Raw genomic sequence first — 72,089 nt, 5'->3', positions numbered from 1 at the left:
TAACACGAAAACATAGAAAGAAAGGTACGGAAAAATATTTGATGAAAAATTTACCCCCAGCGAACTTTGTCTCCTGATTTAAGGATAGAAGCTCTGTGATCCTTTACTCAACACAAGGGTTGCAGAAACATGTAATGAAAGGGTTGACTTCCCGCTTTAAGTGGACACATTTTGATTATGCAGCAATTATTTGGGTTCCATAGGAGAAAATCAATCGAGGAATTGGAAATTTTTCAGAGAAAAGCCGATAGATATGTGAAAAAATGCATCGAAAAGAGATGTTAGGGTGACGGATACGTTGGAGGAATTAAGTTGGGAGCCTCTTGAATCACGAACAGAGCAGGTAAGGTTAAGACTTTTAGAAAGGTATTATCAAAGGTAGTGTTCTTGTGACACCAAATCACATTGGTTGATGAGACCACCGGGGTAAAAGAAGAGAGGTGGACAGCGTCACGGACAGATTCAAGTATGTACCCATTCTTCCCTCGCACGACACGCAAACGTAACAAAATTGAACCCAATCACCCGAATATGTTTACTTCAAGACGAAAGTCTAATGACTTAATCAAACACACCAGTCATTCTATGGTACAAAGTATAGCATATATGGTGATCTCTTGAACGGTGCATACATCGTGTGCGTGTGTGTGGTAAATATATATTCAAATGTCAAAATTTGTTTCCAGTTAACTTTAGGCGAGAAATCTGTAGTTAACTCGTGTGTGAATTTCTTGTTCGATTTAAAACAGTTTCCCGAGTGGTTTTCAACTCTTATGAGTCGATATAAAGTGTAGGTTTCAGGCGTAGTCTGATTTTCGATGCTGCGGTTTATTTCTTTGTGAATTGTTTGCCCAGTGTATGAATTTTCGAATGGGGGTTCAAGGACACTTCGGAGTAGCATACGCTGTTGATTATACTTGTGTAGGGTATGCACGGTACGCCTTTAAAAATATAATAAATACACGAACGCCAATTAGATTTCTACTCCTATTTCTATTTGTGACAAAATGAGAGTGGGTGAGTTGGCTGCAGAAATGACATCATGAGGAAGTAGCTTGAGAACTTATATTATTATTAGGTAATCTACCGGTTAAGGTAGTTTTTTGGATGGACATAATTACTAATTAAATAATTTGTGACCCCTAGCAAAACATATCATCCTACTTTACATCAGGTCCCTCTTCAGCTCTGAGTACTTTCTTCCTCTTCCTCTCCGTCCTCCCTTCATCCCGTCCAACATCCCTATCCTGTACCTTCCCTTTCCTCCTTTGCCTAACATTCTCCCCTCAATTACAGTCTTCAACATCCCGCTGCCGGTCAATACCCCCTTCAGCCACTTTTCCTGCCTCCATAGGATTGCTCCCAGCAAACCCCTCTCTTCGTCCACCACACCAAGTACTTCCTCGTTTGTTTTCTTCTCTGTCCATTTTACCTTCTCCATTCTTCTCCACACCCACATCTCAAAAGCCTCCAGTCTACGTCTATCCTCATCCTGCTTCAATGACCACGTTTCCGCGCCGTACATAGCTACGCTCCATATCAAAGTTTTTACAAGTCTTTTCTTAACATCCTTACTCAAAGTCCCCGTCATCAACTCCCTCCTCCTTGTGAAAGCCTCTTTGCCTAGCGCAATTCTTCTCCTTACCTCCCTACTACTTTGACCGTGTTGGTCCAAAACACTACCGAGATACGTAAACTGTTCTACCTGCCCTATTTTTTGCCCCCCTTTTTTAATGTTAAGCTCAGCCTTTTTCTTTCTAGAAAATCGCAGAACCTATGTTTTATTAATTTTGATTCTCATCCCATACCTGTCGCACTGAATTTTCAATTCACTCAGCAATGCTTGCAGCCCCTTGGCTGACTGACAAACTAAAGCTTGGTCATCAGCAAACCTAACTGATTTTACGAATTCCCCGCCCACTTTCATTCCTACCTCCAGTTCTTCCCATGCCTCTTTAATCATTTCCTCTGCATACAGGTTGAACAGCAACGGTGATAATGGGCAACCCTGCCTTACACCTCTTCCTAACACTGCCCATCCGGACTCCCCGTTCCCCACTCGCACCTGAGCAGTCTGAGACATGTACAGGTTGCGGATTAGCCTCCTTTCCCTCCAATCTATTCCTATTTTCTGCAATATACTCATTAGATTTTCCCAATTCACTCTATCAAACGCTTTTTCGAAAAAGGGGAATGGCTGTGTTCTATATTCCTCTCGATTAATAATCTCATTACTGCAATGGCATCACGCGTACCTCTCCCCTTCCTAAACCCTAACTGATCATCCCCTAAGTAATCATATGCCCCACTCGCTATCCTTTTGTTTATGATCCTAAGAACAACTTTAGCTGCGTGGGATACCAAACGTATTGTCCTATAGTCCTCACATGATGTAGCCTTTACCTTTTTCGGAATGGGAACTAAAACTGATCTCACAAAGTCTTCCGGCCAGATTCCCTCCTCAGAAATACTACGGATCAGCCCATATAGCCTGTTCCTCCGACATTTTCCTAAGTATTTTAAAAGTTCCGCGGGAATGTTATCCACTTCCACGGCCTTATTTAGCTTCATCTCCCTTAATGCCCTTCTTCTCCCTTCTTCCCTTAAGCTCTCTTCCTCTACGTCATGTTCCTTTTCTATGCCTAACTTTGTTGGTCTAAGCTCTTTACTATACAGTTCTTCTATATATTTCTTCAATCTCTCTTGGATCTTTCCTGCGTCAACTATTACCTTACCCGCCTTATCTCTAACTGCTATCGTTGATCTCCCTTTCTTACTTCCCGATAACGATTTAACTTTGCTGTACAGCGCACCGATTTCACCCTTCCTCTGCAGACTTTCCGTATCCTCGCACTGCGTCCTCCACCATGCTTCCCTTGTCCTATTGGTTGCCCACCTCAATTTATTGTTCAATTCTTTGTACTTCATTTTGCCTATCTCTGTATTTACATTCCTCCATTTTCGCCGCTCATCCATCTTTGTAATCATCTCATCCGTGATCCATAGTTTCCTAGTCCTTTTAGCGTTAACGGTTCCAATAGTGTCTTTTGCGGCTTTAGACAACCCTTTCTTGATACTTCCCCATTTTTCTTCGATAGTACTTAGCTCTTTAACATCATCCGCGATTGTTGGTACTCCTTCCTTTTCAAACCATGTAATGCTTCTTCTACTACCCGCCTTATCTCTAACTGCTATCGTTGATCTCCCTTTCTTACTTCCCGATAAAGATTTAACTTTGCTGTACAGCGCACCGATTTCACCCTTCCTCTGCAGACTTTCCATATCGCACTGTGTCTTCCAACATGCTTCTTTTGCTTTATTTTTTCCCCGCCTCAATTTATTGTTTTGAGAACTTATATCGAAAGAAAATTTTTCTTTGTTTTGAAAGCAAAACTTTCAACGCAGGACTTCACTTTTAGTTCACGTGAATGGAATTCATTAGCAATTACAAATGTCACGTACAGAACGTATTAGTTGATTTCAATCGGAATCAATGTTGTTTTATTCAGATTGTGTTTTACACAATACTCGGGCAATCCGACGCAAGGTTTGGTAAAATGGGATGCGAGGACATCGAAAATAGAGAAATACATCAAAAAGGATTTGTCTTTCAAAGTGCTACTTCTAATACATAAATTGCCCCCTGTTTGTGAGGTGGCATTGAATTGTGTAAAGGAAAATTGAATCTTTTGAACGCAGTAGTTCGCTCGAAACAAAAGTCTCTCTCGATTTGGTGCCTTAGTCTGACCTGCAGGTGCATGTAAATTTGGGATTAGGCCCTTAATGACCTCAACGTATTTCATGTGAAATTTGACCAAGAAAAATATCAGAAGTATTCCTCCCCATTTTCTCATCGGGTTATTTTCCAAATACGTGTTTGATTTTTCATTTGGATATTTTCAAAAATCTTGAATACTGTGGCAGCGCATATACTACGTGTTTTATCCACGCCAGGGTCCAAGTGACGGGGACGCGAAGGTATTTCACGCACTTATTAGCGCTCACATAATGAGCGGTACACCTACACCTGTATGGACCTGTTTCCGTGCTCCATCTTGGGAGAAGTAAATTATCGCATATTTTGAGAATTGAACGCAAGACTCCATTTGTGAAGTCACTTCATGTGCTTCGGAATCCATGTGGCTCGTCAATCCTCGGTGAATGAACTCTTGGGGACGGATTGACATTCTACAGCTGAATTCCCAGAAATTGCGGGAGATGCCGGAAGAGTATCTTTCGAAGGAGTCATCCGCTAAATGCGTAATGCAATGCAACAAATTCAGAGTGTAAAAGTAATTTGCCTAAACTGGGATTCGAAAGATTGTAAGAGGACGCCTCGGTAGCTTAACTGGCTGGAGCGCTCGGCCGGGCACCGAGTGATCCGGGTCCAAATCAAGGTCAAGGCGAATGACTTTTGCACTCTGCCATTGTTGCACTGTACTGTAGCTGAAGATATTCACTTTGGATTCCAGGTTCTAACCTATGAATAAAAGGAATAATTAAGAATACACATTTCGTTTCGGAAAGGGGCGCTTAAATTGTATTTTACATCTCTGAGACTTGAAATGTTTGTTAATATTGTCTACGATAGAAAATAATTTCGAGCATCTAATTTATTACTTTATCATTCATTCTGCAACTCAGGGGATTTTATAGTAATTTAACGTGCGAGCCTCTTCGGAAACAACCGAAAATATGTCCCACATTCATGTTCGTTTACATTCCTTTTATACATTTTACAAGTTTTGAATGAGCTTGAAAAAAATGGATAAAAATAAGTTTAACATGTAATTTCCCGAATCATGCTGATTACTCTAATTATCAAGTTGAGGCCGACGTGCAATTTTTAATGTTGATCCATAAATCTTTTACATAATCTACGAACTGGAGGTAAGTTTTCATTTTCCCTGGAGTGTTTAATTATGTCGTGCACCTCAGTAGCACTTTCTCATAAAATAAACACCTATCTTCAACCAATATAATCGGTAAGTTGGCCATAATTTACCTTATTCGTGCATTCTATATCTCATCAATCGTATCGTAGCGTCGTCCTTTCATGGGCCTCTTCAGTCTCTGGAACAAGAAAAGGTCACTGGGGGCCAGGCCACAGGGGGAATACGGTGGCTGCGGCATCGTTAGTGTGTTCTTTTTGGCCATCAATTCGCGCACAAGTAACGATGTGTGAGCGGGGCGTTGCCGTGGTGCCAAAGCCAATAATTGTTCTTCCACAAACTCGAGTGTTTGTTGTGGATTGCTTCGCGCAAATTGCGCATAACTTGCAGGTAATATTCCTTATTTACCGTTCTACCCAGTGGCAAGAACTCATGATGCGCCATGCCCATGCAATTGAAGAAAACTGTAAGCAAAACCACACTCGACCGAACTTGGCGCGCTTTTTCGGTCTTGGCTCGTGCTGCAGCTTCCATTGGGGTGATTGAGCTTTAGTCTCCACGTCATAACCATAGGACTATGATTCGTAACCAGTTATGACCCTCGGGAGCAAATTTGGTTCGTCGCGGACAGAGTCCAACACCTCATTAGCAATGTTAATACGTTTTTGGTCGAAACCGAGCAATTTTGGTACGAATTTCGCAGCGACCCGTGTCATGCCCAAATCATTGGTAAAAATCGGAAGGCAGGAGCCAATCGATATGTTTAGGGCCTCAGCAACTTCTCTAACGGTGATTCGACGATTGGCCAACACTATTTTCTTCACGTCTTCAATAATCTGTCTAGTCTGTCGTTGACGTGCTCAGGCGCCTGGCACGCTCTTCGTCGTTCACATCTCCTCGGCCCTCTGAGAACATCTTGTACCACCGATAAACTTTGCTTCGGTCCAAGATAGCTTCTCCATATGCCGCAGTCAACATTTGGAATGTATCCGCACCCTTAATTTCGTTTTTCACCCAAAATTTGATACAGATTCTTTGGTCCATTTGTTTGGAACAGGCAAAAAGCGAAGAAAAGCCAAAACACGTTCAAGCAAAACAGCTTTCAACAATTAACTGAACATTCAAAATGACCGAACTTTTCGGCATAAGTAAGTGACATAAATACAAACATAATGCCGCAAATAAATCGAAAATCAAATAAACGTAACCCGCGAAAATTCAAAATTCGCGATACTTTTTGAGCAGACCTCTGTATCGTCTTCAACTTCGCCTTCTCCTGAATCTACTTCATCTGCTTTACTTGAAATTTACGCAAAATCTTCCATTGTTCCCTGGTGATGTCAAACAATTCATTGATATACTTATTTCCGTACACCACACTTACTCCATTCTACTCCAAATCCAGACGCGTGGAATGCACCTCCCTTCATTTTCTTTTCCCGAACAAGAAATTTCGGGACGATAAGCCTTTTTTTTCTAATTTTCTCATTTCTAAAAAATATTAACCCACTTTAACTTATAGTTACTGCTCAAATATTTGAAGTATCGTAACTGCTCAATTTTACACCGTCCTAATTCATAAAAATCCAATTAATTTTGAGTATGTAAGATTAATTTTCATTCCACATCTTTCACACATTTATTGTGCTAGCAATCACTGGGTCCCAAGGCTGACCGCTAACGCTTGATCATCTGCAAATCTAAATGGGCTTGAGAGCTTTCCGCCCTTCATGTCATTCCTATCTCCGGCCCTTCCTCTCCCATTTCCTCGGCACATGAGCCAAAAAACACGCTCGGAAAGAGACAATCCTGTCTTTCTTCACTACCAACAAGGTCATACACCATTTCTGCCCTGCCCATCCCAATTCTCCATCGCCTGCTTTTATAAGCGGCCGCTGTTCGTTGCCAGCGGTCCGCATGGTACGAATGCAGCCGCATCAAAGCAACGCGCGCCGTGCATGCCTGGGACTGTTTAGGCCTATGCTCTGCAAGCCTTTTCTATGTGAGGGAGACAGTCACATGTGATATACTCATATATATGCTATTTCTCAATAGACTTTGCAAGATATACATCTGCCCGTTCCTTGGTGAATGCTTGCAAACACAATTGCCATCCAAGAATATCATGAACATACTTATATATGGGTTCACGGCAGATGAGGAAATTTTGCAGCAATAAGGATAAATGGATAGTTTGTCCTCGGGTAGTAGTATTGGTAGTTTTTATGGGGACGACCGGCAGCTGAGGTCATTTGCGCCATTAGGGATGGATGGGAAAGGAAGAGAGGAGAGAAACCCGGCGTCGGCATTCGAAAGCGCCCAGGGGTCCGCAGTTTAAGGCCCCATCCTACGGACGTCGTACTCACCCGAAGCGCTATCCACAAAGCACCTCAAATAGGAATTGGGAAACCGCTGAAAAATATTTGTTGTCTCCAGGATTTGAACCCGGGACCTCTCGGTGGGACCTCAGGTAAGAATATTTTGGGAAAGGAGGAATAATGGAGAAAAAGTCATCATAGATTATTTGTAACATATCCGCCACGGGCTTTACCTGACTCGTGGCGCCGAATTAAGTAAATCACTTTGAAAAATCTCCCATCGTCGGGATTCGAGCCTGGACTTTGGTAGACGAAGCCAGGACAATAATCACCTTACGAATCCAATCCCATTTTCCAAAAATGTTGTGCCAGTGAGTTGTGATTCGAGCACTGCTTTAACACGCACTCCTGTGCGCGTCATAGATACATGACTTATGAACTGAATATCAAGTTAAACATGTGGACGAGAAGACTCGACATGCCATTCCGAATCAATGCAATTGAAACGTGCAAGCCATAAAAACTAAGATAACATAACCACCATGTAAAACAGAATTGTGGTAACCTACAAGCGTCCATGAATGCAGTGGGCCATGGGCAGGGCATGGTAACATGGCTAAAATTCAAGCCTGCGTATTGGTGAAGTTGAGGGCATGCGCTAACAAACGAGGAAGGAAATTCAAGCAATTGGTCTCTTTTTTCAGCCGCGGAAGCAGCATTAACATGGGGTGGAAGCAATCTGACTGCCATCAAATGCCTGGCTGGCTCCAGCTATTCAGACTTTTGCGATAAAGTGCGAAGTGCAAAGCTCGAGGGCGAGACGATTATAAAAACAAGGAAGCAGCACTTGAGAGCAATGGCGCGGACTGGAGCACTTGTTGAATTAAATACCAGGACCATTTTAAAAGCAGACCAGAAAAGAAAAGTAGCCTTCGGAACTTGGTCGCTCCTTGGAACGCCAAATCAGGGCTCGGGAAAGGAGTAAAGCTTCTTCCGCTCAGTTTTATACCTCCCTCAACTGTAGGTGAACCTCCGCTTAGAGACAAACATCACTTTCATAATCATTAGTCTAAATCGACCACTAAAGTGTTCGTTAACTTACAGACGAAATCACTTCGGGGAGCTTAAGAGCAGTATGAATTGTATAAAAAATCGGATAAGTCGTTAACCAACGCGTTTAGTAAACGCCCATGTTAAAAGTCTGTGTTCAACGGGACAATATGAAGCCGACTTTTAGAAATATAATAACGGGTGATGTTTCAGGAATGTTACTTCGAATAAGAACTGGTGTAAGTATGTACCGCGAGTAAATAGCGATGTGAGGCTGGAGAGAACTCAGTTCGTGGGAGAACAATCATTGATTGAGACAGAATGGAGATCTGCAGCCAAATAAATTTCGATTGAAAGACTAATTCAGTTACTATCCGTACACAAATAGCAAAGCTATACGATATGCCTTGATTTACAACGGCGTAAATTCTAGGAACTTTGAAGGCTAATCGCATCGAGGTTCATTGCAATCTGTTCCGTGATATATTCAGAATGCATTTATAAATTTAGATGCGAATGATGATGCGCAAATTGTCGAGTTAATTGAGTTGCTTATTAGTGTCCCCACCTACGATGACGCACGTCGTGGGCGCGGGGAAAGCGAGCACCATCCCCGCGGAGCGTAAATCATCGGGAGAACCGGGTGTTATCGATGTCGAAGTCGTGAGCAGAGAAGTGACTGGGAGAATCACTTTCGCTGAAAAAAATGACATATCCGCGAAGTGTATGAAAAAACCCCAACAGTGTTACGAGCGGATTTAAAGACGATACGGAAGTCGACAATTGGAATGAATTTGTCATCGACATCCGCGCGTAACTCCCATCGCCCCTTTCAAGAGCATTTAATTTGGGCATGCCGAGTTAATTATTCATGCTCCATCGAAACATTCGAACTTCCCACTCAAGCTGCTCCCGTCTTCACGCAGACTACCCTCGCAATGAAGTGGACTTGTTCTTGCTTTCCATCTTCGTCTCCAAATGCTGGTTTTCCAAGAAATGGAAGTCATAGCTCCGCACGTTTCTGCACCTAAGGCGAAAGCAGAAAGCCGGCACGGTCTTTCCCCCTCCGAAAGCCCTGCTTTCTCTGCGGTGCGACAGTGCCGCTGCCGCATTGCCCGCCCGGGATCCAACGACGACCATTCCCGATTTCCCCTCTCGGCCGAGTCATCGGACGGCCCATCCCCGTAAGATACGCAAGACCGCGGCGCTGAGGCCATATCATCATAATAATACCTCCTGAGGTATTACTGTGCTGGTAATATGATGCTTGGTTGTCGAGTTGTAAGTAAGGAGCGTTGAGACACCGGCCATTTTCAAAATAGAAGTCTAAATTGGTGGTTTACTCAGCACAAAAATGAAATCGGTGACTGTAAACAAGGATGGAAAATTGGTAGACATGGAGTTTGGATTCAAGAGATTTGGGCCAGATTTGGGCCCTTAAGAAACGAGGGAGAACGCCCGTGGACGTGGATGACCAGTCAATTGGTCGTTTTTGAAACATTTAAGCAATTACTTACTTCGGTCATTATGAAATTAGAGTAATAAATTAAAAAATATTAATATTCGTATTTTTTTGCAATATTAGGAATGCAATGCAATGCAATATCAGTCGTTATGGCGAATTTTTGTGCCTGCTTATCCCTAAATCAGTTGGCTGAGCGTTCCATATTCCATTTGTTCTCCAATTTCGCCTTACCAACAGAATTAGAGGCTGGGCTAATTCTTACGGTGCCTGCCCTACAATCGTGTGCTTGGTATTTTTCCAATGAGTTAAGTCTTGAATTGAATCTTGATTTATTGATTAATACGTCTCGTTTTTGGTTAGGTATATGATAATGTGACGTTTTATGTCAGTTTCTGGAAATTTTTAATAAATATAGCGTCACTTTGTACTATGTTGAATTCGAAACATAAATATGTCCCTGCTTGGACTCAAACGCCCAACGTTAATTTAAGATGTCTCAATTGATAAGAAGTGACATTTTCCCTTATCTTCTCCGCCCCAACCTCTTCCCTTAAAGTTCTTAGTGAACCGCAGATATATGGAGTATGTTTTTCACGTAATTCTGGATCCGCTGCCCGAGTGATGCGGAAGTAATTTTAGCTGGGGGCCGGCCAAGTAATGCGTCACGCCCGCAGGAGAGGAAGGATCAGGCAGTGCGCGGAATGGAGGATTGTGGCGTGACAGAAATTTTGAGGTCACGCGCCAAGCATCAGTACGTCGTACTCCAACACCATAATAATCCAACAAAAACACAAAGATTACCTAACTCATGGAATTAAATTGATGCGCTGCCACTAGAAAAAGTATCTCGCGAGTCATTCATCGAGCAGATTAGAATTATTCCGTTAAACTGATCCTATTTGGCGGAATTGACGGACGGTATGATTTGGAGAGTGGGTCGGATGGGTGAGTAGTTTCGCCGATCAAAAGATAACTGCGATGAAATTGATCTTGCCCAGGAGGCTTTGCCAACATTTTCAGATATGTGATGATCGCTCAGCTTAGCAGTTCAGTTTACCACTTAAAATGATCAATTTATTTTACTTACCCTCTAATATTAGCTTTCCACTTCCATTGTGAGAGAATTGAAGTTTATAGCCAATCATGAGATCATTCTTTCGAATCCCTCTCCGCCAATTCCTGCTTTAATGCCTTTTGACTTCTGATGCTTTCATTACATTTGCCATCAATGCGACAGTTAATGCCCCAGGCATTAGGCCATTCCCAGGTGGCTCGCTCATTGGAGCGCTCGCTGGGTGAGTTAGCCTCGCGGGAAATGGGCTTTTGAAAGCAAAGGACGCGGGCCGGAATCTCCTTCCGGGGGAGAAGTATACAATGAACTCGGATGCCATGTCGGCCATTTAAAATCTGAAGAGAGACAAAGCATGGATTATTGAAATCATCAGATGGGATTGACATACGTACCACTTGAAGCGTCCGACAATCACATAATGTATGCCATCTTTTCTACCGCCCAAACACGCATTTCTCCAATTTTCTTACTTATTTTATTCTATGAGCTTTTATTTCAAGTGTCCTGCTCATGGATATATATTATCTTAAACATTATCCTTTTCCTCGTGATTATTGCATCGACGGGAACAAATTGATGGTGAATCCTGGAAATGACGGTTTTTGACCGACTGGGACAGGTGTGGTGGCCGGCAGCGAAGGAGGACGCCATTCCTCGCACAGGTGCATGTGAAGCGGTGGAAAAGAAGACTCAGAAGATGACTGCAACCATTCCAAGAGGGATGTGGAATGTAAGGTGGTCCAAACGGCAGGAGTGTTTGAAAGCATCATGAGGTACACCACGAGGAGAGGAAGCATGGACTCGGAAGGATTTTGTTGAGAGACATGGAGAGAAAGTGGGATTGACGGAGCCATGGTAACAGAGAAATCCACATTTGGGGAATAGGTAAGATAACGTATAGCCGTCATAAAGTTTAAAAACCGGTAAAAAAGGTGGTGTGTATCGGGTAGTCGAGTAACGGAATTTTACTCAAGGTAGTACATATTCTATGAAAACTGTGACCTGACCACTGTCGTGTTAATGCGGGTGTACATCCCGACCGGGAGGAAAGAATAATGACGGAGGATTGGAAAGCATTGATCGGCAGAGGCAAACGCCATCTCAGGAAAAATAACGGGGAAAACAGATAAGTACCAGTCAGACAACATACTCGTGCATTCAAGAAACATTACTTCTAAATAGATTGAATAAAAATCGCCATCAAACTGCACAACTTCCTGGGAGCGGATTCCGAATAGGATCATACTTGCACCAGGTTGTAAATTTTGCATTAAATTTTAATCTAAGTGAGGTGAAAGGAAAGGGAACTGAAGATGAAATGTGGACGGACCTTACAACTGGTACAGGAAGAGTTGCAAAGGAAACACGACGAACGAAATGCACGAAGAGTATTAAGAAGTCATGGATCTGAGGAAATATAATGAAAAGGATGGAAGAAAGAAGGGAATAAAATAATGTTTACAGGAAATTTGGGGGAAAATGTAGGAAACTATATAAATAATGAACAGCCGATAAACCAACAGGGCCAAGGAAATTTAGCGGCAAGAGTAGTGGGAGGATTTGGAGTGATTTCGGAGACAGTGCTATACTACATGGGACTACTAGAGGACCATTTGGACATTGCAAAGAAAAACTATATCAGAAATACAAGATAAGACTTACACACTAGAACCAGAAGCGAAATGTGAAAGGAATACCCCGAAGAACTTCATGGTAAAGAAATTACGCCAGCCAGCTTAGAAATTGAAAGGGAATGCGAGGTAAACGAAGACAACCTGGGTCTTGGAATACTCGGCAGCGGGATGGAAAGAGCGCTACCAGAATGAAGTTTAACTGGGCAGTACAATTGAAAAATATTCCAGCATAATTAAGAAAAGGTTTAAGGTAAAATAAAGGAAGATATTTTTTCGGAAATTAACGTAGATTTGACGAGAGAGGAATTTGAATGGAGGACTAAATTTGATCATTCTTGGCCTCTCCCCGAAAAATAATGAAAAAAACATTGTTTTGCAAAAGCACTGACACAATTAATATGGGACTATTAGTATAATTTAACATGCAGCAGAGATGGAACCGAGATAATCGACAGAAAGGCATACAAGGAAACAATGACATGCATCCGATGGTTTCTGGCACAACTTTGGGGAAGTTCATGTTCATAAAATGAAAAGAGCACAATGTATTTTTCCACCGTTGGACAGAAACAGTGAAAAAATGCATTGTGTTATTCATTTAATAAACAATATCATACATAGGAGAAGATTAAATTGGTTTTAGAACAAGGAGGCAACTCACGGTTGCACTGGCGCAATGAGGACATTCATTGGAAGAACAATAGAATAAAACCGTGATGTCTCCGTGAGCTTTTTGTGGATATCGAGAAGACTTTCGATTGAGCGGAAAATATGATAGAATTATTGAAGATCATAATATTCTACAGTAAGGATAGGAGAGCCATCGAAAAACTGTATATAAATCTTAGAGCACAAATAAGAGAAACGGAGGGAGAACCGAGATGGACAGTCATTAGCAGGGGGGTTTAGAATGCAGGGTGATCCATAATCCCCAGCGCTTTTTAACCATTGTATGCTGACCAAATATCCCGGTGGGATAGAATAGCTTGAGCTGGAAAGAGGAGTGGGCGGTGGGGTGATCGAGTCCGATTTGCAGATGATCAAACAATGCAGGCAGCCAAGGGGATTGCAGAGAGCGTTGCGAATCAATGCGAGGAGTGTGGGATGAAGATTAACAGTAAAAAAAACCAAGGTAGTGTTCTTCTCATGAAGTACTAGGCAGTCCACGTGTGATGTAGCCTGCCTACGACATCTTTAGGAATAATTAGGAGGAATAACCAATACCAGAGGGAAAATTCACGTCTCGGTAACATCATGGTGGAAAAAAGGTGTAGCAGTGGCGACGTTAGAAGAACTACGTGTATGTTGATGGAAGTAGCCCTTGCCAAAAAGAAAGAATTAATGACAAGTATGTTATTTTTAAGGCAAAGAAAGTATTGATACATTTAGCAAAGACATCATAATGGACCCAAGATATGGATCCGAAACTCGAAATCATTTTTTGTGATATTGTTCAGCCCCTCCTTCGATGCATTTTTTATCTCGTCCATCGTAGCGTAGTGTCGTCCTTTCATGGGCCTCTTCAGTTTCGGGAATCAGTGAAAGCCACTGGGGGCCAGATCTGGGGAATACGGTGGCTGCGGCATCGTTAGTGTGTTGTTTTTGGCCATCAATTCGCGCACAGGTAACGATGTGTGAGCAGGGGCGTTGTCATGGTGGAAAAGAGCCAATTTTTGTTCCTCCACAAATCCGGGCGTTTGTGGCGGATTGCTTCGAGCATAACTTGCAGGTAATATTCCTTATTTACCGTTCTACCCTGTGGCAAGAACTCATGATTCACCACGCCCCTGCAATCGAAGAAAGGCCGGAAGCTCGTCGAAGACGAGCACCGCGTCGGGCGCTAGACTACCACTCGAACCGATGCTCAGGTGGCCAAAGTGAAAAGCTTTTGGACTCTGACAGGCGTATAACCATCGCCCTTATCAGTGAAGAGACCGGCCTTTCAGTCGGAATCGTCCATATTATTCTAACAGAGGATCTTACGATGAGGAAATTGTGCGCGAAGCTGGTGCCGAAAGTCTTGAGCGAGGAAGGAAAACAGACGGCAGCTGCTGACATTCGGCGTGGCAACGTTGCCTCACCCCCGATACAGCCCCGACCTGGCCCCACCTGACTTTTTCTTTTTTCCGCGGATAAAAAGGGAGCTCAAAGGATATCGGTTCGACTCCATCGAGGCGGTTCAAGCGGCGACGCCAAAGGCTCTCAACAGTATTCCGGAAACCGACTTCCAGCGGGCCTTTGACGAGTGGCAGACGCGCCGAACTAGGTGTATCGATGCAGGAGTAATGTATTTTGAAGATTAATAAATAATTGTAATGATAATTGCCATAAATTTTGATTATTGGAACCAGTCCCGATTGTACGGACCCTGTATTTTCTTCACGTCATCAATACTTTCGTCTGTTGTTGACGTGCTCGGCGGTCCGGCACGCTCATCGTCGTTCACATCTTCTCAGCCCTCCCGAGAAAATTCTGTACCACCGATAAACGTTGCTTCGGTCCAAGGTAGCTTCTCCATATGCCACAGTCAACGTTCGGAATGCGTCCGCGCACTTAATTTCGTTTTTCACACAAAATTTGATTACTTGATCCATTTCTTGGAACAGGCAAAAATCGAAAACAAGCCAAAACACGTTCAAGCAAAACAGCTTTCAACAATTCAGCGAACATTCAAAATGGCCGAACTTTTCGGCATTAAGTGAGAGACAGATGTACCAACATAACGCCACAAAAATCGAAAATCAAATATACGTAACCCGCGAAAATTCAAAGTTCGCGATACTTTTTGAACATACCTCATAATATATATATACATATATATATATATATATATATATATATATATATATATATATATATATATATATGACCTTTGTCTATATTTAGTATCGCTTTACGTAAAAGCAACATTTTAACCACATGGATTATTAGGATTATACGATGCTACGCAAAATCGTCGAAGGATTCGCGAAGTTAACTCTTTTGTTCCACATTTTCATTTTGGAAAGAGATATATTTGAAGACGCCAAGCTAGATATTTCAATGCACCATTATATATAAAAAAAACCAAAGCTCATTTCTCCCCGAGAGCAGAGTAGCCAAGAATACAAAGTATGCATTCTTTTCGAGGGATTCGAGACTAAGAGTCCCAAGTCCTCGTTTTAAGAATGGGCTTGAAATAGCAAATGTAGGCATTTTAATTTATCCTGAGAAGAGATTTAAATGGATTTCATGTGTATTACCTCCCGGGACAGGAGTGGGCATTTAGTTTTATTTAAAGATGCACATGTTTATTTCTATTGAAAGATGTACCTGTTTAAATGTGTACCGATTTTACAGGGAGCATGAAAAAACGAGATTCTGTTTTTTTCATGTAATGGTTTCTCCGAATGACCGCGAGGGCCATAAAGTCTGTCAGGTCTTTTTCATTCAATTCCCCCGAGGAGTTACGAAGGCTAAACTAAGTTCTCTCGCCATGCAGTTTCTTAACCCGAACGGATCTTCGCACAAATAATCTTTGGTTTCTTCGTAATTTGAAATAGACCACTACTGCCAAAACCTTTAATGAATGGCTCGCCAAGTTAATGAAGAAAACGTTCGCCTCTTTAAGCTCTTTCCTGAATTTAACTATATTCATTCTAAAGACTATCTCAACAGCATTTTCTCACGAGTTGCTTTGGCAATATCTAGACAACTGACAAACTACGAAAATTAAAATTTTAAATAAATTAAAATTAACACTGAACCTTAACTTTTGTTAACCGCATTTACCTATGAATATTCAACTTGAAGAGCTTCATGCGCACGAAGGGTGACGCGACATTTCGTCACTTTCAAGTGAAATTGTTTCAATCCATCGAAACCTGAATCACGTGGATAAACTATATCAGGTAGGATGCACAAAACGTTTTTATTTTTGTTACAACAAGGTAAAAGTTGAAAAAATTAAATGAGTTAAAAATAAATATTTCTGTACCACACTATTTAACACTTCAAGCATCTTCTTATATTTCAGTGAGAAAAGTTAATTGGGACTATTAATGCAGTATTAAAATTGTCGGTGCGCGTTTTTGATTAATCACTTTGCGTTCATCGCAGTCGTTGCAGTCATAGTTTTTGTTAGCGTCAGCATTTGAGTTCTCGACGCACCAAAGGAACCTAAAAAATGAAGAGAACTGTCTCACATCGATTTTCCCAAATGTATTCATGATTCCCGACTGTTTTTCTGAAATTATTATTTCCCCGAAAAGTTATACCACTTGCTCTGTTTCTCGTCTTCCACGCTTCGGCTGCAGACGACTGTCTTAAGACAGGACATCGATTAGTTCCCCCGTGCTTTTTCATAGATACCTCTCAATCTCCTACAACCAAGATGCCGCACACACCAATTTTTCTTCCCAGCTAGCATAGTCATGTCCCCAGCAGACCGAGACATATTCATCTTTTCACCATGCAGTCTTAAATGAGCATTCCAATCTCACTTCTTCCTTTTAGCCGCTTCCCTTCTTTCGCCACATTTGGCCTGTGCAATCTGCTCTTGTAAAGTAAATTTGCCGATATTGCCTTCAAAGTTCGTTATAATTCACCTCGGTGCTGATACCAGCACTATGCACCTGCTCGCAATATCAAAAGGTCTCTCGGAATGACCGCGAGGGGCATTCAGTCCGTCATCTCTTTACCATTTTACTCCTTCGAATATGTCCGAGGCGGAGAATGAGTTATCTTGCTCTATGGCTTCCTAATCCGATCAGATCTTCGCATAAATAATCTTTGGTTTTCCTTGTAATTCACAATAGACCATTACTATCAAAACCTTTCACGAATGAGCCGCCAGGTTAATTGCACGATAATGTAATTAAGCTCCAAGCATTTGTAAACTTTCTTTTTTTCTCCATGGAGACACTCATTCTCATACGACTCAATCGATATCCTCCTCTTGCAACACAGGCATTTTAGCACAGATGCCCTTGGGTTTTATATTCTGCATTTTCAATCATTATGGCTGATTGGTACCTTGATTGTTCTTAAGTTCACCACAGCAGCATCAAATCAACTACTTTATTTCCTATTATACTCGTAATTGGCATATTTTTTATGAAATGTCTTCATAGTATCGCATAGCAGTAAGTATCCTTATAGTTTCTAGCTATGCCTAAACTTGCTAGCCTATAATCTATACCATACAGATCCTTTATTCACTCTTTTCATCTCTCTGGAATCATCCTCGGTCAAACCAGTGATTTATCTGTCGTCTCTTTAATATTGTGCACGGATTTTCCTTCCTTCCGAATAGATCTTCCCCTTTCTGTCGAGCGCACCCATTTCACCCTTCCTTGTATACTCGCCATGTCCTCTCAGCGACCACACTTCTTTCGCTTCATTACCACCTCAGTTTATTATTTATCCCCCGGTACTTCCTTTTCTTTCCGTCCAGAGATGGAGTGCGTTACAGCACTAGGGTTTAGGAACAAGGAGTGCCTCTGGGGAGACAGTGTTATAGTTTTGTAGTCGGTAGGGTTTAATCATAACGAACACCTGATTTAAACATCACAGTAGAAATATTATATATGCGTGGAGAATGTCCGGGGATACAGAGAGATATTAATTAGTCTATAGAATGGTTATGCAGATTTAGGAACAGCGTAATCTAATCCCACAATTACCCAGGAGAGAATGCGGACTCAGATCATATATTAGTACAAATAAAGTGTAACGTCAGATTCAAGAGTAATAAGCAGGGAGGAAGGGTAAGAAAACAGAATGTACGCAGAAAAATTAACCGGAACGAAAAGAAAAGAATCCTAAGGTAGTACATAAAAGTATGGGTTAGATTAGGTTGGCTAGTAAAGTAGAATAAAAATGTTAACATCAAAAAAGTGATATCGGAATCCGCAATCGAAACTATAGGAACACGTCGCAGGAAAAGAACACGGGAACCATGGATTACTAATGAGATAATGAAGACGTTATGTGATAGAAGAAAAAAGTAAGAATATTAACTCAGAATTAAGTGATCATAGAGAGGAAGAAATGAATAATACAGCTGTGTGTTTCCACTACAGCACGTGATTGATGGGGTTCCTGGATGAAAACATTGGCCAGTGATATGGGATTGGAACGCGAAGGTTGGCAAAGGGAGAGTAAGCAGTAGGGGGTACCAACCGTAGTTATTTAGGTACGAGGGTAATTAGAAAATTTCTCGGAATGGAATAGAAACGAAGGACTTGAATCGGTGAAGCTTTTTAATTGTTCGATGTAGTCTCCTTATATACTAATGCACTTGGTCCAGTGATGTTCCACTGTCTTAATCACATCTCGAAAATTATATTCCTACAGGTCTGCAAAATACACGTCTACTTCTACTGTTAGCTCTTCGTTTGTGGAGAATCTCCGTCCATCGACGAAATTTTGAGCTTTGGGAAGAGATGAAAATCTTGTTGAGCCAAATCAGGCGGGTGTGGCCACAATTCGTATCTCAGTTCACGTATTTTTCCCAAGGCAACGACACTAGTGTGTGGGTGTGCATTGTCTTGATGAAAGATGACTTTCTTCCATGCAAAACCTGGACTTTTTCCGTGTATCTTTTCATTTAGCTGGTCCAAGGGGTTCGTATAGTAAGTTCAAGTAATGTTTTGACCATTGGGAAGATAATCTGTCAGTAGAATCCCTTCAGCATCCCAGAAAACTGAGGCCATCACTTTCCCGGCCGACCGTATTGCATTTGCTTTCTTTGGTGGTGGTGAATCAACGTGTTTCCACTGCTTTCACTGCTTTTTTTTCTCTGGGGCATAGCAGTGGACCCAAGTGGATTCAAATCGGCGCAGAAAATCTAGTTGGTTGCTCTTAAAACGGGTCAAACATTGTTCGGAAATGTCCATTCTGATGAGTTTGTGATCCTGCGTCAAGTTTTTCGGCATCCAAATAGCAGATAATTTTCTCACATCCAATTCCACAGTCATAATGTGATATGCCCATTCAGATGGCATCCCTACAGCTTCGGCAATTTCTCGCACATTCAGTCGACGATCTAAGGTGACCATTTTATGCACTTTTCCAATAATGTCTCGAGTAGTTGCACATTTCGGCCGACCACTACGTTGGCGGATCATCATCTAAGCTGTGCCGACCGAACTTAAACTCGTTTGTCCACTTTGCATCAGTTGAATATGGAGCAGAGTCCCTCAGAGTGTTCTGAAAGTCAGCATGTATTTCCTTTGCTTTCATATCTTTCTTTACGAAGTATTTAATCACTGCTCGATTCTCATTTTTTTCCATCTTAACAAATCACCAGACGGGAACAACAACAGAGAGGCGTCCGCACCTTAGATATCTTTTTAGAGCATTGACGCGTTACGTGTTTACTTACGAAGGATTACCAATTACTACGCGGGAAATTCGTTGCGCTAGCGCTGACTTCTGGTGGTGATTCCGAGAACCTTTCTAACTACCCTCGTATTAGGGATGACCGCAAGGAGAAATCCATATAGTTCTGTAGAATAAATCGTTCATTATTATTTACATAGTTTTGAACAACCAAATAGCTTTAGGCATTAGTTGGAGTATACCATAGTTAGTCGCAGATTTAGGAGCACTGTGGACAGTTCGCACAATTTCTTGGGAGCAGATAGGAGTTCAGGTCATAATTTCGTGTAAATGAAATTTAATGTCAGATTGATAAGGATAGAAAAGGGAAGATAGATGAGGAGAAACTTTAGCCGGGACGAAAAGGAAGGAATTTCAGGAGGCAGCCAAAAATATTATGAACGTGAAAACTTGGACGGGTCTGAGTGGAAGAAATATGCAGCATCTCAAACGGAGGCATCGAAAGTCGAAAACCAGACAGTAAGAGCAGTAAATAGGAAAGGGTTAAGGAAGCCATTGGTGCAAAGTCAATCATCAGGAATGACGAGAGTAGGAAAATTGAAGAATGTAAACAAAACAAGTCGGTAGAAGAATGTACGAGGAGCTAATTAATAACCTTAGACGATGAAATAACGGATCAAAAGAATCAGTGAGATGATATGGAGATTTTTTACGGGCGAAATCGGTGCGCGATACAAGGAAGCGAAATACTCTGAGGAGGTAAGAAGGGAAACCACGTTCTCAACATCAAAGATACGACATGAATTAACTACTAATCAAATCAGAAAAGTTCACGAGAGATCGAAATAATGCATAGAAGAGCAATATGGTAAAGATATTAAGCATGCATGTTTAGTTATAAAAAGGGAATACGTTGAGGTCAAGGCATACTTGATTCAAGGAGAGAAAAGGCATTGGGGAAAATGAAATCGATCAAGGGTTTGGGATAGCTAACACTCCGGCGGAATCACTTATGTGTTTAGGGAAACGTGAAAGGAAGAGGTTATTATGGGCTCATTCATAGTATTTATGAGAGTGGAAAGAGAAAAGAAGACTTCGTCGAATTAGATCCGTCCCAAATGAGGGAGAAGCAATCCTAGGTAGTGATTACAGGACAGCAAGTTTGATTTTCCACACAAATAACGGGGCGCACAGGATTATCAACAAAAGGATGACGAAGGGTGTATACAAGCGGATATCAAGTTAGGTTCGGAAAGGGGAAAGATTTGAGCAAAGTCATAGCAATATTGAGGACACTGAAAGAAATGAACAACGAGGATGTATTTGTTTGCCTCGCAGGTTTCGAGAAGGCGTTTGAGAGAGTAAATTGAGCAGAATTAACGAATGAATGTGCTCTTGAAGGTAGGATTTTTTCCTGAGCATGTTTTTCCTCCATATGCGTTTTCATGGGTCGAAATTGGAGCAAGTTTTCCGACGGTTTGTAACTTGGTGTCGGCGTGTAAAGCCAGCGTGTCAACCTGCGAATATAGAAGTTTAAAAGTGGTCAACCCCAATGGTATGGAATGTGACGAGTTCAAATTCGAAAACTTACCGACTGTGCGAGGTGTAATGAGTCTTTTATCCCGCCTCTTGAGAGCCAACCATGATGTTACTAAGAGTGCCTTCAAGAGACTACTTTAACATTGGAATAGGACCAAAGTTCCCTGATTACAAGAAATTCGTTCGACTGAAACAGTGGAAGGATTTAACAATAAGTGGATAAATATCTACAGACGTGAGAATGACCGTCCTACTGCGACTACCAATGCATTTCCTGTGTAACATGAATATGAAAATAACTTGGGCCATTTGAATTGTAGCGGGAATGCACGTCGAGTAGGCTAGAGGAAGAAGAAAGAAATGCTAAGAAAATGGAGAATTGAAATTCATGTGGAAAAGAGAGACTATTTTTGGACACATCCGGACTCCGTTCATTTAAAATGTTTGGCGCTGACGTGAATCTGAAGGGAAGGTTATTCAAAAAAGCCGAGGAGAAGGGACGGAAAGAAAGTTGGAGAAAGAATTAAAGTTGATAAGGACGCAGGGATGGCCAGAATGTTATGATGAGCCAAGAGAATTTGTCTTCCCTCTTTATCATTGTAATTTTCTCTGCCTTACCTTTGCATCTCCTGGCTAGGAGAGAGCCAAAGAAATAGCTATGAACTTCCTGGTTGTGAATGACTAAGTGAGATTATTATAGAACGTTGACTCAAGGGTACAAATTATTCAAGTCCCCTAGATACTTTGAATAGCCATTCTAAATCATTGCAAGGTAACAAAAAATCACATCATTTGGTAAAATATGGCACAAATTCAAATGACCTAGGCTTGTTTGGCCACCAGAGGGGTTGCTGCTTCTTATCATTTGATCCTATAATGGTCATAATAAAATTATTTTAATAATAATCGAATGAAGCCGTATATTTTCACACTGTAACTTAGTTATATGACCATAGTTTACATGAATTGTTTCAATCTATTACCCTCGATAAAGGAAATGTTCATAAAGTGATGGCAGGAGAGTTATTCCCCTAACGATGGCTCCCATTGCTATTTGCTTAAGGATGCCATTATGGCATCGACTTCTTGAAATGGCATTCGTAGCTATTTCGTAAACTTTGCCGCTGCCGTTTCTGGATGCTGAGCGTCGGACTACAGAGGCCATGGCATCGCTGAAATGGTATCAATCAAACCATTGCTTTGTGGTCGCCTTTCATCTTCATCGTCAGGTAACACATTATGCGAACTTGAAAATTGCAAGGGAATTAAGGGAGTCGATGCGGCCGCATGTGATCCAACTGCAGCACGCTGCAGGCGATGAGCTGTAGTAAACCAAAAGAGGAGGTTACGGGGCCAATCAAACCCTTTCGAAGGGTGCGACGACGGTTTTGTCCCGTTTTAAAGTTCCCTACGACATTGCACTCTATACAAGACCTAGTAGACCCTTGAAGACCTATAGTCGCAATTTGAAGCACACATTTCACCGATCCGCAACTTTGAACTTGTGATATGCCTAAGCATATGAAGATACTCCCATAGCAAAATAGCCGGGAACAGAAAAAGGCCTAACTCTACGTGAATAAAGAACAATGGAAAGATACATTGTGAGCCGGGAACAGAAAAAGGCCAAACTCTACGTGAATAAAGGACAGTGGAAAGATACTTAGTATTCTTCATTTAATTAACATGAATTTCCACAAAGTTGGGTCGGGAACAATTGAATATTCTGCAATATTATCACTGCAAACCATTACTTTGACAAATGATGAGAAATTATCCATTAGCATTTGAAATATGGCTCCGTTACGTCATCAGTTCATTATATTTTCGGCGGAATGGAATTTGAATTTCATTATTGCTTGGTAAATTTAGCAAAATAGCATTTAGCACTAATGAAACTTTTGCTCACACTTACACATGGCTGGAGATAGCTACCAGCGGGATGTTGGAGAGGATTCCCTGACGCCACTATGTCAGTCATTATTTTTGAAAAAGTGTTGAAAAAGACTAAAATATAGGTTTGTCCTTATTTGTTTAGTACTTCCATATTAAATTCAATTTTATTTAATGACTTATGACGGGAGTGGTGTTTACAGAGGCAAATCGATTTAAACGGACAATGGCAATACCTTAGAAAATAGTACCGAAGATTTCTTGTTACATTATTTCATACCAGACTGCATTACCTGCTACAAGCTATCATCCTTTTTAAAAATGCTCATCATTAAATGCGAGGGCAAGAGGAGGTATAAGTATAATTGTGAACCTTCCATCAACTTGACGCGTAATTCAACTCTTCTCATAGTTTCTCAGGCGGTATCGGTGGTAACGGATACCTCGTATGTAGAACGCTTTTACGGAATAAATCCCAATGCTATTCTTCGAATGGCATCTGGCGTCTGACGCGCCCCCCAAGAAAATTTCTAAAAATATTTTTTGAAAATGTTTTATTTATTTCACGATCAAATATTTAATGAAATGAAATGACATCGGTGAGTCTTCCCTTGACTGGGGTCGAGTGAAAGGGGAAACTAGTGTTCCGTGACGCAGCCTGCTTGTCGTCGGTTGCAGCCCTTCACGCGCGCGCCAGTATCCCTGTGAAGGTATCAATATATGCTAAGATGGGTACGCTAACAGGTGCACTTCATAGGAGTTCTGAAATGAGTTAATAGCCTTAAGACATAACAGGTTTATCTACACTAATCTCCATGTAAAATGTACGCCTTGTCCCAGTTGTACTCTGTCCCCAAGTGCAAGGCATTGATGAGACTTCCACATAACAGAAAGAAAACTGTGGGAACCCGATCATTTTTAGCGTACGCATTTCCATGCCTCTCAATTTTGGAAAAATGAGCGCCGCCCTACTGAACAGATGCATGTGGTGTCTGGTGAGTTGGGATGGGCAGTGCTAAGCAGAGGGGTAAGTTAGGGCTGTCTACTTTCACCTGTGATTTTCAGCATATACATACGTAAAGGAAACGGTAAAATAAGCTTGGGGAAGTTCTGGAGAAAAGGCCGAAACTAGACGAGGAAGCAAAGTTTGATAGATTTACTGATTATCAATTGTTAGAACGACTTACAAATGGTTAAAAATGATCAAATCAATCAACAAACATTGTTGGTTTTACTTGCAAGTCAGTGTGATCACTTCAAATAGTATCACTTATATCCAAATACTGCAAAAAATTCAAATGAGGTGGAGTGGCTACCCATGAAAAATCACATGTGGACTTCTTTTGAATACAATACCAATGACAAAGACAACACTGCTCCTCCATCCTAAAGCTTTGGTGTTGCATTATTTTATAATCTGTTCTCTGAACAGTGAAGCCCCTTGTATGAATAAATGTATTTGAGACCTTACGAGTAGTCATTTTCACAAGTGACAGGACATATATACCTGATAAGCTGTGTGACTTCCATATATTTTCTGGAGCTAATAATATTACCATTCCAACTATTATTTTAAGTAATGTATGATAACGATTCCTAAAGTAAATGTTTTGGGCTTAGATGTCTAGATACTTAAAATTTGAATGGCATGTCGAAATTGGCCATAATATGTAAGAGGATGAATTTTCGCAGCAATCAGGAAACCTTTGCCAATAATGTGAGGTTACATAATAGATATGCCAGAATTTTCTACCCCAGTTCTAATGGTTGTCTCCATTCAAAAATATCAAAACTTAAGACAATAGATTATGAACTTCTAGTAATATATACCTTCAGATTCATGATTTTTGATCATGTTTCCCCATCAGGTTGTACATCCCTGATTTCAGGGCTGGACTGGTTTGGCAGTATACTGGGAGTTTCGTGGTTGGCTATTGTATCATGGCCCAAAACATCTTAAGCCCCTGTATATATCAGTTGAAATAGGACTGTTCTCAAATAATTTCGCAGATCTATTTTGGTAGCAAGTATATCCCCATCAGGTTCTTACTATTTTACTTCAGTTATAATTAACTATGCACAAAATGAAAAATATGTAGTTTTTAAATCAAACTCATGTAGCATTTCTACAAAATGTCAAAATTTTGGCCCCTTTTGAAACTCAAGTATGTAGAAATCATTAACCTATAATACTGAAAGCCCAGGCAGGAATCTAGGGCTCCAGACCCCTGGTTTGGTGGAAATACAAGACTGACTGAAATTAGGGACATGACTGGGCTCAAAATACAAGAATCATTGGAATGAGTAATTTTTCTTCTCAATTCTCCTCTTTTTGAAAATCATTAGTCTAATTAACTTGGTTAATAACACTAACTTACACTTTCTCCCACCCGCAAAAAGACATCTCCATGTGAGTATGCTCCAGTAATGAGAGTAACATAATAAATTTACATTCACCACTGACATAAATTATATATCCTGCCATTAATTTTGGAACTATTTCAGAATTAAGTACATAATTGAAGAGCTATGTTAAACCCATATAATTTACCAGGTGTCAGTACCTATTTCTTCTGCCCCTGGATAACCTCCACGGTTCAAGGGAAAACCAGTCAATTAATGGTTGAAACTTTTTGGAATCCCAAAAATAAACTGGTAACAATTTTTCAATATATATCCCGAGGGGCTAATAAGAACACATGGCGACCCATAGATAGTAGAACACATATTTTATCTGTATCTTAACCCATTAATGGGAACAGGAGCTGTGCTGCTACTGCAGATACTGAATATTTTCATGGGATGGGAAGAAGCACATGTGTGCATAGGACTGGCTAAAGCTGACAAAAAAATCAGTATTTCTTCAATGTCACATCAAAAATCACAGGCATTTTAGTTACTCTGATATATTTCAGGTAAGAGCTGATCTTATTGTCTAATACGATCAGCAGAAAATGACATTTTATAAATTTTTAGCAAATTGATTGAACATAAACATTATTTTTAACACACTTCATCATAAAATGATGGACAAAACAGAGATTTTGAGTCCTGGCAACTACGGGGCTCGGCCCAATCGGCCATGTGCCGTGCCCGGCAGCAGGGGTATGATGTGATGGGGGATTGGAATGCAACGGTAGGCGAAGGAAGCGATGAGTGTCTCTTGGTGATCCAGGGTCACCCAAAGTGAAAATATTTGGTGATTCCATAATACGTTCCATCAGAGATTGTGGCGAAAGTATCAATGAAGGTGTTCAGTGTTTTCCGGGGATAAGAGTGGAACAATTGGACAATAAAATAGCTAATATGGCTAGTGAAGGTGATGAAAGTGTTGTCATAATTCACGTAGGGACAAATGACATAAAAAGTGCTAAGTCAGAACACCATCTAATTGGTTTTATTTGGGATTTGGCGACCTCGACCAAAAATAAGTTCAAAAGTGCTCAAATTGTCATTAGTGGAATGCTTCGTAGAAGGGACATACATTGGAAGAGAATTGACACCATAAACGAAGGAATAGAGAGGGGTTTGTGTGCAACAAAGTCTGACATTTGTGGACCCGAATTGTTGGGTCGGTGACAGACACTTGGGCCGCAATGGAGGAAGGGGGATCCCTGTTTATGTCCAATCTGTTTAAAAATGTCGTACTAAAGCTCAGTGAGCAGGGAAACCTGTAATGGGCACAAGAGGTGGACCTCGCAATACCAAAGGAAAGGAAGGTAAGGGCTTAATAGTTTTGCAGGTTCACTGCCGAAGTATTCAAAATAAAGCCAGCCATTTCGAGACGTTAGTTGATGCATTTAATCCGGATATTGTGATAGGCACGGAGTCGTGGCTAAGTGAGCACATTATGTCAAATGAGATTTTTCCTCAAAATTTGGCAGTTTACAGAAGGGATCTACATCTACATCTACTTAATACCCCGCAAGCCGCCACAAGGGCGTGTGGCAGGGGGTGTTAGGACACCACCCGTAATTTAGAAAAGAAAAGAAGAACTGCAAGCAATAACCACAAAATCATACATCCACAAAAAAAATAGGATGGGTAGGTGTTTCTCGTACCCAAGGAAAGTGGTAGTGGCCCCGTATACAAACACTAGTGGGTAGAGCATTCAGCCTCTGATCCCGGTCCGAACTTCAAATCCGGGTGAGGCCTTTGAGTACATTCAGCTAAACCCAAATAGTGAGATTTTCTGTGTCCCAGAATTTTCATGAGAATGGATGTGTCGGGTAAGGGATGTGTTTCGTGTAGGGATAGGGATGGTCATGGAGGGGGGAGATATTCATATGTGCAGATAAAAACCTAATAAGTACATTGGAATGGGAATGAAATGATTGTGAGATGATGTGTGTTCATGTTAAAAGTAGGAATGGAGAGAAAACTTGAAAAATAGTTGCTATGTACAGAAGCCCCAACGAAGGGATATACGCAGTCGAGGTATTAGCAGACATATGCTTGGCTAACCCTGAGGATCACACCCTCATAGCAGGGGACTAACCTTCCAGGTATTCAATGGTCGGCAGACGAGGTCACGGTGGGGGGTGGGAAGGCCCAAGAAATCGTTAGTCGTCTTATAAACGAGGAGGGTTTTGTACAGTTGGTGGAAAAACCCACGCACGGTGGAAAAACCCACGCACGGGGGAAACATCCTCGACATCATACTTCTGAGACCGAAAAAGTGGGTAGGGGGAGTCGAGGTCCTTCCGGGAATAAGTGACCATTCAGCTGTGCGTATGTATCTCAACTGGGAGAGGGCTCAGTATAAGGGGCTAGTAAACAAAAAGACAGTTTGGCAATATAAACGTGGTGATAGGGAAGGGTTACAGACCTTTTTAAGGGAAAAGTATTCAGAATGGGTAAGTGGTGTGCAGGATGTAGAAGAAATTTGGAAAACATTTAATGGGACAATGGAAGAGGGATTAAATAAATTTGTTCCAAAAAAAATTCTTAAAGAAAATACTGACCCAGAGTTCTACAACCGCAAAATCAGATCTTTGAAGAAAAAACTGAGAGTGATTCACAAAAAACGGAACGAGAGCTCGGAATGGCTCATAATTTACAAAAAATTAGTTTGTGAATTGAATAGAGAAAAGAAAATAGCCAAAGAAAGTTTTCTACAGAAAATAATCGGGATAGATAATGGAAATAAATTTTACAAGTACCTCCGGGAGAGGAAAGTCAAACAGGGAAAACATAACAGCTTTAAAAAAAGAGGATGGAACACTATTCGTTGACGATAAGGAAAAGGCTAATGCATTTAATACTTGAAACGCAAGTGTTTTTAAGGTTATGGTAAATAAAAAGGATTCCGTAGATACATCTCTGAGTCAAAAAGGAGCCAAAAAATATTAAATACCAAAAGTATTAAAACGACGAGCACAGAAATTTATAAAAAAATATGAAAATGAGGGCAAATAAATCAAAAGGGCCAGATGGTATCTCAATTGACTTGCTTAAATTGGGCGGTAGTGTAGTTTCAAATTATATAAATCATTTATTCAATGTTACCTTAAACAATAGTGCCCTGCCAAATGCTTGGAAGGAGGCACATGTTACGCCAATTTTCAAAGGACGAGATAAGGCACTAGTTGATAATTATAGACCGGTAAGCTTGACATCAGTTGTATGCAAGCTATTAGAAAAGATAATGGCTGATTATCTCTGGGATTTGTGGGAGAGTGAGAATTGGTTGTATAGTCGCCAATACGGCTTTAGAAAAGGGCACTCTTGCAAAACTCAGCTATTAGGGTTCTGCCAAGAAATGTTCGACTCTATGGATGCGGGAATAGAAGTGGATGCTATAATAGTCGACCTGTCAAAAGCCTTTGACAAAGTTGACCACGATCGCTTAATGCTTAAGATGGGCTAATTGCCACTACACACAGATAGAAGAGTAATCTCTTGGGTCAAAAATTTCATGGAAGGTCGAACACAAAGGGTCAAATTAGGAGAAATGTATTCTGAAAAAACAAGGGTAACATTGGGAGTCCCACAAGGAGGCGTACTTGGCCCGCCAACATTCTTTCTCTCACTTCCCCACATCTCCTCCCGAATGTAAACCGAATCCTCAAATCGGCTCTCCGCTCCCTTGAGTTCCGACGCAGAAAAGCCTTAAACAAATTGTCCAATCTTTGCACTTCTTACTTCCGCCAAGGCCTTGCCTTACCTCTCCAACTTGTCAAACCTAGCCCTCCTCCCCCACCCCTTTACCGACAGAAACCGGATTTAGCGACTATTTTCCACCTACCCCCACCTTCCCTACCAACACCAGGAATTCCACCGAGCCGTTGCCACCAACAAAACCCTTCTCAATCCGTCCCTTCCCCGCCGGCTGACCAAGCAAAAGATACTGCCGAACACGTGCTGAACCTCTCTAGCACAACGCTGAATGAGCACCAAACCTCTCTTCTGGGAAAAGGCCTCTCTTTTTCCCCCACCCCCAAGGTTAATCACGTGACCATCCTCGCAGACGTCATCAATTTTGCCAGAAATCTTAGATGGCGACATTTCTGGGCGATGCAACCCGCCACTCAATCCCCCGCACACACACACAGCGCTCTCACCAAGTTCCGGCCGCCTTCCCACCTTGAGCCTCCACCGCTCCCTCCAAATCACCCGGTCGAAATCTTTATCAATCTTCTCCTGTCCAAAACATCTAGTCCTTCTTTCCTTAAATCTCTAAATCCGAAAACTAATCTCTCCCCGGCCGAATTAGCTGAGTTAAAAAAACTCACACGCAACCCCAACCTAGTCATCACTTCTGCCGACAAGGGTTCGACAGTTGTAATCCTAAACACTATAGACTACCTTCAAGAATGCAACAGATTACTCTCCGACACTTCCTCCTATCAACATATTCCTGCTGACCCTAACCCCGCATTCCAAAAAGAAATAATCGCTTTCCTCCGAGACAATGGCCCTAAGGAGAATCTTTCCCCCAGGGACATCTCCCTCCTTTCCCCTTCCCAACCTCACACCCCTCACTTCTACATCCTTCCTAAGATCCACAAACCCAACAACCCAGGCCGCCCTATAGTCTCCTCGCGTAGCTCTCCGACCGAAAGAATTTCCGCCTTCGTGGACCACTATCTCCAACCTTTAGTTCACTCCCTACCCTCCTTTATCAAAGATACCTACCACTTCCTCAGATTGCTCCACTCAACTTCACTCCCTCCTGACACCCAAATTACTATGGCTACAATCGATGTCACCTCCTTATACACATCCATTCCTCACCAAGAAGGCCTTTCTTCCCTACGTTACTTCCTCTCCAAACGCCCTACCCCTCAAATCCCCAGTACCGATTTTCTCATTGATCTTTCCAACTTCATTCTCACCCGCAACTCCTTTTCTTTCAACAATAACCATTACCTCCAAATAAAGGGCTGTGCCATGGGTAGCAGATTCAGCCCTTCATATGCAAACCTCCACCTCGGTGTCCTGGAAGAGAATTTCCTTTCCAACTATCCTCTGCAACCTCTCCTGTGGCTCCGATACATTGACGACATCTTTCTACTATGGCCACACGGCATAGATTCCCTCAATTCCTTCATCTCCAAACTCAATGATTCCTCATCTTTGTCTTTCACCTCGACCATTTCATCCTCTCAGATTACCTTCCTCGATGTTAATATTTCCCTCAGCAACAACAAATTCCTTACCTCTGTTCACACCAAACCTACTAATAAGCAGCAATACCTTCATTACAGCAGTTGTCACCCCTCCCATACCAAGCGCTCCCTCCCTTACTCTCTTTCTATCCGCGGTCACCGCATTTGCAACCATCCCGAATCCCTTAACAAATACCTTAACAACCTTCACCACTCCCTCCTCCAACGAGGATACCCTGATTCTCTCCTCCATAAAAAAATACTTAAACATTCCTACACCCCCAAGCCTGCGTCTACCACAGACTCCCAGCCTCTCTCAATCTGTACGACCTACTTCCCAGGCATTCAGTCTCTCAAAGTCATCCTCAAAGACCTATTCCCCATCCTCAAAAATCACAACACTTCCTCCAACCTTCTCCCCAATTGCCCCTCTGTCACCTTCAAACGTCCCGCCAACCTAGCAGATATCCTCAAATCCACCAGGCCACTCTCAAAATCCCCTCACACACCCAGAGCCATACCCACTCCATGTCATCGAGCAAGATGCAAAACCTGCCCTATTTTCACCACTCCACCCCACTCCATCCCACCATTCAACTCTCTCCCGCCCTTCCCCTATTCCTCTTGCACTTCCAAGAATGTTGTTTATCTTCTTACCTGTAAACTCTGCCCGTCCTTTTACATAGGCCAATGTTCCACACCACTTAACATTAGGATTAACAACCACCGCGCCTCGTGCAATCCCTCCTCCCCGTCCGCGGGTCTCCCCATCCCTAAACATGCTTCCCATCACAATACCCCCTTCAACCAGTGTTACAATGTTTCCGTCCTAGCGTCCCTTCCCACATCCGATAACCCTATAGAATTAAAAACCCTTGAATTGGCTTTCATTTACATCTGTATGGCCTATCAGCATCCGGGCCTCAATGTCGTTCACTGATGGGAGTGGCCTAAAACTGTTACTTCCACCCCTTCCCTCTCCCTTTCCTCTCCCCAACCATTCCTTTCACCCCTCCTTCGCCTCCCGTTCTCCCCTTCCCCTGGCCCCCTTCCCTTTCTCTCGCACCCCTCACCTCAACAATTCCAGCAGTCATTACTTCTACATCTTCAGAGGAAGACGGATTGTTTCTGTCGAAATATCAAGAAAATACGTGTGAGTGTTCTCTTTTTTTGTGTTTCTATATTATGTGTTACTGTGTATTGTACTATATATATATATATATATATATATACACACATATAAATACATATATATATATATATATACATATATATGTGTGTGTATGTGGGTGGTCCAGGGATAGAGTGTTAGACTACTGACCGGAGGGTTCCGGGTCTAATTCGCGGGCAAGTCTCTGGACACCTGCAGCTCCACCCAAGCTAGGTGATTTTTGGGGTTTCAGATCTTCCTGAGAAACCAAAACCGGTACAGGGAAAGAAACTGGCCCCCCTACCCTGATGTGTGAATTTAACATGCCATCAGGCTTAGTACTGGGTGGACTCTACCATCACCTACCAAACCGACCTTCCGGTTGATTACTTTGTTTTTCTTTATATAAAGGGAACACCGGCAGCAGCAGGAGAAGAAGACCAATTTAGTTAGAATAGGAACCGGGAATGTTGGGACAACGTTGAGGACAGGAAAATTAAAGAATGTTAAGCGATAGATGGAAAAATAGATATTTTAGGTCTATGCGAGGTGAGATGGCAGGATAGCAGGGACAAAGAACAAGCAACAGATAGAATATTACTGGGAGAGATAAAAGCAGAACCAACGAACTTGGTCATTGTTCAGGTATATATGCCACCAAGCAACTATAAGTAGGAAGAGGTCGATAGGATATACGATCAGTTAGAGGATATAATCGCGAGTGCTCCTGCAGGGAAATATTTGACAGTAATTGGTGATTGGAATGCAACATTAGGCGAGGGAAGAGATGGTGATGAGGTGGGGGACTACAGTTAAGCATAAGGAATGCCTGTGGGGAGAAAGCAATTGAGTTCTACAAGAGACAGGGGTTAGTCATCACCAACACATGGTTTAGACACCACAAAAGACGCAGGTATACAAGGAAAATGCCAGGTGACTCGAAAAGGTATCAGCTAGATTATATTCTGGTTAGACAGGTTTAGGAATAATGTGATAAATTCGCTAAGCTTCCCGGGAGCGGATGCGGACTCTGACCACAATTTAGCTGTTTTGAATTGCAGTGTCAGTTTCAAAAAGATAAGGCAGGGGCAGCAGGTTAGGAAATGGAATATAGAAGCATTAAATGGATTAACAAGGAAGCAATACCAGCAAGCTGTAGAGAAAACCATGGAGGATGGAAAAGAGCTAAGTACTATCGAAGATAAATGGGAATGTGTCACCAAAGGGATATCAAAAGCCACTATAGGAACCATTAACAGAAAAAGGACAAGGAAACTGTGGATCACAGAGGAGATGATTACAAAAATGGATGAGAGAAGAAAATGTGAACACGGAGTTAGGCAAAATGCTGAGCTGGGCAACAAATAAAGCAAACAAAGCATGGTGGAAAACCCAGTGAGAGGATATGGAAAGTTTGCAGAGGAAGGGTGAAATTGTGCGCTATAGAGCGAGGTTAAATCACTATCGGGAAGTAAGCAGGGAAGATCTATGTTAACAGTTAGAGATAATGCGGGTAAGATACTAGCTGGCACAGGAAAGATCCAAAAGAGATGGAAGGAATATATAGAAGAACTGTATAGTAAAGAACTTAGACCAACAAAGTTAGACATAGAAAAGGAACATGACTTAGAGGAAGATAGCTAAGGTCCAGGCATACTCGATGATGAGATAGAAAGGGCATTAAGGGAGATAAACTAAATAAGGCCTTGGGAGTGGATAACATTCCTGTGGAACTACTGAAATGTTTAGGAAAATGTGGGAGGAAGACTATATGGACTGATTCGTAGTATCCATGAGGAAGGAATCTGGCTGGAAGACTTTGTGAGATCAGTGTCAGTTCCTATTCCAAAAGAGGTAAAGGCTACATCATGTGAGGACTACAGAACAATAAGTTTGATATCCCACGCAGCTAAAGTGGTTCTCAGAATCATCAACAAAAGGATAGAGAGTAGGGCAAATGATTACTTAGGGGATGATCAGTTTGGGTTTAGGAAGGGCAGAGGTACACGTGATGCCATTGCAGTAATGAGATTATTAATCAAGAGGAATAGAGGAATAGAACACAACCAGGAGGTATTTCCCTGTTTCGTAGATTTCGAAAAAGCTTTTGATAAAGTGAATTGGGGAAAACTAATGAGTATATTGAAGAAAATAGGAATAGATTGGAGGGACAGGAGGTTAATCCGCAACCTGTACATGTCTCAGACAGCTAAGGTGCGAATGGGGAACAGGTGTCTGGATGTGCAGTGTTAGGAAGAGGTGTAAGGCAGGGTTGCCCATTATCACCATTGCTGTTCAACGTGTGTGTGGGTAGAGCAGATGATTAAAGAGGCATTATGGGAAGAACTGGAGGTAGAAATGAAAGTCAGAGGGGAATTTGTAAAATCATTTAGGTTTGCTGATGACCAAGCTTTAGTTTGTCAATCAGCGAAGGGGTTGCCAGCATTGCTGAGTGAATTGTAAATTCAAGGTGACAAATATGGGATTAGAATCAATATTAATAAAACAAAGGTTATGCGATTTTCTAGGAAGAAAAAGGCTAAGCTAAACATTAAAATAGGAGGGCAAAAACTAGAGCAGGTAGAACAGTTTACTTATCTCGGAAGTATTTTGGACCAACACGGTCAAAGTAGTAGGGACGTAAGGAGAAGAATTGCGCTAGGCAAAGAGGCTTTCACTAGGAGGAGATAGTTGATGACGGGGACGTTAAGTAAGGATATTAAGAAAAGACTCGTAAAAACTTTGATATGGAGCGTAGCTATGTACGGTGTGGAAACGTGGCCATTGAAGCAGGAGGAAAGACGTAGATTGGAGGCTTTTGAAATGTGGGTTTGGAGAAGAATGGAGAAGGTGAAATGGAATGAAAGGAAAAGAAATGAGGAAGTACTTGGTGCGGTGGGCTAACAGAGGGGTTTGTTGGGAGAAATCCTATGGAGGCGGGAAAAATGGATGAGGGGCAAATTGATCGGCACTGGAATTTTGAAGATTGTACGAGGGTCATCCGGAAAGTAGTACCCGTTCGTGAAATAAAGACACAAAAGTAAATATTAACAAACATAAAAAATTTTATTTGAAAGAGGATACTTTAAACTACTTCTCAACATAATCTCCAAGCAAATTAAGGCATTTGTCATAACGTGTGACAAGTTTCTGTATTCCTGCTGCATAGTCCTTCGCCGCCAGCTCATTGAGATACGCGAGGGACCCATCTTGCACAAATTTTTGCATAATGCAGATGGTGTTTAACAATTTCATGAACAATTGTTCGAGAAACATTGGGAAAATGCTCACAGATGTCATCAATTGTGACGCGCCGATCGTTCCTCACGAATTCGTCAACTGAGCTCACCAGTTGGTCTGTAATGACAGACGGTCTCCCCGAACGCTCATCGTCGTGTGTGTTCCCCCTCCCCATGTTGAAGTTGCGACACCACCGCCGAACAGACGACTCGTCCATTACATTGTCTCCATACACCTCCTTTAATTGGCGATGAATATCACATGGGCGAACGTTTCTTGCATTGAGGAATTTAATCACTGCCCTCACTTCACAACTGGCGGCGTTCTCAATTTTTTTAAACATTGTAAACAATCACAGAAACAACACAGGCAATGCTAGCGTCACGCAACTTGGCTCAGAGAAGGCAGACAAGCCACTGAAGCTATCTGACCTCGTCCAGCGGCTACTCGCGTCGTCAGCACTTCATGCGGCACGAACGGGTACTACTTTCCGGATGACCCTCGTAATAGGGGGAGAATGTTAAGCAAACGAGGAAGGGCAGGAACAGAATAAGGATGTTGGATGAGATGAAGGGAGGAAGGAAGTACTCGGAGAGGAAGAGGGACCTGATGTAGAGTAGGTTACTGTATTTTGTTTTGTTAGGAGTCACAAAATATTTATTTGGTACTTATGTCCATCTAAAAACTGTCCTTAACTGGTAGTGTACCCTATAATAATAATTATATATATATATATATATATATATATATATATACTACCTTGATCAAAAAGTTCCCGGAATAACCACCGTGTGGCGCTCCCATCGTTCCGATTTGAGTTCTGTTTTTTTTGTTAAATGGGTACATCTGTTGTTGATATTCCCTTTAAATCTTAGTGTCATAACTTGACATTTGCAAAAGTTACGTAGCCAAGAGTACATCTATCTCTGTGTGTGTTGGCGATTTTTTACAATTTCAGAAATGGATTTTAATTTGCAACAACGAACTTGTATTAAATTTTGCGTAAAAAACGGATTTAGTGGCGCACGGACGTTGGAAATGTTGGAAAAGTGTTTCGGCAACGATTCTCTAAAAAAAACGGTCGTTTACCAGTGGCACGAGCGGTTCAGAAGTGGTCGTGAGTCAATCGAAGATGATGAACGCAGTGGCAGACCATCGACATCGAAAGTCGGTGAAAATATTGATAAAGTAAAAGAAATGTTGATCAATAACCGCAAATTAACCATCAGAGAAATAGCGGAGGACTTGAACATTGCCTATGGATCCGCCCAAGACATTGTGGTTAATGATTTGGGTTTCCGTCGTGTAGCAGCAAAGTTGGTGCCAAAAGACCTCAATTTCATGCAAAAAAGAGACCGTGTTGACGTCGCAAAAGACATGATTTGCGAGGCTGAATCCGATCCCACATTCATCAAAAGGATCATTACTGGAGACGAGACGTGGGTTTATGAGTACGACACGCAATCCAGACATCAGGCAAGTGAATGGCGTTCACTAAATGAGCCGAGACCAAAAAAACCACGTCGTTTTCAGTCAAAAAAGAAGGCAATGCTGACGGTTTTCATGGATTACAACGGTGTAGTGCATCATGAATTTTTGCCAGAAGGCCAGACAGTAAACAAAGAGTATTATTTGGGCGTTATGAGACGTTTGCGTGAAGCAATTCGCCGAAAGAGACCAGAAATGTGGGCAGAAAACTCGTGGATTTTGCACCATGATAACGCACCGTCGCACAGTGCTATCATTATTCGTAATTTTTTGACGAAAAATGCAACAAATACCATCCAACAGCCACCGAATTCACCTGATTTGGCTCCCTGTGACTTCTTTCTGTTCAATCGAGTTAAAAAACCATTACGGGGAACGCGTTTTAGCAGCCGAGAGGAAGTAATGGAAAAATCGCAGGAAGCACTGATGGACATACCGAAAACCGAATATAAAAAATGTTTCGAGGATTGGATCAAGCGCTGGCATAAGTGTGTTGCAGTCGATGGGGATTACTTTGAAGGGGACAATATAGATTTAGATGAATAAACTTGTATTTTTAATTTTCTGAATAAATTCCGGGAAATTTTTGATCAAGGTAGTATATATATATATATATATATATATATATATATATATATATATATATATATATATATATATATATTAGTCTTCTCATAAACATGATAACACTTAGGAATTACAATTTATAATGAATTACCTTACAAAAAAAATACAAATATAATATTGTGTACGCATTTCTTTTAGTATAAAACAAAATATAGGCTCAAATGTTGCACAGCTTCGATATAGATGGAGTAAAAAATTTGTAATACCTCAGAGCACTTGAAACCTAAATCTGCCAATAATGATACCTTCATCCAGACAATACTATTTCAGTATGGTTCTCCATTATGTCCAATAATATATCACATAGTTAGCTCATTCCACTCCAGACTGACTGTCACACATTTGACTGGTTCATGAATTACAATGGCTGCATGTTAAAACAAACTTACGAGGAAACTAGTTAAAATTACTTTATTCAAGGAAACAATTTGGAAACAAAATTGCCAATATTGATGGATTGTGACAGTAAAAACGTAGGAATTCTTCAACTCATGCCACTCCATTGTATATGAAAGGTGAACAGCTTTTCCTTTGCACATAAGAAAGAAAATGATTTCTAGATTCATATATGCCCGATCAAGGTATATTTTTTCACCTAAGTTCCTTGCAATTACCTTTTTCCTTTCATATTTATTGCACTACCATGAATCGCACCTTTTCTAATGCTTGAGTACAAATACTGAGTGTCAAACTGTCCCTTCATAATGATACCAACATTCATGGACTTTTTCTCTCTTTCCGACCCTTTCATTTCTATTCTCTTCCGTGCTCTTTGTCCTAATGCACTACTCCCCCTGCTTTCATGCATTTGCTGATAATTTTCCATACTACATAAAGGACATCATGCATCCTTCCCCTCTCCCTCTCACATTGATTCCCAGAAATTCTCTGGCTCTGCCATTAGTACCAAATATTACTTGATTGAGTAGACAGGGGCATGGGTATGAGATGACATAATAACGGCTCTCAATTTATAAATATTGGTTTAATGTAATTATTTTTGGAAATCATCAAACTTAATTAGAAATTATGCCATTTCCCATCTTGTAATGATTATAAAATTATAAGAATTACAGAATATTGGGAAATTTACTTTAGAATACAGTAAAACTATATGTAAGCTGGAAACAGTACATTTTCCATATTCGACAGGTTTAATTAAAAGGACAAAAATATTTTAAAGGCAATTAATTACATAAAAATGTTAAATAAAAATAAGTTAATGGCAATCCATTTTATTCTAAATTTCACACCCAGATTGAAAAGTAATTTCAAATAATTGGGTTTTTAGTCCTCAGGTGGTGTTCAAATGCTAAAAATATCTTCAACCCAGAGGAAGCAACTTTTTCAAGAAATTCTGTCTTGAAATTTTACTACATATTGTTATGCATCTAAGAGAGCCTAGATGTGGAGAATGCTTTCCAGTTGCATCTCACATTTTCCACCTTTCAGAGGGTTTAAGTAAATAACGCACTCATAACACATTTCTATTTCATATTTGTGGTTTTGATAGTGTACTGACAGCTAGGTTTCACTGCATTGAAATTTCACTACATTTCCCTCTCCATCCTTATAGTTTCATACTTTAATTGAAACCAATGCAGGCAGGTATGCCTGGATAGCAAGCATGGAGAACTAAAAAGTTGGAGAATATCCAGCACACTACATTACCATATATTTTATAAAAGTAAAAAAGCTCACACATCTACCTTGAGTTCGTATAATGCTTACAAGATGACCAACAAGTTCATCATACCCATACTATTAATCATGAGGGTCAAAATAAATATATTTTCAGGGGATAATATAAAATATAATGAAATATCTATTCATGCTTAAAAACTAAACATAACTGCAACAAAATTTCATCTCATATTGCCATGCTTATGTCCCACAAAGTTATGAATTCCATTGTTTTTGGCTAAACTCTAAGGAACTTCATGATGAAAAAAGAATAATAATAACTTCTTAAATTCCACTGATTTTTACTTTAAAAACACCCGATTATGTCATAAGGTAGAATAGACAGGACTTTTTGACCTTTAAGCATTCATGCTTGGAGAAGGAGGGGTTTTGGGTGGATGGGAGGCATGGCGTGGTGTGGAGGGGGGTGGGAGAACTACTTGGGACAAGGGGAGGGGGGAGGATAGAGACCAAGCACGGAAGGGGGGGGGGGAAGTGGGATCGAAAAGAGTGTGGCAAAGAAGGATTGTGAAATATTTGTCACGTGGAAACACCATTTGTGTTCTTCACTTCTAACCTTGAATGATCTCCCCATGTGCCCTTCATGAATTGTGTTGCAGTCTTTACATTTTAATTTGTAAACACCACTCGACACTTACCCTTTGGAAACACACTGGCCGCTCTATGGGAAATCTTCCCTAACAATGCCAGTTCACACCATTTTGTTTTCTCTTTTCCTCCCATCTCCATCCCCATTATTAATAAGCGAACGTGCGTATGAAGTGTGCTTTTTGTGTAAAACCCTCTCTATGAGTAGAGGTTTGTAGCCGTTGCCGAAAGCAATGAATTTGATGGTCTTAAGCTCCCGATTGAAATAGTTCACTGAGAGGGGGACATTAATCAGTCTATTTTTCATTGAATGAAAGGCAGCTAGCTAGCTGAACACTCGTGGGAAGAAGAACACACGAGCCATTTTACCCCCCAAGCCCTCCATAATGATAGCAAGAGCTGAAGAATGGACGTCTTGGGACGACTGGAGATGAGGAAAAACGTTGGAAGTGGATTCCAGGTTAATGACAATCGTTCCCTTCTCCTTGATGTCCCCAACACCCCGTTATCTCTCATCTCCCGTCTACCTCTCCCCGACCTAGCACTACCATCAACCCCCCACGGAGAGTCAACTCAACCGTTTGTGGCTACCGCTATTCCCTTCCTTGTTTGGTCAATATCCACCCTCCCTCTCTCCCACCCCCCCTCCACTCCACTTACATAAATGTCAAATAGTCTTTTATATCGTACCTGATGATGTCGAGTACTCTACAAAACTGGCCGTTTTTAAAATAAAAACCAGTGGAACTTACAAAGTTCTCATTATTCACTTTTCCCACTAACTTCTGTTTAGGTTCATTGAGTTCCAAGTATGGTTCAACCTGTGAATGCTTGTTTAAAGTTGTGATTCCCATAATGGAACACAGAGTCCAGTATAATGCTCACTTTGATCACGTAAGCACACCATAAGACATGAAACCAATTAATGAAAAGTTTGACATTCCCCATTGAGAACGTTAAATGATTAACATTAACTCATTTTTCATTCTATTGGCTCATCAGCTATTAGAAAGGGTTCCATGAAAAAATATATCTCCATACATAGATTCTGAAGCTCTAAAAAGCTTCACAGATCCTTATCCAATAAATAGGATCATTTTAAAGTATCGCCAACTCATGCATTGGACAGCCCTATTATAAAATGATATACATGTACGTCAATTGATGGCTTTCACTGCGGACATGCATCCAGGATATATGGGCACACACAAAGGAGTTTGACAGAGGATGTGCTGGGCGAGGGAATGTGGATAATTCCGATGGGGAAGAAAAAGGTAGGCTTGACGTATGGTGATGGGCACTGCGATACTTAGTCATTAGCCTACATGGATTTCAGTATTCCCTGCTTTGGTAACCAACTTCTACCTCTGCATATAGTTATATCAATGAAACCCACTAATTTACACTGTCTATACACGATTATTCCTCCTCTCCATTAGATTGCTAAGGAAGGGAAGCACTTCACACTGAAACACACACAAGAAAGACAGTAAAAATGTATTTAGTCACAAATGGGGTTAAGAGCTGCAAGTACAGAAAATGCATATCAATACTGTAAAAAATTCTTAAGTTATCTAATAAATACCAGCTTTCTAATAGACTACTCAGGCACATACATTTGACTAGAAATTTACCCTGAAATCAAGAGCATATCAAACTTGACCCTACACACTTCACACACCCTCACATGACCACACACATCTCAAACTAAACACTGAAAGTGGGAATGTATAACATGCACAGAAGTAAAGACTCTTTCACTTTTCTGGTACATCACATTGGTTAAATTCATTGATACATCTGTCACAAAAATTGATATGTTTGACTTTCTAAGAATCATTAACATTCATTTCATTCATATTTTTAATGCAAACCTGAAGGAACTGAAAATAATCACACATTTAATGACTTCATTAATTCTGTTTCCAAAGTAGGAGACTAATGCCAATAGGCTGAAGACAAAATGCTAATACATATAGCGTCAATAAAGTGACAAGTAGTAGCCATTCAGCGAACTGAATTTCTTTAGTGAGGTTTTTCCGCATTAATTTACTGATGAAAATATTCACCATCTGAAAATTAGAAAAAAAAGTTATTTTAATGCCACATACTGCAATGAAAAGGGCTAATAAAACACTAAAGATATATATATATATATATATATATATATATATATATATATATATATATATATATATATACATACATACATATATATAATATATATATATATATACACACACACACACACACTTGTATATGTGTATATAAACGTGTGTGTATACATATGTTTATATATTATTTATTTCTGCATAATATTGAAAACAGGACAGTTTTACCATAATTTTTCACCAGCAAACCACAGAATGAGCAGTAATAAGTGACCACATTATAAATTACCTATTCTGAGCTATGCTACCGGCATTTTAATTGCAAATTGCCACAGAAGTTCAAGGCCCCTGGTTCGCATGCTTGACTGTTTAGTACATTCAAGATTCCATTTCCCTTCATAAATACGCTAACCAGAGTCCACTGAACATGATTCATAAACATTTATCCAGATATAAATGAAGGAATTACTATATGATAATGTTAGGTCCTACGATGAAAATAAAACCCTGCTTTTTCACAGCTACCCAACATTAGGTAATATAAAAGGTAAAAATACTTGGTAAGTAAAAATGAAATACTTGAATTGATGGTAACGAAGCTATTTGATTAATTCTAAGAGAAGACATTACACTCCTAATGCTAGTGTTTCATGCCCCTGCAGACTTACGTACTTATATTCAAGTACTTTCTTTGCTCATCTTGACTTATTTCTGTTATACTGTTTCATTAATGATTATAAAATACCAGAAATTATGTAGATGGTAAGGGGGGAGCACAATAAGTGCATCATTATGATGTCAGGGAAAGTAATGACTACACATTCTCGAAGTGTAAACAGGGTTTAAATGTATCAAATTGCAGCATTGGCCATATAAGATACTGAATTATTCTAAAACAATCCTTCCCCATTCATTATGGCATACTGATAACTTTGGTAAAATCTTGAAAATGCCTTGATTGTTCATAATGGTCTCAGAAGCTGTAATGTTATGTGCCACAAGGTACTCTTCAACATCAAAGCTAAGAAGTTATCAAAATTTTAAGTATCAATTTTCATGGAGAATTTTATGCTGTCTCACAGAAATTACCAAATCTATTTGAAAAGTGTTCCTTAAGCTGCAAGGCCATGTGATACCACAACCCATTTCATTCACTGATCAATGCAAGTAATGACCTTCAATTGAGCAAAATAGAGCCAAGACTCTTCCCACAGAAGGACATTCTGTCAACAATTACATCAACAGTTGCTCCATAACTATGTTAGTTAACAATATAATTACTAATAAAAGATGTACTTCACAGCACAAAAATTTCCAAGAGGACAAAATTCTATACTTCACATAAAATATTTTCTGCTGAATGCACGTCTCAGTGCGTAATCACTCAATAACTCCTTAAAAATCCAAGAGAGGGTGCTTATATGTAGTACCGGAAGAGGTTTGCTTTTAGTAAGCCTTATCTCCCACTACGCTGCTGTTAAGGTACCATCCATATCCTTCAAGTGGTTTCATTTCTATAGTCAATTGCAGCCCCACCCTTTTGTTTAATTAGAAATATGTAGAAAAAAGAGTCGCTAAAGGTGATCCAGCCACAAAGAAGGCGGGTATGGTGAAATTGGCTGACAAGGTGATAGCCACAGTTTTATGGGATGCACAAGGAAATACTAGGATAGGCTACTTGCAAAAAGGTTAAAAACAAACGATAAATGAAGAATAATACGCATCGTTATTGCATCGGTTGAGCAAAGAAATGAAGGAAAAACATCCTCATTTAGCAAGGATAAAAATTCTCTTCCATGAAGGCAATGCACAGTTGTAAACCTGTGCAGTATCAATGGCAAAAATCATGGAATTAAAGTTTGAATTATAACAAAACCACCGCATTTGACAGATTTGACCCCCAATGACATTTTTCAATTTCCAAACTGGGAACAAGCTCCACAGAAAACAATTCATGTCAAACAAGGAGGCCATTGCCAATACAGATGCCTACTTTGAGGACCTTCCGAAACCCAAGTTAAAGTAGGAGAACAACTGGGAAAAGTACATTGAGCTAAAAGGAGATTATGTTGGAAAAAAATGAAAATCCATCCAAGTAACTTATTTTTTCTATTTTTTCCTAAGGACTAACTAAACGACTTGCACATCAATAACTACATTTTTTACCACAATAGAAGTCTGAATGGTGGTCTCATTGCATTTGAATAAACAAGGGAGGGCAATTTATTTAAGACTGAACTTGGTTGGTTCAACTCATCGGCACCCTGATGATGAACAATTAAATGGTAATTTAGTGCATCCAGGGATATCCCCTGGTATTTGATCAGCGTAAACAAGAGAGTTAATTGAAGTGTACCACTTGCCTTTTTGGTTTTTCGGTTTCAAAGAACTGGCAGAATCTGACGACTTCCTGCAAGCTGCCATTACAGCCAATCCACTTGGTGGTGTCGATGGTGGTGTGCAAGAGAGAAGACGAAGAGGATCAGAGCACGACCTGGAGCGCAGTGTCTCCAGATGGGGATTAGAATGCATTGAAGTTGACCTGAGGCTGCAGTTTGACTTTGGGTGTGGCAGAGAAGCATGGAAGCACCAAGGTGAGGGGTGAGTTAGTAAACGGGTTCTCCGACACCGTGAATGTGATGGCGATGACGGTCGATTGGGAAGGACGGCAGCTGGCCCAGCTGCTACCACACCCCCCACTGACCCAGTAGACGACACACCAGAGTCATTGGACCCCGAAGAATCTCTGTTGGCACCATTGCCGGCACCTGCAGGCCTTCCAGGGTTAGCAGATGACCGCCTTACAATGTGCACCATATTATTTGCTGGAACATGAACCCGGTTCACTTCTGCTGGTGCCTGGCGGCAACTGGCAGAAGGTTCCATTAATTCCTCCGAACTGGTGGGTAAAATGTTCTCGTCATCTACAGATTTTCTGCTATCTGCACATGATTCTATCCCGGCACTCGGTGGGAGCTGGAGGGACACAGCAGACGCAGTCGTTGATGACACCACCGATGAGTTCAATGAAGTCGGCCCGGTTGACTGCAGATGTGGAGTGAGCTTTCCTTCCGATTGGGAATTCCCAGCCTTACCCCTCCGAGTGCATCCCGCCATCAAGTCCCGACATGTGCACGGATAATACCCGACCATTGAGTAGAGATCATCCGTGAGTAAGTTCCTCTGGGCTCTTCCTCCCAGCTGTCGATGAGGGAAATCCCAAATTGCCGAGAAGTTCTCTTCGGTCCTCGTGAGAGTCGGAGCAGAGCTGTGCCGCCACGTGTGGTACCTGGATTTGTGAGGCAGCAACCCATTCTCAAATTCCAGGCCAAAATTATGGAGGCTTGGGATGCTGGCCGCTTTTTCCGATATCCTTCCCAGAAAGAAAGACTTCTTTGGGGATTGGCCGGCACCCTCGACGTCTGCACTGCACGTTCCAGGTGGATTCTGAGCCATTGCACTTAGGTTTGAATAGATCTCACCTGAAGCAGTGCATGGTCTCGACTCATTCTCTCTCAATGGACACCAAAAGCTATGCCCACATTTTTTACAAAGTTTTACTCCATCCTTTTCATATAATAATCGGGACGAATGCTTGGAACTCTCACCAGCATAATAATTTCCATTTTGGTGGCTTCCTCCTCCAGGATCCCCATGGTCTGGAGTCACTCGGCACGCTGGCTGCCTATGGTCAGCATCCAGCTCGGATCGAACTAATACTTCCTTAACATTTTCATAATGCTCCAGTGATTGGGCAAAATTGAGATTCTCGTACAAGTTTGAACTCTTCTGGGCAGCCAGACCCAATTTCACATTTTGTCGATTTTCAGCTTTACCCATACGTACGGGCCAATTCTCCATGCAGCAGCTCGAGTCTGCATGGCAGCATGCTACGGAGCTTAACTGAGGTACTTCATTGGCATACGGATACTTATAAAAGTCAGAGAGGGACACTCCAACAGCAGCGCACTTGCTTCCATGAATTGCTTTGGCATCTAAGGCAGGAGGTGGCTCATTATTATCCAATGTTAAGGGGGAAGAAGATTGGGACTCTGCACACATGACGTGATGAGGCTTCTGAGTTAGGCCTTTCTCATTCGACGCCCGTCTGCCTTCAGCTTCTTTCGGCTCCTGTGCCAGACTGCCTGCAGCCGAGGTGCTGGTTGCATGGCCAGTGCAACAACAAGGTACGTGATGGAAACGCAATGGAATATCATAATTACTCGCTGCGGATGGATTACCACTGCCAGATACACTATTGGGATGCACGCCAGTGAGGGCCTCCTTCACTTTGCGTGGAGTGTCATAATGATCACAGTACGTGCCAGCTGCGGAATGAGTTGGATTCTCCTGATGGTAATGCACGGCTTTCTGATTCACTTCCTGAAATGTGAGAAAATAAATGCATTTCTCAATCAGAATGCCCGAACAAGTAATTTACAATGAATTTTTACCCACATTAACTTAAATAATAGCACCTATTACTTTTGTTTCTCAAACTTTGCATTGAAGGCATTACTCTCAAGTGAGTTTTGAACCTAATTACTAAAAGGTCATAACTATAAAATCAGATAACAAAGGTGGCTCAGATGATTTATTTTTGATATTTGCTATGTCTCGAGCATTATTGAAATTTTTTTGCTCCTGTAACTATTGTAGGTTGCAACATCACCAATAACATAAACATTTACTTTTTTCGAAGAATGTTAACAGAGACGTGATTTTAGTCTTTTCTGTCAGCCTTGGGCCAAAGTCAGACATAATTTCTTCCCTTACCTTTATAGAATAATGCAATTGGGAAAGCTATCGTTTACATTTTTAGAGCCATCCATGTTGCTATCATCATCCCTTCATCTTGGTTAGCCATGACATCTCCTCTGACTTGAAAGGATAAAGGAGAATAAGGGACACTTATTGCTGCATTTGGAACTCACTTCTGAGCCAGATTTTTACAAGAAGTTCTGAAACTAATGTTGTCATCTTGTTAAAACTTTTCTCCATTTCAATATCCTGCTTATTGAATACAGAAAATAAAGATTTTCTTTAGCTAACATCCTTGAACTATCAGTTAAAAATAACGCGGTCTACTCAAAATAAAATACTTGTCATGCACACTTCCACGAAAGAAAGAAGGAAGATGAAATACCCTACAGACGCCCATGACAGTGTGTTAAGGGACAGAAACTGCTCCATAAACACCTTGAAAACTGGGAACATTGTTTCATTTGATATGACCTGAAATGGTTTCCAAATCTCAAATGATGAACAGGCAAAACACACAGAAACTATAAAAAATCCAACCAGGTTAATTTTTCTGAGGTCTTCATCAAATAAGTATTTCGATAGAAAGGGAAACATTTTCACACATCTTACGATTTAAAAGCATGCTAATATAGCCATGAGAATCTTCTAACGAACTGATGGGCAATGTACATATTTTACAAAGTAGTCCTATGAGGTATGTAAATTTAATTGTCCAATCCAGCAAATTCACAGAATACGATAGAATTAATTCTAATTCTGAAGAGCATTATCATATTATTGATACTCAAAGTTTATTCGCACACAATTACTCATTTCTGCAAATTCAGCTTCTTTTCAAGTCATTGCTGACTTGTCAATCACTAACGAATTAAAGAAAAAGGAATCCTGGTCAAATGGAGTTACAGTATCCAGATTGAATGCATCAATATTTGAAAGAAAACAAAAAAACCATATCAGCAACCCGAGGAGCGGGGTCATCTCTCATGATTAGGGTGAACTCAGTTCATCAGATGGAGTCTATGTCAACTATTTCTGCTGAGTCCTTACAGCCTCAGAGGCAGGCCCCAACCGTCATAGGTCATACACGAAGGGCGCAGGTTGGATTCCTGCTTGACTAGGGTGCATTAATAAACAAGATTATAAGCTCATTACATACACAATCTCACACGAAAACATTCAGTAGTAGTAGCATTTAGGGGAGGCGACCGACAGCTAAGGTTATTTGCGCCATTAGGGATGGAAAGGAAAGGATTAAGGGTGGAGAGACACCTGGTGTCGGCATTAACCTTCACGAAAGGCGCCAAGGGGTCGGCAGCTTAACATTTCACCCCACACACAGCATACTCACTCCAAGTGCCCTCCACAAAGCACCTCAAGTAGGGATTGAGATTCCACTGAAAATAATTCGACGATGCCTGGATTCGAACCCGGGCCCTCTGGGTGGGAAGCCAGTACATTAGCCACCGCACCATCTTGCAGTGTATCCAAAACAGTGCCGATAACTAATTCAGTATTATGAATATCACATTTCGATTCTCTGCATAAGTGAACACTGATGTCAAAGCGAAGAAATCCAATTGTTCAGTTCTATTGGATACACATTGGCCAATTCCTTTGTCGCAGAGAATACAAAACTGGAAGCATGTAATATTTTTGTCAGAAATGAGTGTTCATTTAGGTATTTTTATTAAGAAAGTGATTTCTAAAGAAAGGTGTACAGAAATTGCAGCAAATGAGTTAACAAACGTGCAGAATATGGGAAACGTGACAATTGTGTGTTTATACAGATCCCCTGGAGGTGATGTTGACAATTTCTTTGTAAAATTTGAGCAGTTTGAGAAGTGTTCGGAAAAGTCTGTACGGATGGACTTCATGAATCAGCTCCATAACCAGAGAGACTACAACTTCTTCCAGAAGGATTGACCTTGTCGTCACTAATCTCCACTTCAAATGAAAATTCCCATGGGAAAATTATCACTCAAAGGTTGACAACTTGACTCAAACTCAAAGGATGTGGTGTGTAAGAAATATCAAAGGTATTACCCAATCAATAGCGCAAATTCTTCCCATGAGCAATTGTGTTAGATGTCATGGGATACCTTGTTTAACTAAAAGTGTGTAGATGATAGATATATAGATAGAGGTCTTTATTTGGGTGAAAGTGAGACCAAATGGTCCCTTCTTGTGTGCGCAAGAAATGTAAATTTATTTTACAAGAAGTGTAAATAACATCTTTGAACAATATCTTCCTAAAAGAATAGTTCCTGCGATGTGCTGTAATTAAACTAAGTGCTGGGTGACAGATTAGGTGAGTGCAGCCGGCAATGCATTTATGGTTTCATGTGCATTGGAAAAAGGTCAGGATGATCCGGGCTTCGTTAACTACTTCAGGAGCTCTAAAAAAGGGTTTCAAAAAGTATTCTTTTCTGCTTCATGCGAGGACATGATATGATAACAAAGTCATCAGCCAACCTGAGAATATCACTAAAATGTCATGGCAAGTAGTTAATAACATAACCGGGGGAAATGAACACAAGAGAGGAATTTTAACATTAAAAAATTAAGTTGGGATCAGTCTATATGGTCATTTAGCAGAGTGTGCAATTAATTACCTAAGTGATATGCCTATGAATAATAGATTAGAGTATAATAAAAGATTTTATGCATGGTTTCACCAGCATGCAACACCTTCCATGGTCCTCTTTGCCGCGACAGAGGATGAGGTCTTGAAAGGCATCATGAGTCTTAAAAGTAAACCAATAGTCCGAATTGATGATATCCCTACTATGATCATAAAAAATTGCTCTAAGGCGATAAGCAAACCCTTAACATCTATAATAAATGAGTACTTCACAAATGGTGAGTTTTCAGACTGTCTAAAATTAGCAAAGATAAAGTTTATTCATTTAAAAGGGTATGAGAATGATATTAAGAATTACCGACCCATGTTCTTATTGAGTAAAATTTTCTAAAATCTTTGAGTCCTTGATGAGAAACAGGTTTATGAAATATATCTTAAAAAATAAAATATCAAGCATGGAACGATTTGCATTCCATGAGGGAATAGGTACCAATTGACGCTCTTGTAAGTTTTCTAAAAAAGATAATGACTCCCAGAGACTCGAAGGAATACTCTTGTGGTGTTATCAGGGATCTTTCACTAGCATTTGATACAGTGGACCATGCTATGTTATGGGATCTGGGGAGTTGCCCATAAACGGCTTAAGTCATATTTAAAGGACAGGAACAGATGGTGGAGGTTTCTGCTATTGGGGTCAACAAAATTATGATAAATCACTTATCACCCATAGAAACAATAAGTGTCAAAGGTACCATAAGGAACCATTCTTGGGCCATTATTTTTTCTACTATATGTACATCAATGATTTGCCTAAATATATTGATAATAACAAAATAGTTCTGTATGCAGATGATACAACTCCAGTAAGATCCTTGTGGCAATGAGCCACAAGGACCTAACTTGTTGCAAGCTTAGCTTGATGGCTCATTATTGCTCTTGGAAAAATGGTTTACCACTAATAAACTATCTGTGAATGTACTAAAAACAAATTATGTTCAATTTAAAAAAAGAGGGAAAGTGCCTCAGACATCTTCCTAAAAGGCCAACCCTTAGAAAGGTACAAAGCACTAAGCATTTAGGTATGTCTATTGATGAGTCCCTAAACTGGGGGATCCATACCAAGGGCCTACGTTCCACTTTGTCAAGAAGTGGATTTATTCCACGAAATCTTACAAACATTGTCGATTTAAATTTACTGAAAATGATGAACCATGGTAACTTTCAGTCACATAAGAGCAATGGAATAATTTTTTTGGGAGCATCACCTGGCTTTCGTAGTTTTTATAATGCAAAAAAGATGTATTAGGCATGTAGCAAAAATACCCCCTAGGTAAACCTTATTTTTTAAAGAATTGAAAATTCTAACTTTATCTTGTCTGTAAATTTGTTACTTATGTATGTAAATTATGGATGATATGAAACAACAAATTACTGATGCTCAAGTACATGGGCATCATACTTGACGGAGGGCTGATGTACATTTGTTCTGCCACTTTTCTGCCATGTATAATAAAGAGACCCTTTCATGTGGCCATCAAAATTTTGTACTATCTGTCACTAGGAATGAAATTGGCTCCTTCTAGAGGCACATTTAAGAAATATCTCAAGCATTTCCTGATGGATACATGTTATTTTAGTGTGGAGAGTTTCTGGAGTCTTCGTAATACTGAAAGAGCTGATCGTTTGTTCTCCGACTTGTCTTATATTTTACTTTATGAAGTCCTGGGACCAATACGTATTATTATTTAAAAAACCTTCCACAGTCAATGTGTCACTGTGTGTCAGTACACTGTATATGCCTCCCAGAGGTAGGTCAGAGGACAGAGTTGCTTCAGAGGAGACTCTAGCTTGTTTAGAATAGCTAGAGTGCCTGAAGCAATCCAAATGTTTAGTTTAGTTTGCATATGTTGTTAACTGTGCCTGACATAATAAAGCACCCATTAGTAGAGAATACTTCCAAGGCTGATTATGGTAATTTGAATGTGAGAGATAGGGTAGAATGGAATAGCAGGAGATGTATGAAACAAAAGGTAAGGCAAATGGATGCCCTGTGTGTACCTGACACAATGCAGGGGGCACGAGGTTGCTTAAATTGATGGCAGACGTTTGGGATTGTGGTTTGGAAATGAGCACAAGGCAGTCAGTGTAAGCTGAATTCTGCACAAGAGGACTAATTTTCAAGTAAGAAAATATGACCCATTGTCTCATAGATTTCTTTAGGTAAGTATGAAAGTTGATATGCGATGGAAAGTGACAGTGGCTTGTTAATGCACCAATGGATGAGGCCACTGAAGGGTTGAAGATGCATACGGGTGACAATTAATATATATCTTGAATTGAGTGAGACCACGGTGAAGGTATGAGATAACACTAATTACTGGGTTGATTTCAGAAGAGATGATTCTAAATAAGTGGGAGGACCTTTGGCTCATTATCATGTGAATTAAATGATAGAAACTTGCAGAGTAAGTGCATGGTAAAAGGATTATTTGCCTCTAATGGTTGAACTATATGGCAAATCCATTCATCTGTATTTCAGAGTACGTGGTCTGCACAGTAAATGCGTGAACTGGTGATATCTGGTGGCCATGATGTGAACTATAGCCCCGCCCACTGGCGGTGCTAGTTGCCTTTTAACCCAATGAGCCGTCTGTGCTTGGCGGATTGTTGAGCTTTGCGTATGGTGCCAGTTATGTTAGTTTCTGTTGTCCTTTTGTTTACTGTAGTACTGTGAAGTACGGTAAAAGTTATCAAGAAATTACTGAAATGTTGACAGCTGTTTACGGTGATAATGCTCGGAAGAAAACATCCGCTTTCAAGTGGTCAGCATCGGCATTTTAAAGATGGCCTCCAAGACGCCACAGATAATGCAAGGCTGGGACGACCTTTAACCACCAGTGTTGACAACAGCATTGATCGTGTGCAGTCCCTCGTCCTTACTGTTCATCGAAAAACTGTCCGAATGATAGCTTATTTCAAAGAAATCAACAGTGCACACTATTTTAACCTAACATTTGTGTTTCAAAAAATGTGCAAAAATCTTGCCCCAGCTGCTGACGCCATATCAAAAGTTGAAAAGAGTTGAATGTGTTAATGACTAGCAAAATTAACTTGAAAACGATGCTGGATTTCTCAATAGGGTAATCACTGGTGACAAAACGTGTTTTTACAGGTATGTTATTGAACTACAATCGCTAAGCAAGGAGTGGTAAACAAAAGATGAGCATCGAATCAAAAAAATCAAGAGAAAGCCGATCGACAATCAAAGCCATGCTCCTGGTTTTCTTTGATGTCGACGGTGCTGCTCATCATGCATTTCTTCCCGAAGGGAAAAAGCAAATGCTGAGTTCTGCCATCCTACAGTTCTCCAGCGTTTGAGAGGTCGCATGCGTCGTGCGCAACCAAATTTGACTCAAGGCAATCGATGGATCCTTCGCCATGACAATGCACCAGCACATTCAGCATTGATTGCTTGCCAGTTTCTGGCAAAAAATTAATTCAATCACCATCCTTGATCACCATTCTCCTTATTTGCCAGATCTCGCCGGTTGCGAATTTTTCCTAATCCCAAAATGCAAAAATGTGATGAGAGGACATCACTGGAAAGATTTGGACAGAATAAAGAAAGGAAGACGAGAAAATTAAGAAGCTTAACTGCTGAGGACTTCTACGGGTGCTTTAAGCAGTGGAAAAGAAGATGGAATAAGTGCATGGCAACAAACAGAGTATTTTGAAGGGGATACAATCGATCTGGACTAAATTTTGCAAAATAAAGCTTTTATGGCCTCAGTTTGCATATTTATTGGACTGACCTCATACAAAAGCTTCAAGATTTGCAAGCAAGTTGTGATCAGAAGAATGAAAGGTGATGTCTGATGGAATGATGGTGTGAAAAATTCTCTGAATGGAGACAAATAGACATTAAAGTGGATGCCCGCAGCCGAAGATGATTGAGGCCAAAAGAGAGAATGCAACGTTTACTGAGCGAATAAGAATTAATGTAAAAATGGCATGAAAGAAAGTAAGGAAAGACTAAATGGCAGAAGAATACACGATAAGTAATGATTTTTGGGGAAATCTGATGTTTTGGCAATAAGTCAACCCTCCATCAGCCTTTGTAGATTTTTACCATTCTCCCAGTTTCACCTGCAAACTACCACAATTCGTGTGTTTGGCATGATGCAGAAGGCCCATTACAACATCAAAACGAGTTTGAACACTTGCATGTAACTTTTTACTCATTATTTGCAAAATGAGAAGGTTATCTCTCACAGAAAGATACATTAATCCATTAAGTAAAGCCTATGTTTACAGCTTATTTCACTGCGAACTTTACACAAATGTAAAACAGATTTCAATAATGACGATAAATATTTACAAAACATGCAATCAGCCTTAATTTTTGGCCACCTGGCATGACTTCCTACTAATGTCGGGCAGTGAAATACTCTGGAAACTAATTTTATACCACTCATTCGATGTAAATTTGAATCTTTCAGAATCTGTATAACAATTAGTTGAATAAAAGAGGTAATCAGTTATCCAACACTAAGCTCCATTGCATCAACCATCCATTCAGGGTATATAATTAAGGATCCTAAGGGTAAAAGGAGAACAGGAAGCACCCATTTGCTCATCAACAAACACCTACATTTAGAATCTTAACCAATAAAACTTACCGCAGCTGCATAGGAATGACTGGCAACATTTTTCGGGGTATCATAATTGTCGACTCCGTCTCCTGAACTCCTCGGCAAAATCGTGGCATGAGTGTGCTGATGCTTGGGGCAAACCAATGACGGTCCACCAGACACCCTGGGCAGACTGGATGATGCCACAGGCAAGGAAGTGTCCTCCACTGCAGCTAATGCCGTCGCACCAGCAGTTTGGCTCACCCTTGGCTTATCGTACCACGAGCAGGAGAGGGAGGAGCACGTCGAGTTGGAGGCCGTTGACGCGGAAGATGAAGATGAGGTCGATTTGGCTTGCGTGCAAGGAGTATAGCGTGCGGGGACCGAGTATTCACTCTCGCCCCCACTCCCCTGTGAGCAGAGGGAAGCACCATCGGCGGCTCCGCTGGCCCCCCCTCTCCCATCAACGTCTGTCATAAACCCTCCGTACACGTCCCTGGATGCCGCCTCACCACCGATGGCAGCCTCGTGGCCGTGAGCCGGAATGGTTGGCGATGCCGGGCCCGTGGGGATGGGGGTCCTGTGGGACATGTTGCAGTGGTGATGATGCAAGTGGTGATGCAAGTGGTGATGGAGTGAGAAGCACCAGTGCGAGGTAGATGGGGAGAAACACGACTCCATGGACGAATTCCACGCCCACGATTCGACGGCTGGCCTCGTGGTGGCCACCCTGCAGTTAGACATGCTGGAAGTAGCAACCCTCTCCGAGCACACTTCCCCCAGGCTCTGCACCAACCTTGAATTCGAGCTGCAGAGCACCGAGTGCTGGTCAGATATACCATCCCCATACCCAACATCAGATGCAATGGAATGCAAATGACGCTGAGGACTTTCTGCTGCTGCAAACAAGGGGTTCAAATGTATCAAGTTAAATGTATACTTTCAAGTGCATACTGTAAAAAATTAGAACACATTTCATCCATGTATAACAATGGGTACGACTGCTGTCAACCCAGGGAAATATTTACACTCGTCAGATCCCATAATCTCAAATCATTATACACAATTAGCGGTGGCATTAATCTATCTCTTACAAAACTTTTCCCACTGGACACCAATGGTTTTCAGCTACGAGAATATAATCATTCAAATTATGTGCTGGCACTTCATGGACATTCATCTTCAATAATGCGCACACATTTAATTTGCATGAGAAGACTAAGCTGCATTTGCATGCCTTTCGAATGCACTGCCCTACCTGAAAAATTGCGAATGTGAGGCCTGGATGAGGTGGGCGATGACTGCGAGGTGAGACTGAGCAGCCGCCCCTGGGACCCCAAGCGAAGGGCCTCGGCAATGACTTCACCAAGCCCTTCAGGGGTGGCCAACACGTGGACGCCTTCCCCTTTGCCACACCGAGAGCCACCCTCAAAGCAGAATCTGCCCCCATCAACCACACCATAACGCCTACAAAATCATAAGCAATGAGCTTGAAAAAGTTATCATGACATTATTTAAAAATGAGGTTGAGGTATTAAAATATGTACACATTTTATAACTAAAAACATACAAGTTAATAATATCCGAGTTAATATAACCCAAACATTTACTCTGCACTTGCAGAATGGGCATTATATAGATAGCCAATTTTGTACTATTCATTGATGTACATTGAAATATACATATTTGGAAAAATGATGAATGGATTTGTAAACAATTTAAAACTGAAGTTGATGCGCATGGATCAATCAACAGGAGCTATAATTAATGAAGAAATTGTGGTACACTGCTCATAATTAAAATGAACTCACATAGACATGAATAAACCAACTCTACTAAGCCATCATTATTACCATGTTTTGAACATTTCAGTTCCGTTAATCAGTTTTATAACACATGTAGCTTGCAGAGAGTGAGTGAAAATGCAGAGCTACTCCTAGGTGAATAACAAAATTACTGCAGCAGTGTCCAGTTATTAAGATATCAATGTGCTCTATTTCCCAAAAGAATTAATGAATTACTTCAAAAAGTAAGGAAACAGCGATAAACATACAAACCATAAACACAGTTATCACCCCAAAGGTTGCTTTGATAGACGACTGAGGAGTAGAGAGTCCACTCAATACTAAGCCCAGGGAATCAAGCCCGCACCCTCCCGTCGGCAGTGCAACACACTACCCCTGGACTACCACTTCCCCAACACACCCATGTCTATGGCAGCAGTATACTAAGCATGATTTGAGGGGCAATGTATCAGCATCATATTATTAAGTATCTGAGGTGAAACATTTTTAGATGAACGGGTTTTAGTAAGTAGGCAAATAGCCCACCAATGCCAGTTTAATTTTCCTTTTTACCCAAATTACTAAGTTTCAGTTCATGGTAAAATTATTATAATGAAAAGATTTTGGGTAGTATATTAAGTAGTACAGAAGACGGAGCCAGAATTGCAAAATAAAACAAAGTGAAATACATAAATAAGCTTAAATGCAAACATCACCGTTCCTGTCACATCAAGAAACCAGAGCAAAACTTTCAAATTAGGGCCCAAAGAGCACTGCTAATTCCTCATTCATAATAATTGACTCCATACTGTTCTACCATTTCCTTTATTGTAAGCATACTTGTGAATTTCAACAAACAATTTTAAATTAGGAAGAAAATGGATCAACACCTGATTGCTAGTAACAGGAAATTTTACATCAAACTTCTTTGAATGAAAAATTTGGTCAATGAGCTTACATAAGGCTTAGCCCTCCCATAAATGTATTCTCCCTAAACTCTCTCAAACTGGAACCCACCCCAACATGCATGTTTGCGCCCCACACCAGCGCACCATGTGATGTTACGCAATTAATAAATTAAACTACCTTACTCCAAATGTGAGATGTCATTGACTTAATCTTACATAAGCTTTGTAACAATCTCATGAACTGCTACAGTTTCCTTTAGTCTTTATATCTGAATGTACCCAATGCTAATTCAAGAGAAAATAAGTTTCCCGGGGTTTAATTTTGTGAAAGAAATTATTCTTACTTCGATGCCATTATTAGAATGATGAAAAATTATAATGAACTGCTTAATAACATTGATTTACATACCATGTCATTGTCCTCCTTTAAATGGGCCTCAAATGCTGCTCCACTAAAATAACTAATGGAATCAGCCCATTACAACCAATTACAGACAATTCCCTCACAAGATTAGTCGCAAAATTTTGGAACACACTTGTCACTTTAATAATGGGATACCACAACTGAATTCAATTCATAAGCAAAGATCAGCACAGACTAAAAAAGGCAGCTTTTGTAAGACTCAGGTTCAATCACACACGAGTTTCTTTCATCAGGATAGATTTATAGTCATGGTTTATGTCAATGTGGTTTATTTTGATTTTCAAAAGGTATCCGACATGGTAAAATAATTAATAAATAGAAAGTCGCCAGGTTAAATAAGAGTGCCCTACATTGGGTGAAGGACCTTGTCGAAATCGGGATCGAGGGTTGCTCTTGATAGCTCTGATAGCACATGAGTACAATGCAATTGACCTCTGCCGTATCTCTGGGAAATGCCATTGGGACCCTGCTTTTTCTAATTTTTGTAAACATCTTGAAATACAATAAATGGTAAGATTATGATTTTCGCAGAAGAAAAGGTGATTCACCGGGTGCTCCCTGGGAAAGAGGATCGATTAATTCTAACAAATGAGCATGATATTATTTCAAAATGGTGCACAAAATTGGGATTGGAACTCTATAAAATAATATTTGGAGGTAAATTCCTTCAATGGATGTATGGGTTTTGCAAAAAAACTTGCTGGTTGATTTAGAAGTGGCCAACACAGTAAACCACCGAGGTGTAACCATTGCTCACAACTTATCATGGGGACCTCACATACCGGGTACATCCCATGAGCCATGAAACATATTTTGTTGCAGCGTGCTTGAACCTGTTCGGTGAGGTGGGTGTGGGGACGTGTCCACGGCACGTCTGCTCAGAGCATTGGTGGAGTCAGGATTGCTGAGTTGGTGCACCCCTGTTTTGAGACATTACGATGTGCGAGAGTGGATGATCAAATTGTACACAAGACTTGACAAAAAAGCTGACGAAACTCACAAATTGCTTAAGCAGGCACACAGGTAGTCTGCTCTGACCCATGCGCAAGCCACAAGGGGGGTGAAAAAGTTTAAATAGGGCCGGGAAGGGGTGGACAATGATTCCTAGTAGTAGTAGTTTTAAGGGGAGGCGACCGACAGCTAAGGTCATTTGCGCCATCAATGATTCCTCTTCTGGACAGCCCTCAACAAGCCAAAACTACGAAAATGCAAATCGTGGGCGAGATTTGTCAAATTCAGACTCTCAAATGGGTGTTTGGTTGTCATGTGACACTCTGAGCAATCCAAAAACTGCTGTGCATCGCAGCGTTACAGAAGAATTGAGCATGCAAGAGGTGTACACCAAGATGGTCTCAAAACAGATTATGACCAAGCAAAGGACTGAGTGTTGATCGCAAGTGAACTAAGAAATAGGTGGAAATTGTACCTGATTATTTAGACAATGTTAATGATACTTCTTTTTGCTCCCGAGAGTCAAGACCGCACACAAAGAATGCCTTTATGACAGCATTGAGGCTATTCAAGTAGCCGTGACAACACTATTAAATGGATCTTATCGAGGCCTTCAAGGGGACATGGGGGAATCGGCAGAAAAAATGTGCAGATGCTAATGGAGAGTATTGAAGATTATTAAGAGAGAGCTTTGAAGATTATTAACACTTTGTACAGATTTTGTCAATATATATTTTTCAAATATATCTCAATTTTTGGGAGACAACATGAATATAAAATCTGATACGAGCAGCTCCTGCGTGGCCCTATTTAGAGTAAGCATGTTGTGCACGCGATCTGATGGAACAAGGCCTCGTTGGGAAATTGAAAAGATTCGACGCAGGGTGGCCCAGTTTGCTAAAACTGTTATGAGAAAACAAAAAGTATCACAGAAATGCTTCTAGATTGAGGTGGGATCATTAGAACAAGGATGACTCAATGTAGGTGGAACTTGTGAAATAAATTCAGAGCAGTTTGTTTCAGCACAGGGGTCACGCCAATTACTCGCATTCCAACACACACCGGTCACTTGGGACTATGAATATGAAATTCCAGAAATTGATGCCAGAGCAGGCAGAAACAAGGACTCCTCATTCCCACAGACAGTAGAGGACAGAAACTGTAGGGAGAGAGAGAACAAGAATGCCACTTGCCAATCAGAACATCCAGGGACAAAATAGTTTTAATTATATGAACCCATTTCACACTGATCTCATATATTTTGTTGACAATCCCCTTCCTACATGACCAAGTAGAACCAAAAATTACTTCAAAATTCCAGCATTTTAAAACACGCTAACTGTCTTTGTTGTATTGTCAAGTTCTCATGGTCTGCTGCCAAAAGCACGGCGCCACATTTTCTACCTGTGGTACCAGGAGTGAGGCTCTGTATTTATACTGTACTTCCCAGCCTCTTAGATGCAATGTAATTTTTTCAGGTTGGAATTTACGAAAAATACTTGGATCAGACATAAAAGGATGTTAACACTTATTATAAAGAAAATTGAATTGTTACATTGAAAATTAGCATGTGTATCAGCATTTGTTCATCATAGAATCCCAGAAGTTCATCACCACAGCTGTTAAATCATTCCCGCAGATATTTTCACTAGGATTGTCATTTATACCTTACAGAACGCCATCTTTACTTCCTCGTAGCACATTGCTAATTTCACATTTTTGAAAAGACATTATTATATTTTCACTTTTAACGTTCTGCCAAGAATATTGCAATTGCACAATCTAGAAATCATTGGCTGTTTCATTCTTCCTGTTGGTGTGACATCGTGTGTTGTTGCATCATACCAGGTTAACAGGTATGAAATGTGGATTTCAGATAATAGATGGTGCACCAATGCAGTTTGTAGTATAAAGATTTGACGCTCGTGCCATTTTGCTACGCCATCAACAAGTGTCAGATGCACAAGAGGGACAAATTGAAAAAGTGTTCGCATAGTGTTGTGTTGCTTACATGTTGAAATTAATACCAAATAGAGCATTCAAGGACCGCATTGATTTTTTGCTTTCATTTGAAGAAAACAGCTGCTGAATCACAGTGACTACTTGGAGAAGCTCACGGTGAACATGCTCCATTGCAAGATGTGTGCGGACGATGGTTTCGGCGTTTCAAAAGTAGTAGCTTCGACGTTGCAGACAAGGAACATGAAAAACCGCCAACAAGGTACGAAGATGTGGAATTGCAAGAATTGTGGGACAAAGATGATTCACAAACACAAAAAAACCCACCCAGCAATTGAGCAACAACCAGTTTCCAATTGCCTACAAGAGATGGGAAAGATTCAGAAGACCGGCTGATGGGTACCATGGGAGTTGAACGACAGGCAGATGGAGAGGCTCGCTTGGCACAAAAGGAAGTTGTTTTTACATTGCATCATTACTGGGGATGAAAAGTGGATTTGTTTTGAGAATCCCAAGTGCAAAAAATCATGGGTAGGCCCAGGTGCTCCAGCCACATTGACTGCAAGACCAAATCGCTTTGGCAGAAAGACAATGCTCTGTGTTTGGGGGGACCAGAAGGGTCGGGTCCATTATGAGCTGTTAAAACCTGGTGAAACGGTTAATACTAAATGCTACCAACAACAATTCTTTGACTTGAACAGTTTGCTACTTGAAAAAAGACCAGAATACCAAATGAGGTGACAAATGGTTATTTTCCTCCAAGCCAATGCTCTATCACATATGGCAAAACCAGTCCACGACACATTGGATGCTCTCAGCTGGGAAGTTCTCCCCTAGCTCACCCGACTTGGCTCCTTCCGATTACCACTTGTTTGCATTGATGGGCCACAAAAGAGGTTTTCTGACATTAGCACTAAAAACAACCATTTTATATGGCTTTATGACACCATCACCTTACTTAAGGTCTAGTGCCTGTAGACACTGAGTTTACAGCAAGAGATACAATGTTTGAACAGTGGGGGGAAATTCCTGTTACCCCATCAGTGCATCAGTTTTGCAGCAGCATTACATGTGAGATGTAACTAAACATGCTATATTGCAGATATTTAAGAGGTATTTGGGAATTTTTTCGGAAGTACTTTCAACGAAATATCCACATTCTGTTGCTTACTACTCACTTAAAACAGCAATATCATCGAAATTTACAATAAAGGCAACTATTTTATACGCCAGATGCGAGATACATACTCAATAGTAAGTATTTTCTGGCCGAGCAGCTTATGCTTACTGATTGAATTTATACCCCTAGCTTATAAGATGCACACTGATTTCAGAACAATTTTTGGAGAAAAGAAAGAGCATCTTGTAGCCTGGGAAGTATGGTAAATTATGAGTGAATGTCTATGCATGTACGTTTACATTAAATTGTACTGGTACCTAAGCACTAATATATATTTTTCAATTTGGAAAAAGGGCAATAGCGAATTAATAAATAATATTACTATGGTTTTGACCACTTGCCCAATAGCATTTTAGAATTTTATACCCCTAAATGGAGTGAAATTCTAAGGATTTCAGTGCCATAGTTTCTTATATTGACCTTTTGATGAGACAGCGAAAGGAATTAGTAGGCAGTGATTATTCATTATTCACCCAAGTACGAGGAAAGGCCCTTGTTATGCAGAAAGCCTAGCGTAACTGTTCGTCAGTTTCAATGCCTATGGAATTAAAGAAACACAGTGAATACATATTATACAGAGAAATGTTAGTATGAGACAAACCTGAGATGAGAAATATTCCAAGAGCCAAGAACTCGAGGATGCAAGCCAGACGTTAAGGAGAAGCAATGATCTCTGACATGCAGTCGTGCTGGACCAAGGGGCAACTTAGACTTGGGAGGTGCACTAACAATCTGCACCGTGAACTTCTGACCTGAACCATTAAAACATCATGTTAAAAGCATGCTTCGAAAGTTTCAAACACACATATGTACACTCACAAAAAGAGAAGGTTATCTGCACATGTTATTAGATTAATCATGCATTTATAGGAAAAAATAAAATATAACTTGATTTTAAGTTGTTATGTAGTCATGGTAGTAGATATAAATTACTATTTCTTTGGGAAAATCTTACCTTCACCCAAATTTTTTGCAATTTTTACTTGCCATTGGACAAGTCTCTCTCGTGTGTCAAATCCCAATACAACTGTGGAATCCTGGCAAATGATGGCAATGGTATTGGATTCCTTGTCCAAAGTAAAACCTATGATAAAGAAGTACCAAATAAGGTCCAATAACTGGTTAGGATCAACTACTACTAACATATATTTATAAGAATTGAAAATATAATCCATTTAAATAATTATGGAGTCAATGCTATCATTATTCAATTAGGTTCAATAGCAAAATTACATTCGGTGAAAATAGTTTTCTCTTCAGTATACGTTTTATAGTGCTCTCCAATAAGAGAGTTTTGGGTCGTACAGTAACAAGAAACAACACAAATAACATGGCTCAATACGTAGATTTAAAAAAAAAAGTATGCTTGCGTAAAATAGTTTTGAAGGAAAGCATACTAAAACAAAAGTGATTAGGGATGCATATTTTTTTTTTAATCAACAGACTTGCCTGAGATTTGCACCTGTTTTAGCCATTGGCATTACTGCCCAACTATGACTCCAAGATGAAAGAAACATGCTACATCTGAGCACTCACTCATTTTCCAAATTTCAATTCACGATTATTTTCCCAATGAACCGTGATCACTGGGAAGAGAAGCCTGCCTTTTTCCTTATATTTCCCCCAAGCGTTTGAAGTTTAATTGGGTACCTTTGGTCAACCATTACTCCTCACTGTGTATGCCGCTGACATCACCACAGTCAGTTTCACTACATAGCCGAATGTCGCCCAATGAGCATAATTTGTTTCATGATCTCTCAGGTAGAGGAAAACACTAATTTGGTGAAATAATATTTTGCATTTCAATCAATGTTACTTATGAAAATTTGTTCCATGCAAAAAATATAACTTATGTAAAGAGTTTATTCAAAGAAAATTACAAATACATTGATTAGGATTGTGGATCATGTTCACCTTTTCTTCCATTGCTCAATGAAGCCCCCAGGAATGCAAACTTGATTTGTAAAAACAAAAAAGAATCAAAATAACTAGTTCATTATTTATGATACGTACCTAATTACTTTCTATTAGAAAGGCGTCAGGAAAATTGACACTTCTTGAAGACTCGTGAGATTTCTGAATGGTGAACAAGCAGGGAATAAATTTTCAAATTGCTGTTTGAATTGGCAAAAAAATAGAAGCATGAGATGGCCTTTCAACCTCTTGAGGCTGGGGGATGCAGTGTGCTCTATTGTTACAAGCACATACATAGGTTCGTTTTGACCTTTTCGTCTTCTCCCAGAAGGGACCTGTCTCTTCACCATTAAAAAATTGTGTGCAGCAGGTAACCTCAGAATCTACAAGTTTCTTCAAGTCACCAATTAAGTTTTCTTCAGTCCTTAACTTAGAAGTTGCTGCTTCACCATGCCTCACAATGCCATGGATGCTGGTTCTTCTTCTAAACTTATCGCACCGGGCACGGTTCCCCTTAAATACCTCTTTGGTCATTTTAACAATCCTGCCATCTTCTTAAGGAGGTCAGCAAAAATCACTTCGGTCTTCTCTCAAATGATATTCTTGTTAATAGTGTTGCATTGCAATTGCTTTTTGTCAATCATATGATAAGCAACTTTTCAACCTCGTTGAGAATACGTAACCATTAAGTACATATTCTTGTCTCTCTTTTTGAAGTATCTATCTTGTACTTCCAAGGAAAAAAGCAAATTGTTGATATCGACTGATTGAGAGTGCATACTAGATCAGCCATGCTCACACCTTGTTCCCGATTTTTAATGATTTTCACCGTTCATTTCTAATGTTATTTTTATTCCCTCGTGGCTGTCTTCTCGCAGATTTTTCTTTTGGCACATTTTTTAAGCTATGCGCACAATATTATTAAACATTACACAAAAAAATCACAAGTAATATATCTGAGGACAAGTTTGGAAAAGTGTGCGATCACAGTTGGATGCTAGTGGAACGAGTGCTGGGCACAAACTGAAGGCGTGCAATCATTCCAGGGATTCTCCTCTCCTTGTCACTCACTACGCGAAAAATCGCTCGTTACACAAGCCGTTAGTGGAGAAAAGATTCATGCTCATTATGCCACGTGCTCGCAATGCAAAGTAATCATTAAGCGAGGTTGTAGTTTTAGTTCGACCAAAGCTTGCACATGGAATGACTTTAGACCCATACTTTTTTGTTTTCCAAGTACTGACTTATTTAAAAATAATTGTGCAGAAAGAAGTGTCCTAGCTTCATGGGGTGAATTAATGTGCACATGTACAAATTAATACACAGAGTAGTGGGGTTTCTCTATACATTATATTCAAGTATCTTTGAGAATGAAAAATCTTCAATTAATCTTATATTACATAAATAATCATTCTTATTTCCTGAATTCAAGACTGACTGACAGTTTACCGGATTATCATTATGGTTGTAGAGTCATAATAGCATCATAAATTATATACATTATGCATACAACACAAATATACAATACTTTGAAATAAATAAGTTAATGCTAACCAAATTAATTAGTTCACCTCAGTGATTACACATTCATTCATTCATAACTTTCACTCGTGGCCGGTAAAAACATTCCAAGTTTAATTTTTTTAAAGCATCCTGGCGAAAGCAGGAAATAACCATTTTCTCAGGTGACCAAATAATCATTTGCCCCATGGATGATCCTTTATGAGTGACCTATCACATCTGATTTTGTATTATACTGATTTTGTTTAATTTTTCCAATTTTTAAACTATTAAGATTGCTTAAGAGCAAAAAAATAAATTTACATGATGGCTGGTTATCAGAGGTTTTGTAACTTCAAGTTTATTGTTCTCCACGTGTCCAACAACAAAATCATTTTTGAAGGCCAAAAAATGCATCAATTTTCAATACATCTCAATGAGATTTATCAAACCATAATCCCAAATTATAACTAAAATAAAATAATAAGGGATATTTAATTATAGCATTTTTTACGAAACTTACCTGTTTCAATTCCCAGAAAGTGTTGGAGAGAAAGTGATGTTTTAGCTTGACCAAGTTTCCATCGATCCTTGCTATCTCGGTAGAGCTGAAGATGCAAACAGTCTAAGGAAGCAAATTGAGAAGAAATTCACATCACTGGTGAAATAAAATTCAACTATGTTTCTAGGCACTCTTTTTAACCATTGGATATAAATTAACAACAACAATAATACTTAGAATTTTTATCCAATGCATTTTCTCTGCTTGAAAGATTCCCAAAATGCATTGCCTAAAATGGTTTCTTTAAATAATGAAGCTGACGTAAATACTGAAAACTGTAAGTAACCTGGAATGAACTGAATTACTTAATTCTTGTAAGGACAAATTGAAAAAGGGATAGAGTTTAGGAATTGTTGAGTGGATAGCACTGATATGAGAGAACTTAAGAAGAAGAACTTAGGAGAAGAGAAGACTTCTAGGAAAAATGAGAACGCCCCCTACACAAAGGAAAACGCTAAGAAGGCCAAGGAAAACTGATTACAATTTTCTATAAACCAAGCAACTACATCAATCAAAAATATCAAAAAATGCAGACAAATTTGTGTCCCTCTTGGCATGAAAATTCTTACACAGAGCATTTAAAAGATAAAAATTACTGAGTGACAGGTTATGTATAACTATAATAACATTTTTATCATCAAATAAGTAGCTTTACCCACTAATACCTCCACCACTATTAAACATTATAAATCACGTAAAATCCATTCCCCCTGCAGCATTCAAATCCAAGACCTATTCCGCAGTGAAAATCAGATGATCAAGCTTTTAATTAAAATATAATGATTTTTTTTTAAATTAGTCAACTTGAACTCAATAAATACCAATTTTTGTTAGATAATCAAACAAATCCATCAGATGTTAGGGCTATTTGGTAGAAAAATCAAGCAATGGAATATATGCATTAAGCAGTCAGTGGCATAGCAAACAGGAACACAAAATTAAAGGATAACATGCACTGAGACAATGATATAAGAGAAACCAGACTGAGCTGATCAGCCATTAGCTTTGAGGCAAATAAAGCTTTTGCCATTCGATTGGCCTAGGGATTAGAGCGATTAGCAACTGCATTATATGCCCAAGCAAACAAAAAAATGAGTGTGGATCCATCATAGAACATGGGTGGTGTTCTAACCAAAAACAACCAAGCAGCAAGGGTTACTGAACAAGGAACAGGGATGATAACAAAAAAAAATTTGGAAAACGGGATTATTATTTATTATTAGGTAATCTACCGGTTAAGGTAGGTTTTTGGATGGACGTAATTACTAATTAAATAATTTGTGACCCCTAGCAAAACACAACATCCTACTCTACATCAGGTCCCTCTTCATCTCCGAGTACTTTCTTCCTCCCTTCATCCCGTCCAACAGTCCTATCCTGTTCCTTCCCTTTCCTCGTTTGACTAACATTCTCCCCAAGGACTTCTAAACCAAGTGTTGGTGGTGACTAGCCCCTGTCTCCTGCAGAACTCAACTGCTTTCTCCCCGCGGTCATTCCTCGTGCATAAACCGTAGTCCCCCACCTCATCACCATCTCTTCCTTCGCCTACCATCGCATTCCAATCCCCCATCACTATCAAATGTTTCCCTGCAGGAACACACGCGATTATGTCCTCTAACTGATCGTATATCCTATCGACCTCTTCTTCCTAATGGTTGCTCGGTGGCATGTATACCTGAATAATAACAAAGTTTGTCGGTTCTGCTTTTATCTCTACTAGTAGTATTCTATCCGTTACCTGCTCTATGTTGACTACGTTTCTTCCTACCTCTTCATTTAATACTATGGCAACCCCTCGTTGGCTCTCGTCCCCGCCGCTGTATATTATTCTATACTTATCACTCCAGTAATCCCCGCTTTCCTTCCATCCTACCTCGCATAGACCTAAAATATCTATATTTCCCCTTTCCATCTCTCGCTTAACATTCTCCAATTTCCCTGTCCTCATCATTGTCCTAACATTCCACATTCCTGTTCTAACTAATTTGGTCTTCTTCTCCTGCATCTTCTGTCCTGCTGCTGTTGCTGGTTTTCCCTTGCAAGGGTTTCGTGTGCCTCCCCCGCTGCCGGGCACGACACACAGCTGATTGGGCCAAGCCCCGTAGTTGCCAGGACTCAAAATCTCTGTTTTCTCCATCATATTTATCTTGGGAATGATAATTGAGGTGGTTTCCCGTTGCCTTCCTCAATAGTGTTTTTAACTTGACACCATCACTTACTGGCCGCCCCACTGGGGTCAGATGCCATTGCAGCCGCCTCACTGAGGAACAGTGTGGACTACCTTTCGCCTGGCTCCTAACCTTTGTCCTATCTGGCATTGGTGACCCTACCAGGAGCAATTGTTATTACTCCCGCCAGCACAGCTCTAGGGGTCATCGGAACGCAGAAGCTCTTCCACCACGTCAAGGTTGTAGTCCGGGGAGGGGAAAATGGGATTGACTACTAGCAAATTGGGTAGTTAAAAAACTCGAGGGTGCTATGATCCAAAACCAGGGAAATGGAGAAGGATTGGTATGGATTGGAGGCATTTCAGATATTGCCTATAAGGAAGACATAAAGATGATGGTTACATGAGTGGAAGGAGCTCATTGATTTTGAACAACTTGATGGCGGTCAGTAATTAATGGAAGCTATGTATCGCAGGATGAAGCCATTAAGGATTTGGATTAGCAGATATGGGCCAACCAAACACTGTCTCCATGTCACACTACCAGTGATGAAGAAAACTAGTGGAAGAACTGGCAACAGATCACATTACTCTTGATTTTCCAAAAACTATTGCACTAACAACTACCACTCAATATGTTCATATACCAAATTATTAATAACAATTTCCAGAATTTCTGGATAAAAATCTAAACTTGGGAGATTAATGAAGCTTCATCCAAACTTATATTCAAAGCTCTATTGCATAGCATCAGTACAGTACATATAAAATTAAATTAATACCGAGAAAGCAATTACCCTCTGGTTTAATTCAAACTCTCTTTATTAAACTTATTCCAGTTCCTGTAAAGCTCCAGCTAATACTCATACTTCAATTATATTTGCTGATGCTTTCCATCTCAAATCTTGTTTTAAAAATGTTTGCCAATTTAAGTCTTATTCACATTTAAAATGCCATATCATCACTGTAACAATATCACAATCAAATAATGGGACTTAATGGAAGATGCAATTTATCACATGCTTCATCTGAAATAATTGCAATGTCACAAGCTCTACAATTTTTTTTTCAAAAATCCACATTATACACCAAAACTTATAAATTCTATTAAGCATATTTATTATATAACGTAAAACTTTCACATGAGATAAACTACGGGTATATTTATTAATTGATATTGATTCTTCAAAAATTGGGACAAATACTAGGTGCCTAGTGAAATAACTAGCATAGCTTACGGGAAACCACATTTGCTTGGTTAAATTAAACAATTCTTTGGGCACAAGGCATGATTTAAGCCCATTTATCTTAGAATCAGTTACAAAATAAGTTATGCTTCACATAGGAAAAACAGTTCAGTTGATAAAATCATTCATCTTAATCGGGACTTGAGATAAAAAATCTCCCAAGTGGTGAATGATCATTTATTTACCTTGTACGTATTACACTCAGATGAATTTAAAAAACCAAGGGGAAAGAATACACTTGGGCACAAGATACCATCCAAAAATGCTCACTGTATTCTAAATGGAACGGATTCAACTGCCCATCTTCAAGCCATCCTTGTGCATTACGAGATGGGATCAGATGAATATGCTTAAAAAGCTGACACAAGACAGAATAAGTGAAGAAGTTAATTCAGCTTGCATAGTTTCTCCACATTTTTTAGTGGTGCTCATCCCTGCAAAATCCTCACATTTTGACTCCCTTCAATTGTAATGAAGGTGATTTCCCAAGGAAAATACAAGACTTAAAAGATGATGTCACAGAATATGGTGTTAGAGGTCGTTATTTCACCATGATTTTCAACTTAGAAATAAAGGAAAATATCAAAATGAAAGAATTTGTTTTATCATGAGTTGCATTGCAAGATAGTTGCTTTTGAACATGGCCACCAACTAAGGGCATGAAATGAACTAAATCTGAACTTGGTTCCATCCTTTCTAACTCCGTTTCCCGTGACTGGCTCCGCCACCTGGCTCTGGCATGGGCATTGAATATAGACGTGACAACACCTGCTCAGAAGTGAAAGATAGAAAGGGGAATGGTGAACCAGACCAATAGGCCTCAAAGCAACATGTAACGCAACTAAATTGACCACAGACGCTTATTTTCTAAAACATTATACATACTGCCTTGCATGGCACTGAGCCATTTCCTGCAATACATTCATAGGGCAACAGTGTACAAACTTTCTATATTAGTTAGCACACATTTTTCAAAATAGTTAACTCCTGGTAAAGGCTCACTTGTTCACTGGTGAAAGAGCTCGAGTGCCGTTAAGTGCTTAACTTGGCTAGTGTTGGGTGTCTTATGCAATGTATCTCAAACCAAGGGGTTTGGAATGAGAGTCTCAAATAATCAAGCTGGATGTATAACTAGGGAACTACTTTTGAAGTTACAAAATTCATTTGGCACAAAAATTCCAAGGTCATTTATTTTCAAACTTACTTCAACACACATTACTGATCTTTAAATGCTTTTCGAATCTTAGTCCTCGAGGTCATAATTTAAGAATAACTATTAGTGCGCTCCATGCGCATCTCAGCACCATAAAAAAACCATAAACACATTAATCCACCCGAAGGTCGGTTTGGTAGGTGATAGTAGAGTTCACCCAGTACTAAGCCCGACGGTGTGTGAAATTCACACATCAGGGTATGGGGGCCAGTTCCTTTCCCTGTGCCGGTTATGGTTTCCCAGAAAGATCTGGTACCCGAAAAATCGCTTAAGCTTGGGTGGAGCTGCAGGTGACCAGAGTGCCTCGGGACCCTCCGGTCAGTAGTATCGGCACCGTGTTTTGTCAATTTTTTTCCATGCAAAACTTTTGTAGAGTAACAACTAAATTCGTAATTGCTGATTTCATAACTCGGGCGACGAACAAGTAAAAAAAGAGTAACATGTACGGCTCCCGAAGACGTGTATTACTTACAAACAGGGCATATAAAACAGATTCTCAGATTTGAGGTCTATTGCCTGGGTTAAAGAATTACACTTGATACATAAGCAATCAATCTTCAGCAATGCTAATAGCAAGTGACATATGCATTTTAGTGATTGACTTACCTGCAACAGGGGAGAGTTTCGTCATGAGACACCATCTTGACTTCCACTGAAAAATGTGGACATATGAACGTTATTTGAAATGCATATTATGACTAAACAATAGAAATACTTTCGAGCCACAACTATTTATGCGCAAACAGCCAACAAATACATTTACCGGTAAGAACTAAAAGGGCATGAATGAAACATATCATGGAGGAACAACTATCAAAATACGAATTAGTAATTCAGCACAATCACATAATAATGACTATCGCACAACATAAACAATGTAATGCATAAACAATGAAAATGCCATTAATGAAGCTACACTCTATTCACCTTTTTTCCGTCGCGTATCTTCACAGCACCTTCAATAATTGCATTGCAATCCACCATAACGACTAACGAGCGTGAATCTTTAAACTAGACACAGAGTCATGATGGGCTATTGTCAGTAACACCTATTCCAGGAAGGAAGAAAACAATCTTCCAACGCAACTATCGTCAGCACTACACTGTTTGAGGAAAATGGCACACAATCATACGAAAAACAAATATCGCGGCTACTTAATAACCTAAGTAGTATTAAATCTGTCCGCCACAAATGCACAAGTAAGAGCTACACATGGACATTTGCCACACAGCATTGAATAGCATAATACATTCACTTTCCGGGACGTGTAAATCGGTCTAAATGCATCACTGCTTGACATTTCCTTACGGTAAATGATTAAATATTTGAAAACCTTTAATTAATCTTCGCTTTTCAGTTTACCTCTCACTTCAAGACAAGACCACAGAAAATTCGACGCCCAGTGCGCGCACGCGCGAATATTAATAGTGTTCAATGATGGAGTTTCGCAAGTATAGGCTAGGGACGTTCAAAATTAAAAGTCAATGGAAGTGCTGAGCATTTATCGTTACAATAGACAATTTCGATAGTTACACTTTGTATTATGTTACTCTAAAAACCAATTTTGGTTGAAAAAAAGAAAATATGCATTTGTGCATCACAGCATCAAATGAAGCAATAAATATAATAACTGCCTCAAATTACATGCTTAATACACTGCACCGTCATTTATTAAATTCAAATAATCTCCAATGTCATCATACAATAATTCTAGAGCCTGCTTGAAAATATACCGAAAAAAAATACAGCTCCGAAAATTACTGAACGGTTGGCAGTCCGATCGATAGAAGAGTGGCCGATGCCGGCTCCTAAAGCCGCGCTCTTTCGACGGTCGAAAGTTAATGGAATAGAAATGAATTGGGATTCCTGCATTGTATTAAATCTATAAAAAACTATATTATTGGAATTAGAGTATATGTAATCAATTCGTATGCATAGTGGAAAGGAGTGGAACTGATGTGCACACCAAACAATCTAATACGTGAGACATGCTGATTTAGGGCCTTGGGTGACTAACTTCGTTTTTTACTGAAAGTTTTTACAAATATTTCCTGAAATATCATGTAATTTAAACTCATCAGAGGAATCGCATATGATACGAATAATAAAAATGGATTGGGGATTCAAAATATATAATGGATTTAAAACGATGGCATTACTATAATCACAGTGCTGAGAAAAGCATCGTTATAACTCTAATCAGAATTTTTCATTGTAATTTTGACGTAAAATTAGTTAAAAGACTTTTCCTTCATATAATACCTTAAGTATCTACTACTTTCAATATTTCCTGAACCCCTATTTTCCGCCTTTTCAGATTTTTTCTAACAGTTTCTCTGTTGACCCCATATGTAATAGTCATCGTTCACCTTCTTCTTTTCCCCTCATGTTTCCTCTATTGTTTTTATTGTCTACACACTCTTATGGCCAGATTGGGCCGTAGTCTCCCTTGACACCTGCCTCCATGTTTATCCATCTGTTGCTGCACCCCCGGAGTCGCAATGTTAAAAGATCAGGAAATCCCACTTGTACTTTATCTTCCGGTGTTTTTTCTTTGATTGACTCGTTTCAGAGGGAGCTGTCCATTATTCTTGAGTCT

General features: G+C 40.2%; 1 protein-coding gene across 3 annotated transcripts; it reads right to left on the bottom strand.

Annotated features, from left to right (window-relative positions):
- Positions 1-41,075: 41,075 nt before the first annotated feature.
- LOC139686993 (uncharacterized) lies at positions 41,076-70,830 on the bottom strand. 3 transcript variants are annotated; one of them, XM_071584051.1, is made up of 9 exons: positions 70,417-70,830; positions 70,096-70,141; positions 64,824-64,925; positions 61,842-61,970; positions 61,488-61,638; positions 54,939-55,147; positions 53,729-54,579; positions 44,068-46,087; positions 41,076-41,665 (listed from the first exon to the last, which is right to left on the bottom strand). In XM_071584051.1, the coding sequence occupies exons 1-9, from the start codon at positions 70,471-70,473 to the stop codon at positions 41,643-41,645; spliced, it is 3,588 nt and encodes a 1,195-aa protein (XP_071440152.1). In that variant the 5' UTR covers positions 70,474-70,830; the 3' UTR covers positions 41,076-41,642. The 3 variants fall into 3 exon arrangements, with proteins under 3 accessions (XP_071440152.1, XP_071440153.1, XP_071440154.1); XM_071584052.1 differs by having other exon boundaries at positions 53,729-54,576; XM_071584053.1 differs by having other exon boundaries at positions 53,729-54,573.
- Between the last annotated feature and the right edge of the window lie 1,259 nt (positions 70,831-72,089).

This window comes from Hetaerina americana, unplaced genomic scaffold, assembly GCF_022747635.1.
Source record: "Hetaerina americana unplaced genomic scaffold, ioHetAmer1.1.p SCAF_16, whole genome shotgun sequence".
Taxonomy (NCBI): Eukaryota; Metazoa; Arthropoda; class Insecta; order Odonata; family Calopterygidae; genus Hetaerina; species Hetaerina americana.
The sequence above is the reverse complement of the archived record's forward strand: the minus strand, read 5'-3'. Positions and strand labels throughout refer to the sequence as shown.

What these genes read in the sequence shown, in the direction of transcription:
- LOC139686993 (XM_071584051.1), bottom strand. Translation starts at nt 70,473, where the DNA reads ATGGTGGATTGCAATGCAATTATTGAAGGTGCTGTGAAGATACGCGAC. An exon ending in TCACATTCGCAATTTTTCAG is followed by an intron (nt 54,580 to 54,938) that starts GTAGGGCAGTGC and finishes CCTTGTTTGCAG; the next exon opens with CAGCAGAAAGTCCTCAGCGT. An exon ending in GAAACCGAAAAACCAAAAAG is followed by an intron (nt 41,666 to 44,067) that starts GCAAGTGGTACA and finishes TCTAATTTTCAG; the next exon opens with ATGGTGAATATTTTCATCAG.